At 40.1% G+C, this 72,089-nt stretch overlaps 4 protein-coding genes, 1 long non-coding RNA gene, 1 other non-coding gene and 1 pseudogene across 6 annotated transcripts; 3 read left to right on the top strand and 4 right to left on the bottom strand.

Moving 5' to 3' along the window:
* Positions 1 to 25,798: 25,798 nt before the first annotated feature.
* On the top strand, positions 25,799 to 41,299 carry LOC143863026 (uncharacterized). The gene is made up of 3 exons (XR_013240663.1): positions 25,799 to 26,221; positions 39,673 to 40,015; positions 40,815 to 41,299. It is a non-coding gene; the product is annotated as an uncharacterized LOC143863026 (long non-coding RNA).
* LOC143870146 (small nucleolar RNA SNORD96 family) lies at positions 31,710 to 31,799 on the top strand. The gene has a single exon (XR_013244940.1). It is a non-coding gene; the product is annotated as a small nucleolar RNA SNORD96 family (small nucleolar RNA).
* A 3,016-nt stretch (positions 41,300 to 44,315) lies between the features above and the next one.
* LOC143869882 (uncharacterized) lies at positions 44,316 to 44,669 on the bottom strand. The gene has a single exon (XM_077376441.1). It carries the CDS (start codon positions 44,667 to 44,669, stop codon positions 44,316 to 44,318), a length of 354 nt encoding a protein of 117 aa, XP_077232556.1.
* Positions 44,670 to 47,920: 3,251 nt separating this feature from the next.
* Positions 47,921 to 48,304, bottom strand: LOC143869883 (uncharacterized). The gene has a single exon (XM_077376443.1). It carries the CDS (start codon positions 48,302 to 48,304, stop codon positions 47,921 to 47,923), a length of 384 nt encoding a protein of 127 aa, XP_077232558.1.
* Positions 48,305 to 48,349: 45 nt separating this feature from the next.
* LOC143869884 (uncharacterized) lies at positions 48,350 to 49,438 on the bottom strand. The gene has a single exon (XM_077376444.1). The coding sequence runs from the start codon at positions 49,436 to 49,438 to the stop codon at positions 48,350 to 48,352; it is 1,089 nt and encodes a 362-aa protein (XP_077232559.1).
* A 12,983-nt stretch (positions 49,439 to 62,421) lies between these two features.
* LOC143863037 (receptor kinase-like protein Xa21) lies at positions 62,422 to 68,790 on the top strand. Its single transcript, XM_077373873.1, has 3 exons — positions 62,422 to 65,196; positions 65,360 to 65,743; positions 68,465 to 68,790. The coding sequence occupies exons 1-3, from the start codon at positions 62,523 to 62,525 to the stop codon at positions 68,476 to 68,478; spliced, it is 3,072 nt and encodes a 1,023-aa protein (XP_077229988.1). The 5' UTR covers positions 62,422 to 62,522; the 3' UTR covers positions 68,479 to 68,790.
* Positions 68,791 to 71,141: 2,351 nt separating this feature from the next.
* Positions 71,142 to 72,089, bottom strand: part of LOC143869885 (uncharacterized) — a 2,418-nt pseudogene continuing 1,470 nt past the window's right edge.

Below are 72,089 nucleotides of genomic sequence, written 5' to 3' on the forward strand. Positions count from 1 at the left end.
GGGTCCCACATCAGCGGGTCCCACAGCGGGTCCCACAACAGCGGGTCCCACATCAGCGGGTCCCACAGCGGGTCCCACATCAATGGGTCCCACATCGGCGGGTCCCACATCAGGTCACACATCAGCGGGTCCCACATCAGCGGGTCCTACTATGAATAGTAGTTTTGAATAGTACTTATAAATAGTAATTATGAATAGTAGTTTTGAATAGTACTTATAAATAGTAATTATGAATAGTAGTTTTGAATAGTACCTATAAATAGTAATTATGAATAGTATTTTTGAATAGTAATCTTGTATAGTAATTATAAATAGTAATTATAACAGTCTTCAGCACAGGAGTCAGTCCTTCAGTCAGTCCAGGAATTTTTCCTGTCATCATAGGGGTTAGGATTCTGTCCATCCTCCCATCAAGTTGTGATCTTTACCCGCTCCTGCAAGGTATAGGATGCTGTCCAACCCTTGCCGAGTTATTTTCCTGTTCGTTCCCCCCGCAAAGTATAGGATGATGTCCAACCTTTGCGGGATTCCAGAAGTCTCCCTACCCTTATGATGATAGGATTTTATTCTCTGGTGTCAAAAAAATAACAAAAACATTTCAAAAATACTTGAAAACAACAAAAACATTTCAAAAATACTTGAAAACAACAAAAACATTTCAAAAACACTTAAAAATTCAAAAACATCTGAAAAATCAAAAATCTCAAAAAATCTTGAGTCATGTGCAGAGTAGTTAGGAATTCTGTCCGAACTACGTTGGCTTGATCCCTTTCAACAGGGTACGTAGTGCAGCTTGGGATCCACATCCCAGGTCCAGCCAAACCTTTAAAAATAAACATTTCAAATATTCCAAAAAAATACAAAAAAACTTCAAAACCTTTTCAAAAAAAGATCTTCCCCTAGAGTTAGGAGTCTGTCCTAGATATTTAGGGTGTTTTAGAGTTAGGAGTCGGTCTTGATTTGTATTGATGTGGTGTGTCCTGTCGTGTGAGTGTCCCTAGAGTTAGGAGGCCTCGAGTCGATCGGTCAGACACTTAGTCGAACCGATGGCTAGACTAGGAAGCATATAGTCAGCCCATGGTTTTCTTTATGTTGCACAGCCTAGATACACATAGGATGTAGGGCCCACCTGCATTAGCTTAAGGCTAATCAACTTGCATTAGTTAGGGCATATAGAGTCCTAAAAATTACAATCCACTTGAATTTAAGCAATCGCACAAAAAGCTTTAAACATCAGTCGAGTCTAGTGGATCGAGTCTAGGATAGCGGTCCTAGAGTTTTAGGCATCGTAGTTTAGAATAGGGCACCGAACTACGTTGGCTCTGATTCTTCCCGAGGCCGGGATACGTAGTGCAGCTAGGATGGATGGCCATCCTGGTCCGAGTCAAGTATTGCATTAAAGTCTAGGGTTTGTCGTGTCGGGTCATGTGTCGAGTCGTGTTGTGTTGTGTGTTTTGCCGTGTTTTCTTATTTTTATGTACAGATCCTATACCTTTAGCTGTAGCATGCATGTGCTTGTCCACCAGAACTTAGACACCAATTAGGCATGGCACTCATAACCTAGCTATTCTTAGGCGACATATCTTTCATTTCTTTTGTGTGTGCTTCTTATTCATCTCCGAGACATGCATGATTAGCTAGACGTTATCTCGGAGATATTCGTTCTCATTTCGCATGATTTTCGCCCCAAAACTCTTCAAAATTAATAATAAATGGCATAAGAGACCAGGTGCTAGCACTTGGGCGAATTGGGGGCGCCTAATCCCTTCCCCATTCGTCATCAGGCACGAACCCTATTTTATATCTCTGGTTATCCGTTGCAACAGAGCACAGCATGGGATCCAGGGCCCACTTCCTTGGATGGCGACTCTTCTTTGTTTAAGATACGCCTCGAATCTGGGCTAGTCCCCGAATCGAGAGGTATCTCACTTTACATCGCCGCTCATGCTGTGAGGGGCACTCTTTCGAGAGTTCCTTGGCGGGGCTCTCCTTCACGTGGACGATCTAGAGAGACTCGCGCGGGGGCCCGTCCCCTCACGCCCGTCCCGGATCGGGGTTCCACAGGCTGGCGACTCTGCTGGGGATTTCTTGAAACATTGCCTAACTCTGTAAAAATGCCATTGTTACTAATTTTGAGGAAATTTGGGCCAAAATCGAGTTAAATGGGAACTTTATCGTTAGAAATCCAGGGGCACCAAGTAGGCGCGTAAATAAAACAAGGGATTCACACATCGCACATCATACATTGTCATATTCTTTATTTCTTTCATCATTTTCATTATTGGCCTCAGGGAATAGATATGACGCGTACCAGATGGGAACCGTTGTATCTATTTCCGAGCTATGCGCCGGAGCTGCAGCCGTAGACACTGGGTGTGCTGGTGTTCTACAGCAGCCGATGAGCAATGAACATACTTTGTATAATGCTGGGTGTGCTGGCGTTATACATCAAGGGTATGGTCATAAGCATAGTACCCTGCAGAAATGCCCGGGCCCTACTTTTATTTCATTATATTATGTATATATATTAGTTTCTCCCTTTAGAACCAAAATTAGGGAACCCTTGCTAGGACACTATATATATGTACTCATATAGGACGAACATGTGCGACCAGCATATGTAAGCCTAGGATAGAAGTCAGCCTACCCATGTAGTGTAGAAGGGTAAGTCACACCGTGGTTACCCGCCGCGTTATCTAGTACACTCATCAGTCTGTCTTGAGTCGAGACTTCCTTGACTCCGCTAGTTAGACTAGGGTTGGTGCCCCTGGTTAGGATGTATATATATATATATATGTATATATTTATTATTAGATTAGGGCTTGCTTCTTAGTTAGGTTTCCTTCTAATCTAATCAATTTTTCCCCATCTATCCATTCTGTGGATTATCATCAGATTCTTGGCTCTTTTAGTCATGATCTGTCTTCCGTGAGCTTGATCATTTGATTGATCCTGATCAGACCGTGTTCCACATGTCGATTGTGAGTCTATCTTGCCATTATCATTATCGGAGTGTGTGTTCTTGCTGAGAGCCCTGCTTTATCTTGATCATGACGGCATACTCTTCATGTTTAGTTGCTGAGACCCTCCTAGTATAGCCGTCATGCTGCCAATTTTTTTTTTAGAACCCTTGAGCGTAATCATTATCCTTTTGGGTTCATTGACAAACCATGTGCTTACCTTACCACATCTCCTGGTATAGCCGTTATGCTGCCGAATTTTCTCTAAATACCTTGAGTGTGGTCATCATCCTTTTAGGCTTGTTGACAAACCATGTACTTGTCGTACCACATCTTCATGTACAACTATTAAGCTGTCGGATTTTGATCCAAGGGAAGGATGTGTTGGCGCTACCTTTTGTCTCAACTTGCGCATTACATTGTCATGCGATTAATTCTCATTGAGCTTAGTGTTTGTGGTGTCCATGAAATGAGTCTTAGTCACTCGTCTGCCATCAACCCCAAAAGAGCTTTCATTTCTAAACTCGCTTGGTCTAGCCAGTCTGCTGTACCTTTTTCCTCTCACATTGCCCAGATGGCCGAGTACACTGAAAATCTCATCTTGACAGAAATGAGAGAGACGATGATGACATTCAAGACCTGATAGACAGGGATCCCCTCATTCTTCTTGAACTCAAGTGCTTCCAAGAACCCTACACCTAACCGTGTTGCACCTCCCGCACCCACCATGGGAACCATTTCACCCATTCAACCCTTCATATATCTTACCACCTTTACCTGTACCACCTCTGGGCTGGAAAATGATTGGGAAGAGAAAAGAAAAATATCAGAGCTTGAACTCCTTGAAAACATCATACCAGAGAAAGCCTTGCCATTGTCAGGTGCCAAAGAACAATTTGAGCTGGGTCAACAGAAACCGAAGAGGCCCTCCCTTCTGAGATTCTAACTCTAGGATTACTCTTTCCAATCATTATCGCCATTAATGAAGGCACGTTGTCCTTGAACTTTCAGCGCCAATCCGTTGCCTCCGATAAAGTGTCTCATCTTTGAAATTTGTTTTGAAGTGTGTATACCAACCCTCCTGTCAAAGTTGGTAAGTCTAACCATGTCAGTATCAATTCTAAGTATGTTGTGTTTACCGGTCTCTCTCATTGTGAGCCAATGTCCAATCTTTTGCTGAATTTGATGGAGAGCCTATCGTGGCACATCAAAAATCATTGTATGTACTTCAAACATTCAATGAAAAGAACATTTGATTCCAGTGTCGTCAATATTCTTGTATATGTTCACTCTTGGATCTAATGTTAATAAACAAATTAAGACACCCTCCTCGAATGAGGATGCCGATGAAATTCTCCTCGAGATTTGAAAGATAATCAAACGAGAGGAAGAGCGTCGAGCAAAGCCACTTGAAGATGAAATTGATACCGTGGATAGTGGTATCGAAATCCGAAACTCGGGAAATAAGGATTGGCAAAATCTCCCGAAGAGTGCAAAGAGTCGATAAACCTATTTAGAGGGTTCAAGGAAGTGTTGCTTGGTCCTATGAGGATAAATCAGAAGCGTGCCTTGGCACTGTTCAACGTGAGTCACCCTCAGCTTCAGACATCCGGTCGAAAGAAAAAAAAATTCAAATGAAGAATACCAGACATCAAATGCAATGAATGAAAAATTGAGAGAAGACTTTCAGACAACAAAGTCATGAGCATAGAGCATGAACCCCAAAAAGAATACTTGGGCTATACATTGCGATGGAATTTCAAGTTAAAGCATTCCAGGCGTAGGGGCATTCCCCACATCCAAGCAAAAAAATAAAAATCAGAATGAACAAAGAAAAATAAGATAGAATCCAGAGAAGAAAGGAGAAGGGAGCATGCCCCACGTCAACTCCTCAAGAACGTCAGAATCGCAGGAAGCAGAGTCGATAAATGGATTGAAAATTTCAAAATCATCTTCAGCATTCATAGAAGACCCAGAGCCGTAGAATCCCGAACATCAGTGCAAGATCCCAAAGACAAAGTGGGAATTCAATCAGTCAAGTTTGCGCAGTACAGATGAAGTCTTGCCAGGAAATGCCGCCAGACTCCTAAAAGAAAAAGAGAAAAAGTTCAAAGCCATTGAACCTTAGCCATTCAAGAAGCTTGTATGCCAAAACACCAGAAGGCCATCATTGGACGCCTGAGCCTTAAATGCCAAAATCCCAAGTTTGAAGAATCCTTTTACAAACACCTTTGAGCCTCAACCGAATCAAACATTCTTTTCAAACACCCGCAAACCAGGGGCATTTCGACCCGAACTACGCGGACCTGATCCCCAACTCTTCGGGGGTACGTAGGCAACTTGATCAATTCAGGTTCGGTCAAATCCTTGGGGATAAAAGCTAAATCATCCCCTTTTCAAACTTTTGAAGCTAAAAAGCTAAACCATTCTTTGTTAAACCCAAAGCGAACTACGCGGATCTGATCCTCCATTTTTGGGGTACGTAGGTAGTCTGGCAAGACCAGATTCGATCCAAATCGTTTGAACTTTCGATATCTAACCCTTTTGAACCCAAGCCCGCCTAGAAAGTCCTTCTGGTGAACAAGCAGAGGTTCAAAGTCAAGAAGAAAAAATGATGGAGTTTGAAGACCCGCTAGGTTGAAAACCCGGGAGGGGGGTATAGGCAAAAGTTAGGGTAGCAGGCCCGCTGGATTGAAAACCCGAAAGGGCGAACCAGGCAAAAGTTAGGGCAAGCGGTCCGTCAGATTGAAAACCTGAAAAGGCAATCTGATCAATGGCAATGACTTCCAACAAAAAAGCGAATCATTGAGATGGAGAAACAGCCTTCAACCAGCGTAAAATCTCGGGGTCCAAGTAGTGCCAGCAAGCTTACTTTAACATTCCTCTAAACTGGGGCATTGAAACCGAGCAATCCAAAAGGGATAATAACCATGACCTAAACACCGAAAAAGGAGAGTAGTGCCTCTTGACACGGTCTTCGAAATACTCTAAGAGTGACTAAGCCATACCCTTAAAAAATGACACATCAGATCCAAGAGCGAAGTCGAAAGCGAGTCGAGTCCTTCGAGCAGTAAGAGTCTTCTTTGATTGAGTCCTTGGAAATCTGTTCCTCCTTCATATTTGTGTTCCCTTTCCTTGCAAAGTCCAAACTGTCGGGTGCTAGAAGAATGGGAGCGTGTCCTCCAAATTGCGAAGAAAATTCAGAGTAAATCCTGGTTTAGGTATCAGAAGGGGCGGGAGACATCTTGTTCAAACCTACCCGAGACCTTAAGCCTCCAAAAGTGAGCCATGCGAAAGAAGAGATTTTCAGACTCAGTCATCATATTTATTGTCCTATTCTCTCCATACAAAAAAAAAAAAAAAAAACTTTGCATCCTCAAGCCTTCATGAAACGAAACATCTTTTCTTCAACCATCATTGTCTTGCCTTCTTAAAACTCCTGTCATGGAAACACAATATACTAGGGGCATCTTTTATGACTTGCGTCATAAAAGATGTCAAGCGCACAAAGGCAATCAGTAACAATGTCTCAAGCAAGTAAGGATAAGAGGGGTACAAGCACATCTCAAGCCTAACCTCTAAACTCCTCAGTTGAGTCCTCTCTTCAGAAGAGTCAATTCTCTAAGAAAATCAGTTTCCCAAGCGGAGTCTAGAATTTGCTCGCGCAGCCTTCAATCCCCGGAATAATCAGAAAAAATGGTCAATATCCAAATCCCTGCAAGTTATCTGAGTCCAATTCTCAGCAAGGAACTCATACTCCCAATTTCCTCGGCAAGAGGCAATCAGTCTAAAAAAAAAAAAAAAAAAAAATAAAAATAAAAAATCATCATTCGAAATCAATCAATTCTCAGCAATATCACTGTCCTTCCAAGGCTCTTCGTGGTTTGTCAGGCAGGCACATCATGGACCCTTGCTCCCTGAATGGCTCTTCGTGATCTGTCCTTTAGGATATATCATGGACCCGCTCTCCATGCTCATTTCATTCATCTCCATTACTTGTTATTCTTGTTGGGCTCTTCGTGGCTTATTGTCATGGACCCCAAATTTCATTCTAGGCTCTTCGTGGCTTATTGCCATGGACCTTAGATTCATTGCGTGGCTCTTCACGGTTTGTTGCCGTGGACCCTCGATTACTTCTTGGCTCTTCATGGTCTACCATTCAGGTATACTACGGACCCATGCTCCCCGATTGGCTCTTCGTGATATGTCCTTCCAGAAATATCATGGACCCACTATTCATAGTCATTCCATTCATATCTTTTACATGTCATTTGTTTCTGCATGTTGGGCTCTTCATGGCTTATTGTCATGGACCCCAAATTCAATGTTTGGCTCTTCACGGAGTATTGCCGTGGACCCTTGATTCCTTTCTGCTGGGCTCTTCATGGTTTCTTGCCATGGACCTTAGATTCATTGCGTAGCTCTTCACGGTTTGTTGCCGTGGACCCTCGATTACTTCTTGGCTCTTCATGGTCTACCATTCAGGTATACTATGGACCCATGCTCCCCGATTGGCTCTTCGTGATATGTCCTTCCAGAAATATCATGGACCCACTATTCATAGTCATTCCATTCATATCTTTTACATGTCATTTGTTTCTGCATGTTAGGCTCTTCATGGCTTATTGTCATGGACCCCAAATTCAATGTTTGGCTCTTCACGGAGTATTGCCGTGGACCCTTGATTCCTTTCTGCTGGGCTCTTCATGGTTTCTTGCCATGGACCTTAGATTCATTGCGTGGCTCTTCACGGTTTGTTGCCGTGGACCCTCGATTACTTCTTGGCTCTTCATGGTCTACCATTCAGGTATACTATGGACCCATGCTCCCCGATTGGCTCTTCGTGATATGTCCTTCCAGAAATATCATGGACCCACTATTCATAGTCATTCCATTCATATCTTTTACATATCATTTGTTTCTGCATGTTGGGCTCTTCATGGCTTATTGTCATGGACCCCAAATTCAATGTTTGGCTCTTCACGGAGTATTGCCGTGGACCCTAAATTCCTTTCTGCTGGGCTCTTCATGGTTTCTTGCCATGGACCCTAGATTCATTGCGTGGCTCTTCACGGCTGGTCACCGTGGACCCTCGATTACTTCTTGGCTCTTCATAGCTTATGGCTATGAACCCTTGATTCTCAGTTTTTCTAATCCATTAATCACTCAATATCTTTCTTGCAAGGTTCTTCGTGGCTTATTACCACGGACCCCGGATTATGGCTTGGCTCTTCGCGGTTTGTTGCCGTGGACCCTCGATTTCTAGTTTCCTAAAAATAAAAAAATATAAATAAATTTCGTTCCGCGAGGCTCTTCGTGGCTTACTACCATGGACCATCGATTCCCGTTTGCTTGGCTCTTCACGGTTCACCACCGTGGACCCTCGTTTTCTGCAAGGCTCTTCATGGCTTATTACCATGGACCCCTGATCAAAATTTTCATTCAACTGTTGTTCTTCCTTGTCTAATTTGGTGAAAAGCTGGACAACAACTCTCTCTAGTTATTTTGTTGTCAAGTCATGGTCCGTCGTTCCACAGTGTGCCGTCACCCAAGTGCGGAGTCAGGAATACCTGTGTGACCGATGTGTTACTCGAGTGTGACCGATGTGTTACTCGAGTTATTTCTCTGGTGGGAGGCTATCTCACCAATATGTTTTGAATGCTGAGTTATGTGTCCAGCATTTCACCAAATTAATATTAAGTCATGTTGAATGTGAAATTTTAAAACGAAAGTCTCTCTGAGAGCATCTTTGAGAGCATCAAGCCAATAATCAAAATCCTTTTCATTCAAAACCCCTGAGGCATCCCTTCCCTCCAATTCGAGTGAGACCCCTGAGACATCTATTCCCTCCACGAGTTCAATCTTTGTAAAATAAATTTTGGGCCAGTCAAAATGTGTTGTCTGTTCAGCTTTGACATTCGCGCGACAAGCACACTCTGCCAAAGAGGGGCATCTGTAGACACCCCATTTTGACAAGGCCCTAAACCCGCATATTCGAATAAAATCCCGAGGTCAGACGGAAAATGAATGAAATTAATCCGAGCAAAAGAGAATGTGGGGCCCGCTTGTGTGGGACCCGTTTGTGTGGGACCCGCCTGTGTGGGACCCGCTTTTGTGGGGCCCGCTTTTGTGGGGCCCGTTTGTGTGGGACCTGCTGATGTGGGGCCCGCTGATGTGGGACCCGCTTGCGTGGGGCCCGCTTGTGTGGGGCCCGCTGTTGTGGGACCCGCTTATGTGGTCAAAGAGAGAATAAGGACGGTCATCATTTTCTTCGTTTTTAAAAATGGGCGTAATGAGTAGTTTTGGTTTTCGTATGGCATCCGATGCCATTTGAAAATTGTTTTCTATTTTTTTATTTATTTTTTTGCAAAATTTAAGGGAATTAGGGGGGACAAGAGGGGGACAAAAGACTCTCATTTTCTCCCCTCATGATGACTCGTCATCATGGGTCTTCTGATCTCTCTCTCTCGCAGAGAAAGAAAGAAAACAAAAAAAGAAAAAAAAACGGGTGGGAAAACAGCAAGGGAAAAACCAGAGAGAAAAAAAAAAAAAAGGAAAAACCAGAGGAGAACCAGAGGAGGGAACCAGAGAGGAAAAAAAGAAAAACCAGAGGGAAGAGAAAAAAAAAAAACAAAAAAAGAGAAAGAGGAGAGAGAGAGAGAGAGAGATCTGCAGAGGGGAGAGAGAGAGAGAGGAGAGATCTGTAGAGAGAGAGAGAGAGAGAGAGCGTCTTCTCCTCCGGCAACCCAGCCGGAATCCGGCGAGGCCAAACCCATTTCCGACCGGCCATCCACCGATCACCACCACCTTCTCCGACATCCTCCCAACCAACCACCGGAGCTCCACCGGCATCCACATCTCCTCCACCCCACCTCCAGCGGGCCCCACCTCCAGCGGGTCCCACATCAGCGGGTCCCACATCAGCGGGCCCCACACAAGCACGACTCTGTCAACACCTTCTTGGATCTCTTGTGGCGTAAGTTCATTTTTTTTTTTATAATTATTCATTCTTCGCACAGCGGGTCCCACATCAGTAGGTCCTACAGCGGGTCCCATATCAGTGGGTCCCACAGCGGGTCCCACATCAGCGGGTCCCACAGCGGGTCCCACATCCGCGGGTCCCACATCCGCGGGTCCCACAGCGGGTCCCACATCCGCGGGTCCCACAGCGGGTCCCACAGCGGGTCCCACATCAGCGGGTCCCACAGCGGGTCCCACAACAGCGGGTCCCACATCAGCGGGTCCCACAGCGGGTCCCACATCAATGGGTCCCACATCGGCGGGTCCCACATCAGGTCACACATCAGCGGGTCCCACATCAGCGGGTCCTACTATGAATAGTAGTTTTGAATAGTACTTATAAATAGTAATTATGAATAGTAGTTTTGAATAGTACTTATAAATAGTAATTATGAATAGTAGTTTTGAATAGTACCTATAAATAGTAATTATGAATAGTATTTTTGAATAGTAATCTTGTATAGTAATTATAAATAGTAATTATAACAGTCTTCAGCACAGGAGTCAGTCCTTCAGTCAGTCCAGGAATTTTTCCTGTCATCATAGGGGTTAGGATTCTGTCCATCCTCCCATCAAGTTGTGATCTTTACCCGCTCCTGCAAGGTATAGGATGCTGTCCAACCCTTGCCGAGTTATTTTCCTGTTCGTTCCCCCCGCAAAGTATAGGATGATGTCCAACCTTTGCGGGATTCCAGAAGTCTCCCTACCCTTATGATGATAGGATTTTATTCTCTGGTGTCAAAAAAATAACAAAAACATTTCAAAAATACTTGAAAACAACAAAAACATTTCAAAAATACTTGAAAACAACAAAAACATTTCAAAAACACTTAAAAATTCAAAAACATCTGAAAAATCAAAAATCTCAAAAAATCTTGAGTCATGTGCAGAGTAGTTAGGAATTCTGTCCGAACTACGTTGGCTTGATCCCTTTCAACAGGGTACGTAGTGCAGCTTGGGATCCACATCCCAGGTCCAGCCAAACCTTTAAAAATAAACATTTCAAATATTCCAAAAAAATACAAAAAAACTTCAAAACCTTTTCAAAAAAAGATCTTCCCCTAGAGTTAGGAGTCTGTCCTAGATATTTAGGGTGTTTTAGAGTTAGGAGTCGGTCTTGATTTGTATTGATGTGGTGTGTCCTGTCGTGTGAGTGTCCCTAGAGTTAGGAGGCCTCGAGTCGATCGGTCAGACACTTAGTCGAACCGATGGCTAGACTAGGAAGCATATAGTCAGCCCATGGTTTTCTTTATGTTGCACAGCCTAGATACACATAGGATGTAGGGCCCACCTGCATTAGCTTAAGGCTAATCAACTTGCATTAGTTAGGGCATATAGAGTCCTAAAAATTACAATCCACTTGAATTTAAGCAATCGCACAAAAAGCTTTAAACATCAGTCGAGTCTAGTGGATCGAGTCTAGGATAGCGGTCCTAGAGTTTTAGGCATCGTAGTTTAGAATAGGGCACCGAACTACGTTGGCTCTGATTCTTCCCGAGGCCGGGATACGTAGTGCAGCTAGGATGGATGGCCATCCTGGTCCGAGTCAAGTATTGCATTAAAGTCTAGGGTTTGTCGTGTCGGGTCATGTGTCGAGTCGTGTTGTGTTGTGTGTTTTGCCGTGTTTTCTTATTTTTATGTACAGATCCTATACCTTTAGCTGTAGCATGCATGTGCTTGTCCACCAGAACTTAGACACCAATTAGGCATGGCACTCATAACCTAGCTATTCTTAGGCGACATATCTTTCATTTCTTTTGTGTGTGCTTCTTATTCATCTCCGAGACATGCATGATTAGCTAGACGTTATCTCGGAGATATTCGTTCTCATTTCGCATGATTTTCGCCCCAAAACTCTTCAAAATTAATAATAAATGGCATAAGAGACCAGGTGCTAGCACTTGGGCGAATTGGGGGCGCCTAATCCCTTCCCCATTCGTCATCAGGCACGAACCCTATTTTATATCTCTGGTTATCCGTTGCAACAGAGCACAGCATGGGATCCAGGGCCCACTTCCTTGGATGGCGACTCTTCTTTGTTTAAGATACGCCTCGAATCTGGGCTAGTCCCCGAATCGAGAGGTATCTCACTTTACATCGCCGCTCATGCTGTGAGGGGCACTCTTTCGAGAGTTCCTTGGCGGGGCTCTCCTTCACGTGGACGATCTAGAGAGACTCGCGCGGGGGCCCGTCCTCCACGCCCGTCCCGGATCTGGTTCCACAATAAGCTTATATGAGCTCAAGTCCACAAACACTTTTCGGATTATCCATCGGACGTTTGGATCCATTGACACCCCTAGTGACAAAGCTTTCATTCCGTAAATCTATCTCTTTTACGGAAAATCAAGGGAGATATTTGCTGCAAATATTTCCAAATCTCTCTCTCTAAATCTCTCTCGCTATTATAAGAAATGAAAATCAGGGGATATGGAATCTCTCTAGATCTCACATACTCTCTTTCCTTCATTCCTTTAGTCTATCTCTATTACGAAAAATCAGGGGAGATATTTGTTGCAAATATTTCCAAATCTCTCTCTCTCTCTCTCTCTAAATCTCTCTCCCTATTATGAGAAACGGAAAATCAGGGGATATCGAATCTCTCTCTCTATTCCATATTAATTTTCTTTATCTTTTTCTGACTTTTTGAAGTCATATTAGTTTCCCCTATAACTAGAAGGGAAATGATAAATGCGTCCCTTTTCATCAAGCGAACACAACCTAAAATCTCAGTTTGGTATTAGTATACAACTACAACACTGTGGGGCGCTTCATGAATTGATCTGAAACACAGTGGGGCGCATCATGAATTGATCTGAAACGTCCATTTGGGCTTGCTTTGTGTGCTATTGCCTAAAATTCATGTCAACAATGCATCTCAACATCTACCGAAGGACATCATTATAAAATATTGTTGCGCACAGATTAGTAGGCCCTACTTTCAATCGATATGAACCGTCTACTTCATGGACTTGGCTTTGGATCTCTTGTGACCAAATATATAATTTTTTTTATTTTGGGGGTGAGGTATGTGAGCTCAAGCTCAGATAGCTTATCTGAGCTAACCAATGTAAATACACCCTCTCCCATGTTGTTTGACTCATCCAACCCATTCATTCCATGCAAACTAACATAGATAGGGTGTTCCTAAGAAACCATCTGCATACAATCACCCTAACCATTCGATCTGTACATGCACAAAATGGACCCATTTTCTAGCCGTCCATTTTAAACCTCCAGAAATCAATCTTTACCTATGGATATGGTGTGCCCAACAAATTAGCTTCATAGAATCATCCTAACCCTTCCAATTTTTAGGTTAAAATCGAGGGGTATAAACCTTCATAAATCTGCCCATTTTTTACCTCCACAAATGGAATGGCTTGGATGATCATATGAAGCTGATTTTTTGGGCACACCCTATCCATATGAGAGCCTATCAATTGAATGCTTTGGATTATCCAAACTTTGCGCCCCCCCCCCCCCCCCCCGCCAAAAAAAAATAAAATAAAATTTGTGAGCTCTCTAGCTCAAATAAGCTTATATGAGCTCTAGTTCACAAACACTTTTCGGAGTATCCATCGGACGTCTGGATCCATTGACACCCATAGTGACAAAGCTTTCATTCCGTAAATCTATCTCTTTTACAGAAAATCAGGGGAGATATTTGTTGCAAATATTTCCAAATCTTTCTTTCTAAATGTCTCTCGCTATTATGAGAAAGGAAAATAAGGGGATATGGAATATTTCTAGATCTCACATACTCTCTCTCCTTCATTCCGTAAATCTATCTCTATTACGAAAAATCAGGGGAGATATTTGTTGCAAATATTTCCAAATCTCTCTCTCTCTCTCTCTCCCTGTTATGAAAAAGGAAAATCAGGGGATATGGAATCTCTCTAGACCTCACATACTCTCTCTCCTTCCATTACGTTTTTTTTTGCAAATCTCTCTCTCTAAATCTCTCCCCCTATTATGAGAAACGGGAAATCAGGGGATATCAAATCTCTCTCTCTATTCCGTATTAATTTTCTTTAACTTTTTCTGACTTTTGGAAATCATATTAGTTTCCCCTATAACTCGAAGGGAAATGATAAATGTGTCCCTTTTCATCAGGCGAACACAACCTAAAATCTCAGTTTGGTATTATTACAGAATTACAACACTGTGGGGCGCATCATGAATTTATCTGAAACACAGTGGGGCGCATCATGAATTGATCCATTTGGGCTTTTTGTGTCCTGTTGCCAAAAATTCAAGTCAACAATGCATCTCAACATCTACAGAAGGACTTCATTATAATATAATGTTGCGCACAGATTAGTAGGCCCTACTTTCAATTGATCTGAACTGTCTACTTGATGGACTTGGCTTTGGATATCTTCTGACCAAATATATAAGCTTTTTTTTTTGGTGTGAGGTATGTGAGCTCAAGCTCAGATAGCTTATCTGAGCTAGCCAATGTAAATACACCATCTCCCATGTTGTTTGACTCATCCAACCCATTCATTCCATACAACCTGACATAGATAGGGTGTTCCTAAGAAACCATCTCTAGACAATCATCCTAACCATTCGATCTGTACATGCACCAAATGGACTCATTTTCTAGCCGTCCATTTTAAACCTCCAGAAATCAATGCTTACCATGATCCTATGGAGATGATTTCTTAGGGACACCCTATCTATGTTTGGTCCTATAGAATTAATATCTAACTTAACCCAGACAACATAGGCACCCACCCTACTTACAGTCTCTAGCTCATAAACCATTTACCATTTTATTTATTGAAAGGGAAAAGTGTTTGTGAGCTAGAGCTCATTTAAGCTTATATGAGCTAGAGCACGCAAACATAGGGAGAGGGCCACAATTTTTGGATGATCCAAAGCACTCATCCGATAGGCCTTCATATGGATATGGTATGCCCAACAAATTAGCTTCATAGAATTATCCTAACCCTTTCAATTTTTAGGTTAAAATCGACGGGTATAAACCTTCATAAATCTGCCCATTTTTTACCTCCACAAATGGAATGGCTTGGATGATCCTATGAAGCTGATTTTTTGGGCACACCCTATCCATATGAGAGCCTATGAAATGAATGCTTTGGATTACCCAAACTTTGCGCCCCCCCCCCCCCGCCAAAAAAAAATAAAATAAAAATTTTGAGCTCTCTAGCTCAAATAAGCTTATATGAGCTCTAGTTCACAAACACTTTTCGGAGTATCCATCGGACGTCTGGATCCGTTGACACCCCTAGTGACAAAGCTTTCATTCCGTAAATCTATCTCTTTTACAGAAAATCAGAGGAGATATTTGTTGCAAATATTTCCAAATCTTTCTTTCTAAATCTCTCTCGCTATTATGAGAAAGGAAAATAAGGGGATATGGAATATCTCTAGATCTCACATACTCTCTCTCCTTCATTCCGTAAATCTATCTCTATTACGGAAAATCAGGGGAGATATTTGTTGCAAAGATTTCCAAGTCTCTTTCTCTCGCTCTATCTCTCTCTCTCTCTCTCTCTCTCTCTCTCTCTCTCTCTCTCCCTGTTATGAAAAAGGAAAATCAGGGGATATGGAATCTCTCTAGATCTCACATACTCTCTCTCCTTCCATTACATTTTTTTTTGCAAATCTCTCTCTCTAAATCTCTGCCCCTATTATGAGAAACGGAAAATCAGGGGATATCATTTCTCTCTCTCTCTATTCCGTATTAATTTTCTTTAACTTTTTCTGACTATTGGAAATCATATTAGTTTCCCCTATAACTCGAAGGGAAATGATAAATGCGTCCCTTTTCATCAAGCGAACACAACCTAAAATCTCAGTTTGGTATTAGTATACAACTACAACACTGTGGGTGTAGACACCCCATTTTGTTTTGTTTTAATCAACAAATAAATTAGTGTGTTAAATCCATGTGAGAACCCCCTCTATCATTGATTTATATGTTTTAGGTCATTAATATCTTGATCTGACTTTACGGATCATCAATCGGGACAAAATAAGCTAGGGTCACTTCATAGCCCGGACCCTGATTCCATTCCGAGACCCGATTTCCGTAAATCGTTAGATCAATGGCAGATCATGACCTGGGTCTAACCATCCAAAACCACCTAACCTCTCCTCTCATCCTAACCATTCAAACCTCACCTAACCTCACCTAACCTCTCCTCCCATCATAACCATCCAAACCTCACCTAACCTCACCTAACCTCACCTAACATCACCTAACCTCACCTAACCTTACCTAACCTCACCTAACCTCACCTAACCTCCTATCCCATTCTCCTATAAATACCCTCTCATCTCACCAAAGAAAAAAAAAAAAAAAAAGAAAAGAGGAGAGAACCCCTCTCTTAGAAAATTCAAGCCCTCTCTCTAGACCAAATCCCTCTTCTCCATAAGTTTGCATGGAATATCGTCTACAAAAAGGTATGTCTTTTGGAATTTTATTTTCTTTTCTATATTTGTAGGATTGAGTGTTGTTTTGCGTATATTTTGGTTGATGTCATGTTTAATTTTGTACTAGTTTGGCCTTGGTCATGTTCTCACTTATGCTAAATATAATTAATGTGTTAGGGTCATTAGAACCTATTTGCAATGGGATGTTGAAATCATTGGCTTGTTAGGGAATTTAGATTTCTTTTGGGAAAACAATTCATTAAAAATTTTGAACATTTACAAGAAAGAAAACTTGAATTTTACATGAATTATCAAAACCCATTTAATTTGGCTTACAAAACCTCCATCTTTCAATTGATAACAACAGCCCCCACTCCAATTTGATAACAACAGCCCCCACTCAATCTCAAGAACCCAATATCCATACCCCACCTTGCCAAGTAGATAAAAACAACCCCTTTTTCAAACATCCCATTTGAATCTAATCTCAGGCCCATTCAAGCCATTTTTCATATTCACCGTCTTTTAATCACTAAAAAAATAAGAACTATCAAAAGAAAACATGGGGGTGCCAATATCATTCCCGTCATAGTGCTAGCTGTTAGACTTTAAACAGATTTTTCGACCTCTAAACAACAGAATCGTGGGAAATGGTTAACTACAAAGTCGTAGATATTTTCGTGCCGTTTCCAACGAGTATTCGTGCTAGATCAGACAGCGAGCGGTTAAAAAGTTAAGTCCAAAATGGTTGCGGCACACCTTTAGGCATTTCCAGTTTAATGTTGCTGTCCTTTTGTTTGCAACACAAATTCGAACCTCTAAATCACAGATTTACAAACAATGGAGAACTACAAAGTTGTAGCCCTATAAAAGATCTTTCCAACGCATGTTTGTACGTTGAATTTGGCCAAGCGGTTAAAGAGTTACGACAGTTTTAGTGGGCTGCATTTGTCAGATCTTTTAATGGTCAATGGTTTGTCGAATTTGTGCAATTGTCAAAACTTGGTTGTGTTAACGTCATTTTCCAAACCAAAATCGAAAGACATTAATCTAAAGTACATCCAACCTAAAATTAACAAAACTAAAATTCACCCATTTAAAATCCACTGATAAAAATCCGTTAAAAGCCATTAACCAAAAGACCACTAAAAATTTCAAATGAAACTAAAACCTTCTAAATAAACAACTTTAAAAGCTACCAAACACACTAAATACCTTCAGATAATAAAAGCTTCAAGAAAACTCTAAAAGTTTCCACAAACCCAAAAGAATTCGAGATTCCCAAGAGCCGGTGGATTCAAAATTCCTTTAGGAACCCTTAGAGCCCAATTTAGGAACACTGGTGTCGTGTCGTGTCGTGTCCTAAGTTTTAGGGAGTCTTAGGTTTTAGGGAGTCCTAGAGTCAGGAGTCCGGCCTCATCACGGACGCTTGCTATGTATAGCAACCGTGCCATAGGTCTAGTTACACTAGTCACCCAATCTTTCCCTAGGACAAGCCTAGTAAACTAGGATGTAAGGCAAACCTGCATTAGTCTAAGGGACCATTTGCATTTAGATGAGAATCATATAGCATCTTAGATGAAATCCTAAGATAATAAAATCTTCAACTTGAATTAAATAACTTCTCCTAAAACTGTTGAAACAGTCAATCCCGTCTAGGTCGGTGTCTTAGTTGAGTTAGGCATATGTAACTTAGCTTAGGTGCACCGAACTACGTCGACTCTGATCCCAGTAAGGCTTGGGTACGTAGGCAGCTTGGATGTCTGATGGCATACCACCCGCGAGTCGGCACCACAAACAAATTGTGGTGTTTTGTATATTAATTTTCTCGTAAATACTTAATCAAATCACTTAGGACTTTCCATGAAATTAGAATTCTAGGAGAACTTTCACTTAGATTGAATCCAGACAAATTAATAAATCAAGATACACATTTAGGATTCTCATTGAAATTAGATCATAGGATGCATGTCACTTAGTTCGCACATTAACATAGAGTTGAATGAGCCATTTAAAATAAATTTAAAAGAGTTAGCTTTTGGAATCGAAGACCGATTATCGGGCAGGAATGGTGCATGTGGCGGATAACTCCCCATACCTTCCATTCTCGTAACCAGGTAGCGAGTCTAGATTTCTGGTTAATTACGGGTCCTAGATCCCACATCTAGGTGGCGACTCTGTCAGTCTCTTTCGTGTGGAATTCGGATTGCCTTAGTGATCCCAAGTTCACAGGAAAGATTAATTCAAATCAACATTAAAATGCACACGCCAATCGCGTGGATACGAGAGACCAAGAGAGAGAGAGCGGCGGCTCGCGCCCCACACCCCTCTCGCGGGATCAGGGTACCACAGTTTGGCGACTCTGCTGGGGATCACCTAACTTCATTAAAATTTCAAAAGATAATTCATTTGAATTTAATTTAACTGGCTCATAAAAACTCTATACTTGTTAGATTAGTTTGTCTTGTTTTATTTTCTCATCACATTTTACTTGAACTTAATCTAACAAAACCTGAAGGCATCATAGATTGCGCAAACATATTGCACACACCTACATCACTTGCATCTAAACCCTTGCATCTCACGTGCACACACATCCTATTTTAGGAACCCGGAGTGTTATCTAGCATGGTTGACTGGGATTTCATCACCTGGTGCCTCTGTGTTAGAGAAGCATTCCACCCTTAGCCTAGTACTTTTATGGTACGTAAACGGATCCCTTGTTCACGTACTGATACGCCGGACACTGGTACAGTATATCGAACATGGATTCGCGCTAAGGGAACTCTTGGCCTTACCCCTAGATTAACCCACACATGCATGTAGTATACGAACACATGTGCATCACGTGTGTGAGCCTAGTTTAGGATATCCTACCTATTTGTGTCTAGATTAGGCCGGAGTCCATCTTCCAATGGCTACGATCGGTCCTTAGATACACGAACAAAATCATGAGTCGAGATCCTCTCTCCACTCCGCTAGATTAGGATTAGGGTTGATGCCTTCAGGTAACACTGATAAAATGTGTGAAGATTAAAAACTTTCCCTTTGGGGTTAGGATATAAATCCCATCATTTCCAAAGATCTCATAGGATTAGTCATTCATGATCTATCCGTTGAAAGCAATCTTATGCTATCTCATCTAATCTCTTGATCGTGCGTCTTTCATTCTCCTGTCATACGATTCGATCGTATCTTCATGCCATCCCCTAACTGGCAGGAGCAGAATCTCACAATCTTTCGATTATGCAATCTCATGATCTGATCATGCCTGGTCCAGATGATCCAATCTTACTTGTACCCTTGGTCCTTTCTTACTCTAAGGGCAACCTTTTTCAAGAATATTTTGCTAAGTCCTTCAGAGTTCACTATCATAATCCTTGAATTAGGGGCTCCCCTATGCGAATCAGTCATCATGGTCAGTACAATTGTTGAGTCCGGTCTTACATTTCAAGGTCAATGCCTAGTCCAGGCAACTCATCTCTCTTTTTTATTTAGAGTTGTGAATCCTGAGCATGTTCAGGATAGGTCGTGTCCAATAATTCACTTGTGTCTGTTTCTTAAATTTGCTTCTGATCTTAAAGTAAGACTCCCTCCTCAAATGAGGACAAAATTGACGAAACTCCACTTGAGTCACAGCAATTACTTGAATAAGAGGAGGAGCGCCAATCCCAGCTTTTCAAAGATGAAATTGAAGTGGTAAACACTGGCACTGAAACTTTGATTCAGTGAATGCCGATTGAAAATACATTACCCTCTAAAGAGTGTGAAGAATTGATAAAATTATTTCAAGAATAAGAAGATTGTCTAGAAAAGCTACAACCGATACCAGGGGCAAGATATAGATGGAAAGCTCAAAGAAAATGAAGAAAGTGAGAAGATATATGCTATACAAGGGGCATAGAGTGGAAACAACTTTCATATTTCCAATCAATGACCTTGGTTCTCAAATTCATAACATAAAGCCAACAAATTCAAGATAAGAAGTTCAAGAGCAAGCATTGAAAAGTGATCATCAGATATCAAGAGTTAAAAATCCATAGATGGAGGATGTCAAAGAACAAGTTTCGCTTTATGAAAGTCGAAAGTACGCATTAGAATCTTGGAAGAAGAAGATACATTATCTCTTACCTGGAAATGCCGTCAAACTCCATAAAAAAAAAAGAAAAATAAATAAATAATCAGTACCAGAGAGACTCTAGTAACCTAGATCGATTCTCATTCTGAACATCGGAAGGCCTCCTTTGGCCGAATAAATCCCAAAATCAGAACCCAACGTCAAAAGAATACCGGTTTGCAAACCCTCCGAGCCTGAATCAAATTTTCTTGAAAACCCATCAAACTCGGGGCATTTCCCCGAACTACGCGAGACCTGATCCCTATACTGGGGTACGTAGGCAACTCGGTTGAACCGAGTTCGGTCGATTCAAAAAGGAAAAGAAATTCAATCCTTTCAAAAAAAAAAAAGAGAGGGACAAGTTCCAAAAGAAGAGAAGTTAATTGTTCCAGAAAGAAAAGAAAAAAGAAAAGAAAAAAGAAAAAAAAAATCAAACAATTTATCTTCAAACTAGGGGCATTCGCCCTGAACTACACACGACCTGATTCCTACCTTGGGATATGTAGGCGACCTGTTCACAGGTTCGGTCGAAATCTTTGTTGAGCCTTAAGCCATTCTTTGAAAAGCCCTATCCTACCTATAAAAGTCCTTCTGGTGTTCAGAACTAATGAGCTAGGTCCTGAGATACAATAAAAAAATGAAATGATGATGAATAAGAAAAATAACGGAGTTTGAAGATCTGCTAGACTGAAAACCTGAAAGGGCGGTCTAGGCAAAATTTAAGATCATTCCCCTGCTAAGTTGAAAACCCGAAAGGGCGGCTTAGGCAAAAGCTAAGGGGATAGCCTGCTGGATCGAAAACCTAGAAAGGTGGTTCAGGCAAAAGTTAAGGCTAGCGCGGTCCGCCAAGTTAAAAACCCTGAAGAGGTGACTTGGTCACGGTAAGAGAATCAGTATAAGAAGGCAACAGCCGGTATCAAGACTGAAGATCAACTGAAGTTCAAGCAAATTCAAGTGATATCCTCAAAACTGGGGGCATTGAAGCTAAGCAATCTTAGGGGTCGTAATTAAATTCTTGAGGCATTACTGTTTCGAGGAAGAAGTCCGGTGTTTACCAATTGAAAAACTATTCCTTGAAAGGATAGACTTACCAAACAAAACATTAACTAAGTCAGAAGCATCACTATGTTTGTCAGTATAGTCAGTCAATCTTTATTATTCTAAGTTCACTCCTTCAGGGCTGCTCAATCCTTTGAGTAGTGCCTTTCATCTAAGTTTTCTCTTTAGAAAGAGTCAATTGTCGTTCCTATGTCCAAATGATGTAACTGTCTTGGTGAAGGAGGCCAGGCCTAGGCAGCTCCCTGCAATTATACCTGAAAGAGCTCGAGAATTTAGTCAAACAACTTCATTTCAAAGAAGATCAGCTCAGAAAAATTCAGAAGTAGAAACATCAGAAAGCCCAGCTTCCGTAAAAAGATCATACCCCAGGAAGGCACCTTAAGCTTGGAAGAACCTCAGATGCAATGGTGGTTGAGCCAATTTCTCAGAAAGATGAACCATTCAAATTCATAATTCCCTTCCGGTTAGTTATCCTGGTCAAGAAATGTTTATCTAAACACCTGTCAAGAAGCAGATCCCGCTTTTCCATGTTAATATCCAAGAGAGTCGTTGTTCTAAATTACCAATCTCAAATGTCTTGTTCAAGGTTTCAGTTATCAAAATCCCCAGAAGACAAGACCAGCAGTCTCTTTGAGAAAAATCTTGTTGAAGTTTCATAAAAATGTTCCTAATCCATTCTTGCTAGTAATGGTTCTTCGTTCCAAAGGTTTGCCGTTTCATCATTCGTCAAAGTCCTAGTTTCCAACATCTTTGTCGGGCACGATCCATAATATCCCCGATTTCATTGAGTTCAAAAAAATAAAAAATTCATCAAATCCAATCTTACGTCAAATTCAAGTTCATGGAAAATCTCTAAATTCTTCGAGCCCGTTTGTGAACGGTACCTCTTTTCTCGAGCCCATTTGCAAATGGCCTCGTCTTCTCCTTGAGCCCGTTTGTGAACGGTGCCTCATCTCTCGAGTCCATTTGTGAATGGTTTCGTCTTCTCCTTGAGCCCATTTGTGAACGGTGCCTCATTTTCTGAGTTCATTTATGAATGGTCTCATGTCCTCCTTGAGCCCGTTTGTGGACGGTGCCTCATTTCTCAAAAAATCAAAAATTCATCAAATCCAATCCCCAATTCAAAAAATCCAATCCTACGTCAAATTCAAATTCATAAAAATCTCTAAATTTTTCATTGTTGAATTCATCAATCAAAGCTATCTTGTGTCGTCGAGCCCGTTTGTGAACGGTGCCTCATTTCTCGAGCCCATTTGTGAATGGTCTCGTCTTCTCCTTGAGCCCGTTTACGGACGGTACCTCATTTCCCAAAAATAAAAATTCATCAAATCTAATCCCCGATTCAAACAAATCCAATCTTACGTCAAATTCAAGTTCATGAAAAATCTCATGTCCTCTTTGAGCCCTTCCGTGAACGGTGCCTCTTTTCTCGAGGCCATTTGTGAATGGTCTCGTCTTCTCCTTGAGCCCGTTTGCTGACGGTACCTCATTTCCCAAAAATAAAAATTCATCAAATCCAATCCCTGATTCAAACAAATCCAATCTTACGTCAAATTCAAGTTCATGAAAAATCTCATGTCCTCTTTGAGCCCTTTTGTGAAAAGTGCCTCATTTCTCGAGTCCATTTGTGAATGGTCTCGTCTTCTCCCTGAACCCGTTTGTGAACAGGTTTCTCATTCTCTGAGTCCATTTGTGAATGGTCTCATGTCCTCCTTGAGCCCGTTTGTGAATGGTGCCTCATTTCTCTAGTCCATTGGTGAATGGTCTCGTCTTCTCCTTGAACCCGTTTGTGAACGGTGTCTCATTTTCTGAGTCCATTTGTGAATGGTCTCATGTCCTCTTTGAGCCCTCTTGTGAAAGGTGCCTCATTTCTCAAGTCCATTTGTGAATGGTCTCGTCTTCTCCTTGAGCCCGTTTATGAACGGTGCCTCATCTCTCGAGTCCATTTGTGAATGGTTTCGTCTTCTCCTTGAGCCCATTTGTGAACGGTGCCTCATTTTCTGAGTTCATTTATGAATGGTCTCATGTCCTCCTTGAGCCCGTTTGTGGACGGTGCCTCATTTCTCAAAAAATCAAAAATTCATCAAATCCAATCCCCAATTCAAAAAATCCAATCCTACGTCAAATTCAAATTCATAAAAATCTCTAAATTTTTCATTGTTGAATTCATCAATCAAAGCTATCTTGTGTCGTCGAGCCCGTTTGTGAACGGTGCCTCATTTCTCGAGCCCATTTGTGAATGGTCTCGTCTTCTCCTTGAGCCCGTTTGCGGACGGTACCTCATTTCCCAAAAATAAAAATTCATCAAATCCAATCCCCGATTCAAACAAATCCAATCTTACGTCAAATTCAAGTTCATGAAAAATCTCATGTCCTCTTTGAGCCCTTCTGTGAAAGGTGCCTCATTTCTCGAGGCCGTTTGTGAATGGTCTCGTCTTCTCCTTGAGCCCGTTTGCGGACGGTACCTCATTTCCCAAAAATAAAAAATTCATCAAAACCAATCCCCGATTCAAACAAACCCAATCTTACGTCAAATTCAAGTTCATGAAAAATCTCATGCCCTCTTTGAGCCCGTTTGTGAACGGTGCCTCTTTTCTCGAGGCCATTTGGGGATGGTCTCGTCTTCTCCTTGAACCCGTTTGTGAACATGTTTCTCATTCTCTGAGTCCATTTGTGAATGGTCTCATGTCCTCTTTGAGCCCGTTTGTGAACGGTGCCTCTTTTCTCGAGGCCATTTGTGAATGGTCTCATCTTCTCCTTGAGCCCGTTTGCGGACGGTACCTCATTTTCCAAAAATAAAAAAATTTATCAAATCCAAATCCTTAATTAAAAAATAAAAATAAAAATCCATTCCTACGTCAAATTCAAGTTCATAAAAAAATCCCTAAATTCTTCGAGCCCGTTTGTGAACGGTGCCTCATTTCTCGAGTCCATTTGTGAATGGTCTCGTCTTCTCTTCGAACCCGTTTGTGAACAGGTGTCTCATTCTCTGAGTCCATTTGTGAATGGTCTCATCTTCTCCTTGAGCCCGTTTGTGAACGGTGCCTCATTTTCTGAGTCCATTTGTGAATGGTCTCGTGTCCTCTTTGAGCCCGTTTGTGAACGGTGCCTCATTTCTCGAGTCCATTTGTGAATGGTCTTGTCTTCTCCTTGAGCCCGTTTGTGAACGGTGCCTCATTTCTCGAATCCATTTGTGAATGGTCTTGTCTTCTCCTTGAGCCCGTTTGTGAACGGTGCCTCATTTCTCGAATCCATTTGTGAATGGTCTCGTCTTCTCCTTGAGCCCGTTTGTGAACGGTGTCTCATTTCTCGAGTCCATTTGTGAATGGTCTCGTCTTCTCCTTGAGCCTGTTTGTGAATGGTGCCTCATTTCTCGAGTCCATTTGTGAATGGTCTTGTCTTATCCTTGAGCCCGTTTGTGAATGGTGCCTCTTTTCTCGAATCCATTTGTGAATGGTATCGTCCTCCTTGAGCCCGTTTGTGAACGGTGCCTCATTTCTCGAGTCCATTTGTGAATGGTCTTGTCTTCTCCTTGAGCTCGTTTGTGAACGGTGCCTCTTTTCTCGAATCCATTTGTGAATGGTATCGTCCTCCTTGAGCCCGTTTGTGAACGGTGCCTCATTTCTCGAGTCCATTTGTGAATGGTCTTGTCTTCTCCTTGAGCCCGTTTGTGAACGGTGCCTCTTTTCTCGAGTCCATTTGTGAATGGTTTTCTATCCTCCTTGAGGCCGTTTGTGAACGGTGCCTCATTATCCAAGTCCATTTGGGAATGCTTCTTATCCTCGTTGAACCTGCTTGTGAGCGGCGTCTCATCTCCTTCTAAAAACTGTTTGAGAGCGATCTTTGTCCTTTCCCTTCAGAATCCATTCGAAAATGATATCTCATTCTCTAATTGCCCGTTTGTGAACGGCGCCGCATCGAGTTTTTATTATTATTCAAGTTCTAGGGTTTCATCTAAGGTTTTGCATTATGTTAAGGTGCGTTGTGTCTAGAGAGTCCTTTGTCGATTAAAACTACGCAAAATGGTTCTGTCATTTTTAACTTTGGTATTCAATGACTACGTCATCTCTACCAAAGAGGGGCATCTGTAGACACCCCATTTTGTTTTGTTTTAATCAACAAATAAATTAGTGTGTTAAATCCATGTGAGAACCCCCTCTATCATTGATTTATATGTTTTAGGTCATTAATATCTTGATCTGACTTTACGGATCATCAATCGGGACAAAATAAGCTAGGGTCACTTCATAGCCCGGACCCTGATTCCATTCCGAGACCCGATTTCCGTAAATCGTTAGATCAATGGCAGATCATGACCTGGGTCTAACCATCCAAAACCACCTAACCTCTCCTCTCATCCTAACCATTCAAACCTCACCTAACCTCACCTAACCTCTCCTCCCATCATAACCATCCAAACCTCACCTAACCTCACCTAACCTCACCTAACATCACCTAACCTCACCTAACCTTACCTAACCTCACCTAACCTCACCTAACCTCCTATCCCATTCTCCTATAAATACCCTCTCATCTCACCAAAGAAAAAAAAAAAAAAAAAGAAAAGAGGAGAGAACCCCTCTCTTAGAAAATTCAAGCCCTCTCTCTAGACCAAATCCCTCTTCTCCATAAGTTTGCATGGAATATCGTCTACAAAAAGGTATGTCTTTTGGAATTTTATTTTCTTTTCTATATTTGTAGGATTGAGTGTTGTTTTGCGTATATTTTGGTTGATGTCATGTTTAATTTTGTACTAGTTTGGCCTTGGTCATGTTCTCACTTATGCTAAATATAATTAATGTGTTAGGGTCATTAGAACCTATTTGCAATGGGATGTTGAAATCATTGGCTTGTTAGGGAATTTAGATTTCTTTTGGGAAAACAATTCATTAAAAATTTTGAACATTTACAAGAAAGAAAACTTGAATTTTACATGAATTATCAAAACCCATTTAATTTGGCTTACAAAACCTCCATCTTTCAATTGATAACAACAGCCCCCACTCCAATTTGATAACAACAGCCCCCACTCAATCTCAAGAACCCAATATCCATACCCCACCTTGCCAAGTAGATAAAAACAACCCCTTTTTCAAACATCCCATTTGAATCTAATCTCAGGCCCATTCAAGCCATTTTTCATATTCACCGTCTTTTAATCACTAAAAAAATAAGAACTATCAAAAGAAAACATGGGGGTGCCAATATCATTCCCGTCATAGTGCTAGCTGTTAGACTTTAAACAGATTTTTCGACCTCTAAACAACAGAATCGTGGGAAATGGTTAACTACAAAGTCGTAGATATTTTCGTGCCGTTTCCAACGAGTATTCGTGCTAGATCAGACAGCGAGCGGTTAAAAAGTTAAGTCCAAAATGGTTGCGGCACACCTTTAGGCATTTCCAGTTTAATGTTGCTGTCCTTTTGTTTGCAACACAAATTCGAACCTCTAAATCACAGATTTACAAACAATGGAGAACTACAAAGTTGTAGCCCTATAAAAGATCTTTCCAACGCATGTTTGTACGTTGAATTTGGCCAAGCGGTTAAAGAGTTACGACAGTTTTAGTGGGCTGCATTTGTCAGATCTTTTAATGGTCAATGGTTTGTCGAATTTGTGCAATTGTCAAAACTTGGTTGTGTTAACGTCATTTTCCAAACCAAAATCGAAAGACATTAATCTAAAGTACATCCAACCTAAAATTAACAAAACTAAAATTCACCCATTTAAAATCCACTGATAAAAATCCGTTAAAAGCCATTAACCAAAAGACCACTAAAAATTTCAAATGAAACTAAAACCTTCTAAATAAACAACTTTAAAAGCTACCAAACACACTAAATACCTTCAGATAATAAAAGCTTCAAGAAAACTCTAAAAGTTTCCACAAACCCAAAAGAATTCGAGATTCCCAAGAGCCGGTGGATTCAAAATTCCTTTAGGAACCCTTAGAGCCCAATTTAGGAACACTGGTGTCGTGTCGTGTCGTGTCCTAAGTTTTAGGGAGTCTTAGGTTTTAGGGAGTCCTAGAGTCAGGAGTCCGGCCTCATCACGGACGCTTGCTATGTATAGCAACCGTGCCATAGGTCTAGTTACACTAGTCACCCAATCTTTCCCTAGGACAAGCCTAGTAAACTAGGATGTAAGGCAAACCTGCATTAGTCTAAGGGACCATTTGCATTTAGATGAGAATCATATAGCATCTTAGATGAAATCCTAAGATAATAAAATCTTCAACTTGAATTAAATAACTTCTCCTAAAACTGTTGAAACAGTCAATCCCGTCTAGGTCGGTGTCTTAGTTGAGTTAGGCATATGTAACTTAGCTTAGGTGCACCGAACTACGTCGACTCTGATCCCAGTAAGGCTTGGGTACGTAGGCAGCTTGGATGTCTGATGGCATACCACCCGCGAGTCGGCACCACAAACAAATTGTGGTGTTTTGTATATTAATTTTCTCGTAAATACTTAATCAAATCACTTAGGACTTTCCATGAAATTAGAATTCTAGGAGAACTTTCACTTAGATTGAATCCAGACAAATTAATAAATCAAGATACACATTTAGGATTCTCATTGAAATTAGATCATAGGATGCATGTCACTTAGTTCGCACATTAACATAGAGTTGAATGAGCCATTTAAAATAAATTTAAAAGAGTTAGCTTTTGGAATCGAAGACCGATTATCGGGCAGGAATGGTGCATGTGGCGGATAACTCCCCATACCTTCCATTCTCGTAACCAGGTAGCGAGTCTAGATTTCTGGTTAATTACGGGTCCTAGATCCCACATCTAGGTGGCGACTCTGTCAGTCTCTTTCGTGTGGAATTCGGATTGCCTTAGTGATCCCAAGTTCACAGGAAAGATTAATTCAAATCAACATTAAAATGCACACGCCAATCGCGTGGATACGAGAGACCAAGAGAGAGAGAGCGGCGGCTCGCGCCCCACACCCCTCTCGCGGGATCAGGGTACCACAGTGGGGCACATCATGAATTGATCTGAAACACAGTGGGGCGGATCATGAATTGATCCATTTGGGCTTTTTGTGTCCTGTTGTCAAAAATTCATGTCAAAAATGCATCTCAACATCTACAGAAGGACTTGATTATTATATAATGTTGCGCAGAGATTAGTAGGCCCTACTTTCAATTGATCTGAACCGTCTACTTGACGGACTTGGCTTTGGATATCTTCTGACCAAATATATACGCATTTTTTTTGGGGTGTTAGGTATGTGAGCTCAAGCTCAGATAGCTTATCTGAGCTAGCCAATGTAAATACACCATCTCCCAAGTTGTTTGACTCATCCAACCCATTCATTCCATATAACCTGACATAGATAGGGTGTTCCTAAGAAACCATCTCTATTAAATCATCCTAACCATTCGATCTGTATGTGCACAAAATGAACCCATTTTCTAGCCGTCCGTTTTAAACCTCCAGAAATCAATGCTTACCATGATCCTATGGAGATGATTTCTTAGGGACACCCTATCTATGTTAGGTCCTATAGAATTAATATCTAACTTAACCCAAACAACATAGGCACCCACCCTATTTACAGTCTCTAGCTCATAAACCATTTACCATTTTATTTTATTGAAAGGGAAAAGTGTTTGTGAGCTAGAGCTCATTTAAGCTTATATGAGCTAGAGCACGCAAACATAGGGAGAGGACCACAATTTTTTGGATGATCCAAAGCACTCATCTGATAGGCCTTCATATGGATATGGTGTGCCCAACAAATTAGCTTCATAGAATCATCCTAACCCTTCCAATTTTTAGGTTAAAATCGACGGGTTATAAACCTTCATAAATCTGCCCATTTTTTAGCTCCACAAATGGACTGGCTTGGATGATCCTATGAAGCTGATTTTTTGGGCACATCCTATCCATATGAGAGCCTATCACATGAATGCTTTGGACTATCCAAACTTTGCGCCGCCCCCCCCCCCACGCCAAAAAAAATAAAATAAAATTGTGAGCTCTCTAGCTCAAATAAGCTTATATGAGCTCTAGTTCACAAACACTTTTCGGAGTATCCATCGGACGTCTGGATCCATTGACACCCCTAGTGACAAAGCTTTCATTCCGTAAATCTATCTCTTTTACGGAAAATCAGGGGAGATATTTGTTGCAAATATTTCCAAATCTTTCTTCCTAAATCTCTCTCACTACTATGAGAAAGGAAAATAAGAGGATATGGAATATCTCTAGATCTCACATACTCTCTCTCCTTCATTCCGTAAATCTATCTCTATTACGAAAAATCAGGGGAGATATTTGTTGCAAATATTTTTAAATCTCTGTCTCTCTCTCTCTCTCTCTCTCTATCTCTCTCTCTCCCTGTTATGAAAAAGGAAAATCAGGGGATATGGAATCTCTCTAGATCTCACATACTCTCTCTCCTTCCATTACGTTTTTTTTGCAAATCTCTCTCTCTAAATCTCTGCCCCTATTTTGAGAAACAAAAAATCAGGGGATATCAAATCTCTCTCTCTCTATTCCGTACTAATTTTCTTTAACGTTTTCTGACTTTTGGAAATCATATTAGTTTCCCCTCTAACTCGAAGGGAAATGATAAATGCGTCCCTTTTCATCAGGCGAACACAACCTAAAATCTCAGTTTGGTATTATTATACAACTACAACATTGTGGGGCGCTTCATGAATTGATCTGAAAGACAGTGGGGCGCATCATGAATTGATCCATTTGGGCTTTTTCTGTCCTGTTGCCTAAAATTCATGTCAACAATGCATCTCAACATCTACAGAAGGACTTCATTATAATATAATGTTGTGCACAGATTAGTAGGCCCTACTTTCAATTGATCTGAACCGTCTACTTGATGGACTTGGCTTTGGATCTCTTGTGACCAAATATATACGCTTTTTTTTTTGGGTGTTAGGTATCTAAGCTCAAGCTCAGATAGCTTATCTGAGCTAGCCAATGTATATACACCATCTCCCAAGTTGTTTGACTCATCCAACCCATTCATTCCATACAACCTGACATAGATAGGGTGTTCCTAAGAAACCATCTCTAGACAATCATCCTAACCATTCGATCTGTACGTGCACAAAATGGACCCATTTTCTAGCCGTCCATTTTAAACCTCCAGAAATCAATGCTTACCATGATCCTATGGAGATGATTTCTTAGGGGCACCCTATCTATGTTAGGTCCTATAGAATTAATATCTAACTTAACCCAAATAACATAGGCACCCACCCTATTTACAGTCTCTAGCTCATAAACCATTTACCATTTTATTTTATTGAAAGGGAAAAGTGTTTGTGAGCTAGAGCTCATTTAAGCTTATATGAGCTAGAGCACGCAAACATAGGGAGAGGGCCACAATTTTTGGATGGTCCAAAGCACTCATCTGATAGGCCTTCATATGGATATGGTGTGCCCAACAAATTAGTTTCATAGAATCATTCTCATCCTAACCCTTCCAATTTTTAGGTTAAAATCGACGGGTATAAACCTTCATAAATATGCCCATTTCTTACCTCCACAAATGGACTGGCTTGGATGATCCTATGAAGCTGATTTTTTGGGCACACCCTGTTGATTTCTTGAATCACTACTAGGTTCTTTAAGAATTAATTTCTTCATAGGGAAGTGATGTTCAAAGAACTCAACATCCCTATATTCAATTATTGTGTTTTATTCTAGGATATTTTCAACTGATTTTAAAACTAGAAATCTATAAGCAGTTCTATTTTGAGCATATCCTATGAATACACAGTCACAAGTTTTAGGTCATAGTTTTCTTTTCTTTGGTTCAGGTATTCCAACCTTAGCCAAACAACCCCAAACTCTCAAGTGAGTTAAACTAGGCATTTTGTTATGCCACAGATCATATGGTATTTGACCCTTTTTCTTTGGAGGTATCCTGTTATATATATAACAAGCCGAAAAAAGTGCTTCCCCCCACAAGTTCAAGGGTAAACCAGAACTAATCAACATAGCATTGAATATTCATCTATAGAGTCTTAGTATTGTTAGCCAGTGATGATATCATGTTATGCTTTTATGCTTCGGTGTTATTTCTTTTTCTTTCTCTTACTGTTCTATATTTCAACTTGTTGTTACTGTGCTAGGAATGAGTATTCGTCTATAGAGTCTTAGTATTGTTAGCCAGTGATGATATCATGTTAAGAAACACCATCTTTCGGGACTGAATGGCTTTCAAAGCCTTGTTGTCATTCTGCAATTCTGAGGCCTCCGCCATCCTTTTTTCAATTTGTAAACTTTGGATAATTAGTCAAGTGTTTTTTTTTTTTTTTGCATTTATGCACAGTTCCTTGTGTTAGGGAATTTAACCAGGTAGAACTCACCCCTAAAAGATAGCCGTTAAGGGGAAAGAACCCACTCCCTTATAAGCCCATCCACATCGTTACACTTTTCCGATGTGGGACTATTTTGCTTTCACGTGGAACCCCCCAACAATCTCCCCCTCCACGTGGACGCACCGTGGACAATCTCGTCCCTCCACACGGCAGGAACATGGGAACTACAAGATCTTCCCCGAGGGATTTTTCCATCTTCGGAGGCATACCGAGATCTTCCCTAAGGGACATTCCCGCCCTCGGAGGCAAACCGGGGTTACCACACCCTGAGCTCTGATACCATTTGTAGGGAATTTAACAGGGTAGAACTCACCCCTAAAAGCTAGCCGTTAGAGGGAGGGTGCCCATTCCCTTATAACCTATCCACACCCCATTCATTCTTCCGATGTGGGACTATTTGCTTTTGCGTGGAACCCCAACAATCTCCCCCCTCCACGTGGAAGCAACGTGGACAATCTCGCCCCTCCACATAGCGGCAACGTGGGAACCACGAGATAACTACACCGGGGTTTCCGAGATCTTCCCCGAGGGACATTCCCGCCCTCTGAGGAAAACCGAGGTTACCACGCTCTGAGCTATGATACCACTTGTTGCGGAATTGGGGCTCAAATCAGCCCTATGCGGTGACCCGTTAACAATCCGAACACGAAAGTGTGTTTTCGGATTTTCGTGTTAACAAAACACAGCGTTACCGAAGTAGATTTGCAAGAACAAATAAATAATAGTGCAAGCCAAACCACAAAAAAAGTATAGAAGATTTACGTGGTTCACCACACGATGTGTGTGGCTAAGTCCACGGGAGAAGACTTCAAAAGATTTCACTATGTGGAAAATAAGTGGGTTACAAGAAGCACTCACCGGATTACAAAAGCTCAAAGATTTCTCTGGATTACACAAGATTTGATCTTTACACCCTCTAGGATCCAAGTACGTTCGCTCCCTAGAATATCCTTGCTCCTTGTTCTTCCTCGCCCAAGAGAGATACAAAAACCATGCCCTTCAATCTCTAGCCATTCAAGATGTTTTTCTCTCTTCTTCTTTTTCAAAGTCCAAGTCGTATCCCCTCTTCTCTTGGTTTTTCAAAAACATATACATGTGTATAATGCCTCAAAAGATAACCCAAGCGTCCAATCCGATTTTGTTTTGTGAAGATGTATATCACAATAGGCAAGAGTCCTATTATAAAAGGATTTCTTTGATAAGAAATCCAACATGAGAAAACGTGTCTGTCTTCGAAAAATTCAAGGTAAACACAACATTCTCCACCTTGGCTTGAATTTGATTCAACCACCACTTGTAAATATCTTCCATAACAAAGACTTCACCACACCCTGAAGGGTGCTAGTTCGACCCAACTTGTCGAATGTTAATCAAGTTCAAGCAATGCTTGAACTTTTCCGTCGTCACAGGCTTAGTCAACATATCCGCAGAATTGTTTCTTATGTCCACATTTTCCAAAGAAATTTCATCTCCGTCAATGACCTCTCTAATGAAATGGTACCTGACATCTATGTGTTTTGTCCTCGCGTGAAAAACTTGTTTCCTTGCCAAGTCCAATGCACTCTGGCTGCCACAATACACACTAGTGTTTCCTTGCTCGATCCCAAGTTTACTTACGAGTCCTCTCAGCCATAAGGCTTCTTTCACTGCTTCCGTTACTGTCATATAATCTGCCTATGTAGTAGACAAAGCTTTAGTCGACTGTAAAGTGGATCTCCAACTGACAGGTCCCCCAGCAAGCGTACAAGCATAACCTGTAGTGGACCTTCTCTTGTCCAAATCTCCAGCATAATCGGAATCCACACAGCCCATGATATTTCCTTTTTCAACATTGCTCTTATCAAACAAAATCCCAATGGACGATGTACCCATCAAATACCAAAGTATCCAGTTGACTGCTTGCCAGTGTTCTTTTCCTGGGTCTACCATGTATCTACTGACAACACCCACTGCCTGTGCAATATCTGGTCTAGTACAAACTATAGCATACATCATGCTGCCAACAGCATTCGCATATGGAACTCGAGACATGTACCTCCTTTCTTCATCTGTAGTAGGTGACAACTTAGAGGAAAGTTTAAAATGAGCACCAAGTGGGGTAGCTACCGGCTTCGCTTTATCCATCTCGTACCTCGAGAGCACCTTCTCAATATACTCCTTTTGAGATACCCATAACTTTTCCTTTTCCCTCTCTCGGCGAATCTCCATTCCGAAAATCTTCTTTCCAGTGCCTAGGTCCTTCATTTCAAACTCCTTGCTCAACCTGTCTTTTAACTTGTTGATTTCCAACATGCTTGTAGCAGCTTTAAGCATGTCATCAACATATAAGATCAAAATAATGATAGAGCCATCACCAAGGTCTTTGAAATAAACACATGAGTCATACTCACTTCTGTAGAAACCCTGTCCAATCATGAAAGTATCGAACCTCTTGTACCACTGCCTAGGAGATTGCTTCAAGCCATATAATGACTTCTTCAACTTGCAAATATGGTCTTCTTTTCCTTCTACCTTGAAACCTTCTGGTTAATGCATATAGATTTCCTCTTCTAGATTCCCGTGCAAAAATGCTGTTTTCACATCAAGTTGCTCAAGCTCAAGATCAAATAATGTTGTCATGGCAAGTAATACTCTGATCGAAGTATGCTTCCCTACCTGTGAAAATATCTCATTGTAGTCCACTCCTTCCTTTTGAGCATATCCCTTTGCCACCAAACGTGCTTTGTATTTTTCTCCACCATTTTCTGAGCTTCCTTCCTTTTTCCTGTATAGCCACTTGCATCCAGTCGCCCTTTTGCCCTTTGGTAACTCTACAAAATCCCAAGTCTGGTTCTTGTGAAGAGATTCCATTTCTGCACCCATTGCATCCTCCCAATACTTAAAGTTTTCGCATGCAACTGCTTCTTCAAATGTAGCCGGATCTCCACTTTCTGTGACCAATGCAAAAGTCAACATATCCTCATAGCCATATCGTACAGGTGGCTTATGAGTTCTTTAAGATTTTCTAACCTGTAATTTTGACTGGTGCATCTGCTGATCAGGTAATCTTGCTTCAGGAAATTCAACTTGAATATTTTCTTTCGTAAGTCTCTTGGAGTATCAACCTCCACCTCAATGGTCTCCCCTGTGTCCTATTTTCCTTCTTCACCAATCCGCTTATGTGACTTTAACATAGAAGATTCATCAAAAATAACATCTCGACTAATGGTTAGCTTGTTAGAAGAAGGATCCCAGACTATAAATCATTTGACCCCACTTGCATATCCAAGAAAGATACTCTTTATAGATTTTGGGTCAAGTTTAGAGCGTTGATCATTTTTAACATGAATATAAGAAGGGCAACCAAATATTTTCAAAATAGAATAATCACTAGGTTTACCAGACCATACCACTTCTAGAGTTTTGCAAGAAATTACTGTTGAAGGTGACCTGTTGACCAAGTAACATGCTGTATTAACCGCTTCTGCCCAGAAGTCCTTCTCTAATCCATTATTGCTCAACATACTGCGAGCCCTCTCTAGAAGAGTCCTGTTAAGTCGTTCTGCAACTCCATTTTACTGTGGAGTTTTCGGTGTAGTAAAGTGGCAAACTATGCCTTCGCCGTTGCAGAACTCAATAAACTCAGATGACTTGTATTCTCCTCCATTGTCTGTCTTCAAACATTTTACGTTCTTTCCAGTTTACTTCTCAGTCATCGTTTTCCATTGCTTGAATGTAGAAAACACCTCAGATTTTCTCCTTAGAAAGCAAACCCATATTTTTTTAAAGTAATCATCAACGAACGTCACAAAATAGAGAGAACCATCCTTTGAAGCAACTGGGGCTGGTCCCCACACATCTGAGTGCACACAGTCTAACTTGCCCTTGCTTCAATAAACTGGCATTTTGAAACTCTCCCTGTACTGCTTTCAGAATACGTAATGCTCACAGAAGTCCAACTTGCAACTTTTAACACCCTTGAGTAGATTCCTTTTACAGAGCTCTCTCAAACCTTGCTTACTCATATGCCCCAACCACATATGTCATAGCTGTGTCAAATCAGTCACACCATCTTCTTCTGTAGAAACGGCTACTCCACCTACCACTGTATTTCCCATCAACTCATAGAGATGATTTTTTACCATCTTTGCCTTCATGATTACAAGAGAACCCTTTACAACTTTCAGAGTTCCACCATCTCCAATAAACCGACATCCATTGGTGTCTAAAGCACCTAAAGAAATCAAATTTTTCTTTAGCTATGGAACATGTCTAACTCATGTCAAGGTTCTAATGGTTCCATCATACATCTTTATGTTTACTGTGCCCATCCCAACTGTCTTGAAAGAATTGTCATTCCCCATCAAAACCGAGCCACCATTCAACTGCTCATTGTAGACACCCCATTTTGACTGGACCCAAGTTCGCAGTGTTTGTGCAAAACCCCATCCAATCAGTTAGTTAGGACCCCAAATTCTACCCTAAGCTAGGTTAGGGTCCTACCAGGGTCCCTACAAAATTTCGTCGTGATCCGAGTGCGTTAGCCTAGCAAACAAATCAAAACAATGAGCGTAGTACACTTCCAGGAGTGGGGTGAACTTATCCTGTGAGAGACGAATTATGGGGCAGATGGGACACGATTTGGTCGTGCGCCCATCACTTTTTCCGCGCAACGGCGCGCCAATCAAATGGGAGTGCCAATATCAATAGCCTCTTTATTGTATAAAAAGAAATATGAAAATGAAAAAAAAGGGAGTTCATTTTTTGTTTTCTCAGAGAGAGGGTTTGAGAGAAAAGAGAGCTCGATCTCCATGTCCATCTTCTCCGGTCGATTTTCCGATCGGATTGTATTCGCCCGCTAGCCCCATAGACTCCGGTGAGTTCGCCTCATTTTCCTGTCATCAACCGCCGGCCATCGCCTCTACCATTGTCCGGATCCGATTTCCCTCTACAAATCTGTCCATAAAAAGAGAAATTTCAGATCTGAGATTTTGGATCTGAGAGTAGAAAAAGAGAGTGAGAGGAATGATGTTCAAATTCTAATCATGAGAATGTACCTCAAAAGCCTAAATTGTGCTCAAAATTGAGAAATGAATATAATAGGCACTAAAGAGAAAACTTGTAATGAAATGTGTTTTGAGAATCATGCTTAATCATCTAATTAGACTTAATCCATCAAAAAACATGAAACAGTTTATTAAGGGATACGAAAGCGACAATGAAGTTGATAACTAGCTTGATTCTGTAGGAAAAAGTAATAGACTAGTTGTCTTTACATTATGATAGAGTTGCTTGTCCTATGATAAATTGTTTGAATGTTTGTATCTGCTATCCTAAGTGTATTTGCTTGTTAGTTGTATTATAGCACTCTATATATGTTTACCACCCCTTGATTGGTGTTAGCTACATGGTAAATATGATAAAACTTAATGTTGAAAGCTGCTCAAGTCGGTGCTCATGCCTTCTTTTGAAGGAACCGTACCATCACCTTAATTAAAACATTTAATTATTGACTATGTGGTAGCATCTAAGCCTCTACCAGTTTTATGTGCTTTAACTTGGTATATATATATATATATATATATATATATATATATGCAATTATTTAGGAGGAGCATGTCTTGCTAGGTTATTCCATCATTTCATTGGATATCATTTGATTATCCTTAGCAAACAAGAAAATTGTAGCCCAATGGTTGATCTTCAACTAATCATTCGAAAACCCTTGTAGAACCTTTTTGGACAGCCCTTTGGAGTCACACTATATGATTCATAGACAAAGGGGAAGCTAATTGTCAAATATTTCCTTCTCTGGGTTTATCATATGGTGTTTAATGTGTGTATCACTTCGCTTATGATAAGCATCCTCATTTGAATCTTTATTGCTTCAATGAGCATGTTGTTGGGGTTGTCATCTGTTCTTATAAGAGATTATCTCTCATTCTGACAGATGCACGTAGGTTGAGCCTTAGTGTCACATCCTTCTTAGTCAAAACTAACTTATCTTGGATGGCCTCATGTTGTTTATTAGCTTTGTCATTGATAAGTACTCTTACTTGAAGCTTCATTGCTTCATTTTTTTTGTTCTAGTTAAGATTGTCTTGTATCCTTGATTTGAGATTCTCTCTCATTCATGACAAGTGCTCTCAGTTTCTTAGGCTTCAATGTCTTATTCTTCATTGTCTTTGACTTATCTTGGGTTGTAGCATGTGTCTATCACTTCACCAATAACAAGTACCTTGTCTCTTGTGCCCTATCTTCTAAATATACTGGAATCTCCTTCATAGAATCAATTTTATTAAAGAATTATTGTGTTATCTATGAATTCACAAACCTATCATGCGCTCTTGAAGTTATTTGAATCAATCACCATGATAAGTCTCCCTGGCTAAGCAATCACTGTCATATCCTTGGCCATCTTGCCTTGTCATGCCTTGTCTCTTATGTCTCTTATCCAAGGCCAATGGCAAATTCTTAGGGGGGGTACTTAGATGTCTCATTTCCTATGTTTATATGGATCATTGTAATGTGCTTACATTGTCCATCATCCCATTAGTTATGCTTAAACTGCAAATCTTTACAAAAAAATTGCTTGTCATATACTGTTTTCACTTTGCTTCTAAAATCTTTTGTGATAAGCAATAGTAGGACTTAAATGGATATATCATTCATGTTTTCATGGGTCACATGGTTGTTTTTATTGATACCCTTTTCCTGTGCCCAACAAACATATCTCTGCATCATCTTTGTCTTGTCATGACTTGTTTCATAGTAGTTATCTATTACCAATGGCAAAGATTTAGGGGTGGAGCTTAACTTTATGCATCTTTATTGATCATAAGTATAATAGGGTCGTGTTTAGATTGTCCACACTACTAAACACCCTTTTCCTGTGCTTAAACTTCAAATCTTTACTCACCCATAAAAAAAGGGTCAATCACTTCACTTCTTGATATTGCTTCGCTTTTATCATGCATGTTTCAACACAAACATCTTATATTCATCATAAATAGTTAGGGAGAGTGATAATTGCATAGCTTGGCATTATATTTTGAGCTTTCACTATTAAAACCTCCCTTTTTGCTAGCTAAAAGGGGGATAATTTTGAAATTTATTAGGAAGTTCATATTCTATATGGATTGCTTGCTTTATGTTGTCATAATACACGTGTGCATATAGTGAGGGGGAGTAGTACTTCATTGCAAGTATCTTTCTAATGCTTATTTATCTAACCTTTTGATATCTCCTGCCTCCTAATCAATTTGGTTTGCCATCATAAAAAATGGGGAGATTGTTAGCCCAAGAGTTCCCATGGGTTCAACCATGGTTTTAAATTTTGACCGAAATCCAAAATTTCGGATAGAAATTTCGGTGAGGAACGAAACCGAAACGTACCGAAATCGAAATTCCTGAAATTTACCAAATTTCGTTCGAAATTTCATAAATTTAGGGAATTTCATCGGAATTTATAATAAAATATTATTTTTTTATTCCGTTAAAGAATTTTGTTTGACATTACAAAAATTTTGGCGAAATTTCATAATTTCGATCGAAATTTCATCCAAAAAAATGGGATTTCACGTATAAATACCAAATTTTGCCCGAAATTTTGGGATTTCGGCTGAAATTTCAGTTTTGGATAAGTCTGAAATTTTAGCCGAAACCGAAATTTAAAACCAAAGGTTCAACTAATCATATTTTCCTTGTTGTTTTGATTTATTGGAAACCCAAATTGATTAGTCTTTATAAACTAATGAGTTTCCTTGTAGTGTTGTGCCTTAGACAGGGATTTGACTGTTCATTACAACTTAGCACAATTCAACACTACACATTGCTTGAGGATCAACATGCACAAATGAACCAAGAGAGGTTGCACATATTGGGGGCATCATCTTTGGAAGATGTCCAAGTTAAGAGCTCAAGTTGAGGATCCCACAAGCATGCCTTGCACAATGCCAAAGTGAAGCTTGGAGTTGAACAAGTGATGGTGATTTACTTATGCATTCAAAGTGAAGAATCCATTCAAGAGAGACTCATGTGGACCAAGCATTCTCAAGTGTTCACTTACAAGCTAAGAGCCCAAGGATGACCTTTGAAGCCAATGCAATCAAGGTTCGTAAGTAGTTTCACTTTTTAGACTGTATTGGAGATCTCATTCAAATGGTTTTTGCATTTCAAAGTGTTTTTCAAACCTTTTTCAAAACCACACTTGAGACCTCTTTCTATTTCATTGAAATTCATTTTTAAAGATCCTAGACATTGTTAAAACAAAAGTCCATAGCTCAATAACCAAAGCCCAAGTGTCAAGTTGAGGTAAAAAGTGAATTGACATCAAATTGGCATTTGCATAGTAGACCAAAGACCTTAATTCCACTTTAATTGGTCGAAATAATTTTCAAATATTTTTATCATATTCCTCTCACTCTTCTCATGTTCGTAGAGTACAAGAACATCAAAATCTGATGAGAAATGAGAGAGATATGAACTTTACAAACAAACCTAAAATATTGTTTTTAACAGCTGCGGGCGATCGGATCGGTCGACCGCCGTGTCCGGAGACACAAAAATAAAAATTTCCAGCGCACTAGGCGTGGGCGACCGAGTCTGCATAAGAAACTAGCCATTGGGGCATAACGGCTACTCGATTTTTTGACTGTTTTGATCTTTTTTTCCCAGATTACACCAAACGGCCATGAATCATTGTGGGCTAGAAATATGATACTTTCTCGTAGATATTAGAACTTTTTGACCTATTGGAAACCTCATTTGAGCGTAAACATTCAAAACCCATTGATTTTTTCAAAGAGCTTGAACTTGACAATCATTTGAAGAAGATCGCTTTTAGGCTTTATTGTTTTCTATCTTTGAAGAGTTTTGTGAGCTTCATAATTGTATCAATCCTAATCTATAGGTTAAAGAGTGTGCTTCAATCTTCGCCGATCATTGTTATCGAGGGTCTACGATTCGGCCTGTGAAGAAAGGTGAATCTAGTATTTGATGACAAAGATTTGTTCCCTTGAATTTGTGTAGTGGAGATTCTACGACCCGGAATCCGGCTATAGTCGGATTCAATTTAGGAGAGAATACCCAAAGAGACTAACTTGGAAGAGTGGAGTAGGTATTTTGGGTAGACCGAACCACTATAAATCGTTTTGTTCACCTCTTGTGATATTTATCTTTTTCTATCTTTTATCTATTTCTTTTATGATTGGGGTGCTTTTCTCCACTTTAGCATTTGAATCAACATTGAAAACCTATTCTTGCTAATCATCTCTTAATCAAGTTGTAAATCAACTAGGGTATTAAACATGCATCAAGCCTATTAGTCCTAATTAACTAAACCGGCTTGATTGATTAAAAGTTTAAAACTAGGGTGAACTTAGTGAATAGCTTTAAAAGGCAAGAATTTTGTAAAAAACAACCAATTCACCTCTCTCTTTGTTATCACACTGGCATCTCAGAAACTTCAAATCATCAACATACCTTGTCTCAAGTTGATCTTCACTCTCTTGAATATCATTATGTGCCATGAGTTTGTAGAACTCTTCGGTGTAATCCTTTTGGGCCTGTATTAGTGATTGATTTTTGTATTGCATCTGGTTTTCTGTGCTTTTCTTAGTTTCTGGGGCGTAGTAATTTTGAACTAATTTTGTACTGCTAGTTTAATATATCGTATGGAAATGTGGGCAAAGAAGAATATATTGATCTTTTTACCAGCCTCTAACAACTGATTCTTAACTCTCAAATCATTTTCTACAGGTCTCTTTGTTGTTACTGTTATTCTGCAATTCTGATACCTTTTGTTATGTACTTATGTGCATTGCCTTTGATAATGTTCTTTTGAAATTTGCCATCCTTTTTAAATTTATGTCCATTGACTTGATCATGTGTTTGAGGCATGTGTCATCTTTTTTAATTTGTAAACTTTTGATAATCAATCAAATGTTTTTGCTGCAGTTTTGTGTCTTATTGTTGGATGAGATTTTGCTTGTACTGTCTTGTATTTGAAACTAGGACAAGTCCCTATCTCTTGAATTCTTTTTGTTTGTTTTTATTTTGTTAGAAATGAGATTAAGGTTAGAAAGAGAGTACAAGAAGATGAGTGAAGGATGGAGAGTCTCCACTATGGAGCTCCTCATGAATATGAAGTATATATAGGCCCAAACTAGGGCAATAATGTACAATGACTACAATACCTTCTACACTATAAGTAATGACTAAACTACCATGAATACATGTTATTCAACACTCAGCCTCAAGCTGGAGTGTATACACTGTGGAATTCCAGCTTGCTATGAGGGAGACTACATCAACAACTAAAAAGTACAACAAAAAGGGCCATACATAAAATAAAAAATAAAAAAAAAGCCGATATACACATCCAGCTTGATATAGCACTCCCCAAGCTGGTGTGGTGAGTATATAATGAATGCATAATACTAAAAAGGACAGCGTAGCCACAGTAAACAGCATCGAGATCAATGGCCATAAAAAAGAGCAGCTCCCCTGAAGTAGCACAACAACGAGATTGATCAAACAAAACCTTCCCCTGAATGAGAGTAGGACGAACAAATCTGCATATCACGAGCAATGGAGGCAGCATGGTAGGAACAAGTAGGATCTAGCAAGCAAACGGGGAACACCAAAGTTGCGCGCAACGAACATCGACGAGGCAACACAACGCCAAGTGAAAAGAATAACAACCGATGGGGAAACTATCGGAGACAGGGTCGACAGGAAAAATATTGTCGCCTATAAGAGATCTGACCAACGATGGATATGGAACCCATCGCCCGGAAAATGAGGGAGAAGATAACCAACAACGATGGGGAAACCATCGTCTGAAGACTATGTCGATGGCATGAACATCGTCGTCTGAAAAGATCCTACCAACGATGGAGAAACCATCGCCCGAAAAAGAGAGGTTGACATGCCACTTCTTGGCGGCCCAACATTCTGAGCCGTACATCATTGTTGGCCTCACAACTATCTTATAAAACTTTTCCTTCAGCTTGGTAGGTATTTTACGGTCGCACAGAACTCCTGAAGCTTGTTTCCACTTCAACCAACCTGCTTTTATTCTGTTGTTAACATCCTCTTCAATCTCTTCCTCCTTATGTGGAATTGAATAAAGATAGCGAAAAATATCTCTCTTAGGTACCTCCTGTCCAGTCATATTTACTACATCCTCCAAATCAAACATCTTTTGGGAGAGATGGAGAAGTGATCCTCTTAGGGGTGAAATTCCTTGTGGTTTTTTATCAGGAATTTTAGCGAAAGAAGGGTGCTCCTGCTTATCTTCTAAATCTTCTGTTAAGATTGCAGAAATTTTGCATCCGAGGTTGAGCATCTCTTATTGGCACTGGGAAAATGCTCATCTTAAAGGGAAGACTGCGAAGTTATTTTGATAAGTATCTATCAGGGTTTTGCAAGGTTTTTTATGGTTTCTAGAAAAGAGGCGGATTGACTCTTTTGGTTGGCGGCAGTTTCTAACTCGAAGGATGGGGTGAAGGTGGAATGTTTCAAGGAATTTTGGTTTTTTTGTTTCTATGCCCAGGAAGTCTTCATACGATGTAAAGCATAGGGGCACTCCTCGTCCCGATCTTATGTAAAATTCATATGATTTATAATATAATACGTCATATTTCAAAAAAATAAAAATTTACTACATCCTCGCCCCGCCTCCTTACATTACTAAAGTTGCACTCCATATACTTTGTCTTAGTCTTGCTCAGTCTAAAATCTTTGGAATCCAAAGTAGTTCTCCATAACTCTAACTTAGCATTAACTCCTTTGGTTTCGTCAATTAATACTATGTCATCTGCAAATAACATACACCATGACATCTCGTCCTGAATACCTTCCATAAGCTCATCCATAACTAGAGAAAAAAGAAAAGGGCTTACAGCTGATCCTTCGTGCAGTCCTATTGTAATTGGAAACTCACTAGACGTGACATCCGTAGTTCTGACACTAGTTACTGCTCCATCGTACATATCCTTAATCATATCAACATATTTAGTAAGCTTTTTTTTCCTTTCAAGGACCCACCACCACATACACTCCTGGGAACTCTATCATATGCTTTCTCCAAATCAATGAAAACCATATGAAGGTGCTTTTTATTTTCTCTAAATGTCTCCATTAACCGCCTAATCAAGAAGATAGCTTCCATAGTCAATCGTCCGGGCAGGAAGCCAAACTGATTCTCTGACACCTTAGTCTCTTTTCTTAGTCTATGCTCAATTATCCTCTCCCAAAGCTTCATGGTGTGACTCATTAGCTTAATTTTCCTGTAATTGATGCAACTCTGAATATCCCTTTTATTCTTATCGATAGGTACTAATGTACTCTTCCTCCACTCATCAGGAAACTTCTTGGTCTTCAAAAAATTGTTAAAGAAGCTAGTTAACTAAACCAAAATCACATCACCCAAGTATCTCCAAGTCTCAATTGGAATACCTTCAGGACCCATAGCCTTGCCTAATTTCATCTTTTTCATAGCCACTCTTACCTCTGATGTTCGGATTCTACAAACAAACCTCCGGTTTGTATCATCAAAACCGTTATCAAGTTCTCCCAAATTCGCTACGGGTTCTCCATTAAACAACTTATCGAAGTAGCTTCTCCACCTCTCTTTAACCTCGTTTTCTTTTACTAACAATCTTTGATTATCGCCTTTGATGCATTTTATATGATTGAAGTCCTTGCTCTTCCTTTCTCTCATCTTAGCAAGCTTGTAAACATCTTTTTCACCCTCTGTCATCCCTAACCTGTGGTACAAATCCTCATAGGACTTGCCTCTATCTTCCCCTACTGCCTTCCTAGCTTCTATATAATTCTCAAAGGGATTCCAAATAACACGAATCTTAGGATGTTTGGTCTATCATTTACCTATCATCTCAGTTTTTTTCTCTTTCTTCTTCTTTTTCTTACTAGTATAATCTGCCTCCATAGGAAACGAAACCGATCAACTCACTTTGCATTGACCTCCGCATGCAGTCGTCACCATTAAAGGGTCATCATTTTGAACCGTGCCCATCAAGGCTTGATGGGGTGAACTTCGGCCCACATAGCAAACCTTTCCTACCTCCGCGAAATTGACATTACAAACAATAACTTCCACGGACAAATCCTAGCGGATATGAGTTGCATGTCCCAATTGCGATCTCTCAATCTCATCTACATGTAGAATTTCAAGTCAATCTAACAGTCCATGTCAAAAACTAGAATACTTGGATTTAAGTTCCAATGAACTTGTTGGGATGTTTCACCCACTCTGGAGGCTATATTTATTGAGGTTTCACACGAACAAACTCATGGAAAGCCTTCCACCATCTCACTACAACATTGATTCAAGGAAGAAGAAGAATGCTCGAAGCCTCTTTGTAGGCGTCTGTTACAATGAATGCTCTCAATCTCTCCAGACGTAGAATACAAAATGAGCCTAGGGAGATCTCCTTTACAAATTGAATGAGCAAAATCAAAGCTTTGAAGGAGTACAATGGAAAATCTTTGTAAACTCTTACGTTCACTTGTATATTTGATTTCCAAATTGTCAAAAGATAAAAAATGATAAAATTAAGTTCATATTCATAGGCGAGGATCTAATATTGCCGTTGAGTGTAGTTTGGGCAAGTTTTAATAAGAAGAACCCCCAAAAAGCAACTAGTTACTCTGCAGGTGTACGACGCTGTTATGTTCTCAACTGTGTATACGATTTGGGGGGGTGACATCCAATTTACACGTACGCATCGCTGTGAGGAGTGAGCATTAAATTTTTTGAGATTCGATCTAAGTTGTTGATCAAGATCTATGTGATGTGATGGGGATCCACAACAGCTATGATTTGGACCATAGGATCGTGATCGGATGTGCTCCAATGGCTAGCACTTGAAGTGCATAGGATCGAGTGACAATAAATAGTATTCGATCAGATGCAATCTGGATCGTCGGATCACGACCAGTGACGTACCAAGCATCAAAGGCTGATTGTGTGTGATCCGAGTCGCTGATTAGCCATCAGTCACGATCTATTGGTCACGATGGAGGTGGTGGTTTTACTAAGACTAACCATTGCTCTAGGATCGATCTGGACCGTAGATTCATAAACAAGCACAGTTTTAAGAGTCTAAGAGTCAGATGTTAGCTCGATCTGATATGGTGGTCTGTAAAGGTGTATTTCGCCCAGAAAAGACATCAATAGGTCTATAAAATGACCAGAAAGTTACCATTTCGAGCACATATGAATTCCTCAGCTGGGACATCCAAATTTAGAATTTCCAAAGTTATTTTTACTCTATTGAATCCTTGCCCCATCTTAAATTAAATGGGTCTTCATCAGATTCATCCGATCAATGTGATCCCAACGTCAATTGCCCCGCCTTATGAATCACGTAGATAAGGAAGAAGTGAGTCCAATATGTCTTTTATGAAAGAGCATGCATGATTGTGACTTACATAACATTTTCCTTTTGATAGTGGCACTCTTGACTTGCACTTGAGTTGTCGACTTGACTCAATATCTGGACACAGATGGTCCTCCAATCAAAATCTTTTTTGCACGGCAGCTAGGTCAAGTAAACGTTGGCAAGCCCACTCAATTGAAATTTTTAATGTAGGATCGGGTGATCTAGACCATTGATATATTGGTCATATATCTGGCCCCAAAATCACGCTAATGATGTAATCCTACACCATTAGTATTCAATAGATGTGGTCTCTTTGTCTTGCTATGGCACTAAGTCGCATGGTATGTCAAACACGGCAAAATGAGTCTGATGGCAACCATTAATAGTCACTCTGTCCATCTTAGGTCTCTCAGTCTCCCATCGTCCCTACCTCTAATTAACCACTTGGTAAACTAATATTATATGAAAAAAATATTCATTGTTGCCGAACATGGCCTACATGTGCTATTTGTAGACCTGGCAAATGGATGGGCCGGGCCGGGCCTCATAAAAAATGACCCAGGATTTTACGGGTCACAATTTTATGAATCTGTACCCCACCAGTACGGGCAGGGTGGACCCCCTGGTCAGTCGCTTTTCTTTTTTTTTGCTGTTTTTATTCCCACACTATATTAGGATGATCCAAACCGTCCATGTGATGGGTCATAATGTAAATAGGTTATGCCCAAAAAATCATTTCCATAGGATGATCCTAGCCCTCTGATCTATGGAGGAATTGCATATTATTATTTATGGAAACCTGTACAGATCGGAGGGCTAGGATCATCCTATGGAAATGATTTTCGGTGGGTGACCTACTTACGGTGTGTTCCATCACATGGACGGTTTAGATCATCCTATGATGTGGTCAGGACAGTACTTTCTGAAAAATACCGGACTATAAGGGCTTACACAATATAAAATTTTGATCATTTGGGTTTGACAAGCACCCGCGGGTACACCAAGCCCAGCCCAGTTTTGACGTGACCTGTACGGGCCGGGTCAAATTTCTACTGGTCATACCCAGAGCCACGGGTCAGGGTTGATCTGCGGGTCTGGATCACTTTTTGCCAGGTCTAGCTATGTCTCACTTTGGTAAAGCGGCCCCATCCATCATGCCGTATGACCCGCCATATAGACAATTGGATCAATGGTCCCTTAGCCGTTCGTATAGTTTGGCCCACGTACCATATAGGCAAGTGATATAGATGGCCACCGTGAAAAAATATTGCAGGGAATATTTGTGGGGCCAGTTGTGAGAGATGTACGTGAGGTGAAGAGACTTGATGAGGTGGGAGTGAGGCAAACAAAACTTGATATTACACTATTAGCGAGGGGTGTGGAGGAACTTCCTCCAACCCGATCTGGAGCGAAGTTTTATTCAATGAGATCCCTGTTGTGCTTTTTTTTTTTTGATGAGTAAGCAGGGGTTAGGGGTTAGGCAGGACCCAACCAGCCATTAAGAAAGAAAAAAGGTTACAACTAAGGGGGCTGAAACGCCAACCAAAAGGGAACAAGCTCCCAACAACAGTAAATCCAAAAGACAGACTTACAAAGCTTGGAGGAATTACAATCTGCAGTACTCATTTCCTTGCCTATTAGTATCCAGGAGGTGAAGGAGAGTCGGGGGAGACAGAAAAGGAGGGATGTCTGTCCCTTTGCATGAGCATTTCCGTTTGGAAAGAAAATCCGCAACACTGTTTCCTTCTCGCCAAATGTGAGTAATCCTCCAGTTATGGAATTGGGATAAGAGCTGGTGAATTACCTGAATACGATTGAAGCATCTCCAAGGAATTTTAGTTTTTCCATTGATTACATCGGCTGCACTTTTAGAATCTACTTCCATCCAAATACTAACAAGACCCAAAGATGAGGCCATCTGTAATCCCGCAAGAACAGCACGGATTTCCAGGGCAAGAATCTCCTCCCGCTCCACATTAACAGAGAACATGGAAACAAGGAATCCATTGTTATCCCGGATTGCTCCGCCAATACCTCATCCTTCAGCATCCAAAGAAGCATCAGAGTTGATTTTATAAGTCCCTTGAACCGGCTTTAGCCAGGAACAAAACTCGGGAGGTCGGAATTTGGGGCTTAAGGTACAGCCAAAGTTAGAGGCTATGGCCCTATTGCTTGGATTGTCCTCCTCCTCAATCTTCATACCCAGGACCTTTGATCTAACCAGGATTAGAATTTCAGACAGCAGCGTTGAGTTGGGGAGGGAAATTTTGTGGAAAACACGATTATTCCGTTCAATCCAGATGATGTAGATTGCTGCTTCGAAAGCAATGTAAGCCAATTTTGATGTTTGACCTGCACCTTTGAAATTGTTGGCAAGCCACAGCTCTTCCTGTAGAAGGTCTGGATTTGGATTGCGCCTGTGCCCAAGCTTCCCAAGAATAATATTCCAGATCCATTTCGAATAGTTACATTGAAAGAAGAGATGAGTTACAGATTCCAGTCCAAAATTGCATAAAATACAGCTCCTGTTTACAGAGGGGTCCAGGAATGGGAGGTTATCAGTGGTGCTTAGGCCATTTTTGAGAGCTTTCCATGAGACAAGAGCATGCCTTGGGATATGACAGCTGAACCAAATTCTTGAGGCCCAGCCAGGTTTAACAAATTTCTGTCTTGTGACTTCCCACCCACTTTTGGCGGTGAAAAGGCCATTACTGTTTGGTTTCCAAATAGGAAGGTTGCTAGCTGTATCATTGAAAAGGACTTCGGAAAGAATGGCTTTTTCTCGGGCGAGAGATCCGATGTTCAGAGTTGGATTCCAAGGTCCATCAAGGTGAATTTGGTCTAGGGAAGTCAAGGATGAAAGGGAGGAGACAGTATTATGCCTGGGAATGAGGGATGATAAAACCCCCCGCGGATGCCATGGCTGGTTCCAAAAGTCGATGTCGGCTTCATTTCCCACCAAGTAGCAGATATGGGGTTTAGCCAAATCCCTGCTCCTAAAGATACTCCTAATCCCCCAGGATGGCTTAGAAGGTTGGTTAATGGTCCAGAAGTTTTTTTTTTGATGTATTTCAGCGAGAACCATCTGTTCCAGAGGCTGTTCGTGCCAGAAATGATAGACCATACCTGCTTGATTCTGAGAGATACATTGATGTCCCTGATGAGCCTAAGGCCAGTACCTCCCTCCCTTAAAGGTTTGCACAATTCATTCCACGAAACTGAATGGTGGGAATTTTTTGCCTTCAGAGCTACCCCAGATGTAAGATCTGAAAATTGTCTCTATCGTGTCCATGGCACCCTTGGGGATATCAAAAGCAGATGACCAATAGATCATGAAACTGTTTAGCACAGTCTTTACTAATTCAATTCTGCCAGCTTGGCTAAGGCATTTGCTAGACCAACTGGCAATGCGCTTACAGACTTTGGTGATCAAAGGAGCACAATCAGAAACTGTGAGTCTCGAAGTATACAACGGGAGACCAAGATACCTAATGGGGAGTTCTCCTTCATTAAACCCTAGGATTTCGAGGATCGCCTGCTTATCCTTGAGCACAGAACCACGAAAAAAAATTTCAGATTTTGAGGGATTGGCCTCTAGCCCTGTGACACTCTTGAAATGCTTAAGACAGGAAGAGAGAACAGATGCATTTTCGGTAGATCCCTTGGCAAATATCATTAGATCATCTGCGAATAGCAGATGATAAATAGATAAAGGACCTTGAACGAAGGGAGTAGAAAGAGCATTAGAAGAAATGGCATTTTCCAGAAGCACCGAAAGCATTTCCATAGAGATAGAAAAGAGGAGGGGGGAGAGAGGGTCTCCTTGGCGAAGACCATTAGAGGAAGAGAAAAAACCTTGGGGGGAGCCATTCAGAAGGATTGAAAAAGAAGGATTCCTAATGCATTCCTCAATCCAGCCTAGCCAGATAGAATCAAACCCTTGTTTACCTATAAAAGATAACAGAGCTTGACGATTAATGTTGTCAAAAGCTTTCGCTAGATCAATTTTCAGGCACATGATAGGGAAGGGGAGGGGAGATGAAAGTTGTGAAGAAGATCATGGGTGAGAAGGATATTATCTTGAATTTGACGACCTCTAATAAATGCAGATTGGGATGGGCTAATAAGGTTGGATATAACAGTCCTAAGACGATTAGCCAGGATTTTGGTTATAGTTTTGTACAGGAAGTTGCAAAGAGAGATAGGGCGGTACTGGGAAGGGGAGGAGGCATCAGGACCTTTCGGAAAGAGGGAAATGAAAGTGGCATTAACGGATTTTAGGAGCTTACCAGATTTGAAAAAAATTTGGATAGCAGCAATGAACTCTTCTCCAATAAGGTACCAGAAGGCTTGAAAAAAGGAGGCATTAAATCCGTCAGGACCCGGAGCTTTGTCACCATTAGCTTTCCAAACAACTTCTTTGATCTCATCCAAGGAGATAGGCTTAGATAATGAGGCAGCATCCCCATCATTCAGCTTTCTGAGAGGGTCAGGAGTTGCTTCACTCTGAATTTTTCCATTGTTAAGAATCTTGTGGAAGTGGCTGATCAGGATGGAGGAGATATCATGAGGAGCAGTAGCTTGAGTGCCATCTTCTCTCTTCAGAGCAAGGATATTATTTTTATTTTGCCTAACTTTCAAATGGGAATAGAAGAATTTTGAGTTTGAGTCTCCCAATTGAAGCCATTGGGCTCTAGATTTCTGCTTAAGTAATGATTCTTCAAGGGAAGAGCATCTGATCAGTTCCTCTCTAAGATTTGCTTCCTTATCAAGGAGATGATTGCTGGTTGGATCTTTCTCGATTTTTTCTTGAACCTGTAACAACGACTTTCTGATGAGAGGCACTTTGATGTCAATTCTACCGTCTACCTCTCTGTTCCAAGTTTTGATATGATTTTTGACCATTTTCAGTTTTTGGACAAACGAATACATGGGGTTCCCTTTTACTCTAAGATTCCAAGCTCTTTCAACAATAGGGTAAAGGGAAAGGTCATCCAACCACATATCCATGAACTTGAAGGGTCTAGGCCCAAGAGATTGGTGGTTAGTGCAGGACACAATGAAAGGGCTGTGATCAGAAATTCCAGGAGCTATGAATTCAGTAAAGGAATTCGGGAAGGAGTGAAGCCATTCTTCGTTGACGAGGGATCTGTCAAGCTTAGCCATTTTCAGGTTTCCCAGCTTTCCTTTGTTGATCCAAGTAAGATTCAGACCCACAGAACGAAGGTCAGTTAGAGCACTGTTGGTAAGACATGAATTAAACTCTTCCATTTGAGCAATATTTGGGGGGTACCCATACCTTTCCTCCTGGCTACGAACAGCGTTAAAGTCTCCAAGCACTAACCATGGAGCCTGATTTGATGAGGCAATATTTTCCAGCTTGGACCACAGATCTCTCCTAGAAATATAATAATTATGGGCATAAACTGAAGTCAAAATGAAGGCCATACCAGTCGGGATGACTTCCACCTCACAGTGAATGTGCTGGCTAGATTCATCAACAATCTTCAAGTTAATCCTGGCTTTGTCCCAGAGAATCCAAATTCTTCCTTTAAGAACGCAAGAGTAGTTACCATGGGCTTCCCAACCTTCACAACAGTCATTGACATAGTCTTTCATCTTGTTACACGAAGCCTTGGTTTCCAGTAAACAGCAGATTGAGGTGTTAGAACTATTTAGAAAACTTCTGATTTCTCTATGTTTTGTACGGGAGCAGAGACCCCGAGTGTTCCAAACTGAGATTAGCTTCATTGAGAATCCAGGGCAGATGGATTCGCGGCTCCACTGGAGGCAGAAAGGGAGGGAGGGGTACCATTCAGAAGAGGACTAGCAGTGACAGGGTCGGATGATGTTGAAGTGAGGTGTTCTGGAGAAAGGGGAGATGGCAAGAGCAGAACAGAGGAATCAGGCAAGCTCTGCTTAGTCTGAGAATTGACACAATGATCAAGGATAATGCTGAAGGGATCAAGAATAGGGGGATCGAGGCTGGGTTCAGGAGGGGAAATGGAGGTGTTTTCCGAACAGGGAATATGGATGATTGAAGATGTTCTGGTCTCAACAGGGCTTTCTTGATCCAAGGTTTCTAAAATGCTGAAATCATTGTGAGTACTGACTTTTAGCTGAGTGTAAGAAGCCTGGGTACCGGGATTCGAAATAGGTAAAGTGATCTGAGTTTTGCTTCTATTATTCTGGGCAACAGGATGGGTATTGTCTAAGGCTTTTGATGCTTTCTTTATCCATTCCTGCTTAGGCTTAGGATTTGGCAGAGGAGTGGTGGGACAATGATCAGCAGAGTGGCTAAAATCTCGGCAAGAGAGGCAGGCTTTGGGCTTCCAATCATACTCCACAGGTTGGAATATAGTGCCTAAGGGGGTTTCAATTTCAATGGAGTCAAGAAGGTCGTCCTCCGGGGTGACTTCAACACACACTCGGGCAAAGTTCAGATGAGTGCCGTCAGCAGTGATGGTATCCATGAAGAGGGGATGACCGATAGTGCTAGCTAACTTACCAAGGCCCCTGGGAGTCCAAAACTTAAGGTGGAGTTCTGGGAACCTAATCCAAACAGGGATGGAAGAAAGCTTTCTTCTCTCCAAAGAACACTCTAGGGACCATTTTTGAATAATAAGAGGCCTCCCACCGTAGGTTGTGATTGGCGCTTCCAGGACCTTAATAGAATCTTCTTCAAGAGAAAATTTTAAAAGGATGAAGTTTTTGAGAAGAGGAGAGAGAAGAAAGTCTCCCTTTAGCTTCCATTTTCTCTGGAGGTGCTGTTTAAGAGTGGAGAAGAAAGGCCTTCTACCAAGAAAGAAACCCAGGAGGCAATGTTTCCATTTTTCCTTAGCCTCTAAATAATCCTCTTCATCAAATTTTGCTTTTTTCTTGCCCTTTTCCGAGACGATTGGAGTGAAGAAGGGAATATTGGTTTCTACCGGAGGAGGGGAAGGGGTAGAGAGCAATTTTGCCCAGGAGGTAGGCTTGGGGTCAGGGAGCAAAGGGGGAATAGGATCTGCTAGCATTTCGGTGGAATTATCTTCCAAAGAGTGAGTAGAAGGAGGCGGGAAATTAAAGGAATTCAAAATTTGAGTGGGGGGAGATTTAGAGTCTCTCAGGTCTCTATCAGAAAAAGGAAGGCCAGGGATTTTGAGGAACACATTTTGCATGTGGGAGACAGATTCAAATTTTCCTGCCTTGGCAAGTTTTGAATATTTTGGTGGGCTAGCTGTTTGGAGGGAAACTTGCATCGGGATCTGGGGGGAATTAAGATCGACGGATGAGGGAAAGTCACGGGATTTCAGAGGCCAATCAAGAACAGTCAGAGAGGACAGAGGGTGGTTGGGGTACTTGGAAGCAACCACTGGGTCGTTGCCGATTTTGGCAATGGGAACTTGCTTTGATTTCAACTTACCATTTATGGTAATCGTCTTCAACCCCTGGCCAGAATCCATGGGAGAAAAAGTGCTTGGGCTGAAGAATTCACCAAGGGTATGGTTCTGGGGAGCTCCCATATTGGAGTTATCAGATGGGTGGGCAAGAGCAGGCTTAGGAGACTCCTTTTTGTCTCAAGTGGAGTAGGGGGAACTGGGCAAGGATCTGAAAGGCTTTGTGAAGATTTTATGGAGTCTAGTTCCTTTCCTCCAGTGAGTGCTAGGGTCGTAGTCCAGATGATGGGGAGAGATTCCAGAGGACTTTCCGAGATCTTCCAAAAATGGGGAGTTGAAGAAATTTTTGCTTGAAGGAGAGACACGAGGTTCCGGAAGGTTGAGGTGTTGTAGACACCCCATTTTGATTGTACCCTGAGCCTCCCGTGTTTGAACAAAAACCCAACCAAATCAACGAGCTAGAGTCCCAAACTTCACCCTAAGCTAGGTTAGGATCCCATCTGAGTCCCTGCAAAATTTCGTCGAATTCCGAGCGCGTTTGCCTAGTGAGCGAGATGGGAGAAGGACCGTAGTGTAAACCAAAAAGGGGGGTGGTTTATCCAGGATGGAGCCGAACCTGGGCCTAATGGGACAAAATTGACGGGCGCGCCATATCAAATTTCCGCGCGCCCATTAACTAGTGGTGCCGATATCTGCTCCTTTTGTTTTCTATATATAACCATTTTATCCTCGTAAAAAAAAAGAAAAAGAAAAAAGAAAAGGAGGATTTTCGCAGAGAAAGAGAGAAATAGAGATTTGCCCTTTTTTCTTGCTTCTGATCATCTTCTCCGGTCAAGTTCCGACCAAACCCCGGCCAGCTACGACTTTGTCTTTCATTCTTCATCAAGTTTTTCTCCTCTCTGTTGCACAAGCCCTAGAAATTTTTAAATTTTAGCTTCAAACCCTAGTTTTCCAGTCATCTTCTCCGTTAGATCTCGTCGGATCTCCGGCCGAAATTCCGAACAATCTTCTTCCTTCAAAGTCTGCTTTGCTTTTACCAGATCTATTGCTATAACTGTCATCTGCTATCACTCGAAGTCTAGATCCCTAAATTTTAAACCGTAGATCTAGAACCCTAAACTTCAGATTTAGTCTTCTCTTATATCAAATCTATCTTTCATATCCTCTTGCTACCTAGATCTAACCCCTAATACTTAGATCCGAATCGTAGATCTAGTCATTCGGTTTTTCAACCTGGATCTGAGCTTTACCTGAGCTCCGGCCGGCCAGCATTTCAATCTAAGCCTTAGATTCGAGCTTGGAGCCGTGGTTTTATATCTCAAATTTCAGATCCGAGCGTCTTTGATGGAGAAATATTGTCTTCTTTAAAAGAAAGATTGAAGAAGAGGTCTGGTAAGGAGAAAATTGAGGCAATTTAAAAAAGGTGCAATGTTATTACCTTTTTATGTGTTTGCTGTTATTATATATATTTATTTATTTTGTTCATGATTTGTGGAGTGTAGAATTATTTAGATATGGATTTGTTTTTTTTTTTAATATCTTTCTATTTAACGAGTATTATAATTTCAAATACTTCATTTTCTTTCACTTTTATGAGTATCTGTCATGAAATTCCATTTAGAAAATTCTTTCAGAACTTTGAGTTGATCTCACATGCATTGGTTCTGTATCGATGTTGTCTGCAGTAAATGTGAGCTGAATTGAGTTCATTTCATTGGTTGAAAATATCTTGACTTAATTTCTCAATCTTTGTGATTATGGTTGTGCAAAATGGCTGTATCTTTCAGTTGGAGTTTAATATCAATACTATTAAATTCCAATCACCATACCTCGTTTTTTTTTTTTTTTTTGGAAATTCAGTCGGCAAGAGTAAAATGTTTTACTTTTTGAAGTCCTTTATCTACTTGGTCTTAAAAAGAATACAGATGTTGTGGTCAGGTTTTATTTCTATATTCATAAAGGTGTATGGGTGTATGTCTCATTTGTACCACTTCACTTTTCTCAGTTGTAAAAAATGGTCACTAGATGTTATTGTAGAAGAAAATTGATGTTTCTTTACTCTTTTCTGGCTCAAGTGTTCCTTTACATGTGCAAATATGATGACTTATACTTAAGAGTGTTAGGTAGCTACTTTTATTCAACATAAGGTTTTGAACATCAGTCTTTTATTTTACAGTCTATGGTGGTTGATTCGAGTTTTATTACACACAGGTTTTATAATCTGATAAAGACACTTTTCTTTGGTTGGTCCTGAATGTAATCAATTTTTTTAAATGCAAATGCAAAGACATGATTGAACTCTCAAGCAATTGGAACCCTTGTTCTTTATGTGTTCAGTGTTCGAGTAAATGTTTGCAGTATATATATGCTTAGGGAAATAATGTCTAATTGATGGTTACTTCATGAATTATTTTTAATTTATTTGATCAGGTCACTATAACCGAATGATAGATAAAGTACATTTGTTTCTTTTATTTGAAATACGAAATATGTTTTACATAAGTGGGGCATTCCATTGTCAGGATATCTTTTGAAGAACAGAGTTCTGATAAATGTTTAAATATTTTGTTTAGGGAGTGAAAATAGTGATGCAGAAATAATAATTCTTTTTTATATATTCATTTGAATATGATAAAATATTTGATCTAGTTTCTTTTGAGTTACATCTTGTTCATGTTTAAGAATTCCAATGTGAGAGTTCAGAAATGTGCGTACTGTTTGTCACTTGTCTTGATTCTGTTTTGTTGAATTTCCTTGTTCAACTTTAGTTTAGGTATGCGAGTGTCTGTGTAAGAGTTCTTAATATTATAGTACAACCAATATTTTAGGTTGATAGTTGATAAATACCTAAGATCTATTATTCTGAAAAGTAGATAAAGGTTTGGTTTTAATCCCTTGGTTGTACGTGTCCTTATTCAAATGACCAGGAAATAAGAAAATACTTATATACATGTATATTAACTTGGTGCTAATATGTATCTTCTACTATGCTAGTCATACAACCCAAAGTTGAAGATTTTACAAATTTCATTGTTTTGCACCTGTGTTGTTCAAATGTTTGGTTAAGGTAATAAGGAGTATGTGTTTGAATTTGTTTGGTGCATGAAATGTAATATAAAGTGTTTTTTAGGATTGCCAATGTTTTATCTTTATTTTGTTTAGATATTGCTGGGTTGAAATATTGACATGATTCATGTTTGGTTTTTACTAGTTATTTAGCATAATGTATACCTTTATTTATGTGGAAATTATTTGTGCAACATGGTGTCTAGTTTTGATATGGTTAATGTGCAGTGATCTTATTCAGATTAATATAGTTTGGTGTAAAAAAGGTATCAAGTATATGAATTTCTCGCTGATCAATACTGTACAAGTTCATGAATAATGTAATTCTTACTGGCTCTAAGGATAGTCAAATTACATGGTTTATAATTTAGCTTTAATATCATTCAATTCTGTTAGTGATATAAAGCCTGTTTAGTCAAGAGTTTGTGAGAAAACTTAAGTTACAATGATAATACACAAGAGAGTTTATTTTAGTGATAGGAGTTTATGTGTGGTTTAAATTGCATTATCATATGCTAAATAGTTTCAGGTGAATTTATTTTAATAGAAGTTCAGCAATTAGTTTAATAATATGGTGTTTTGAATTTACTTTGTAATTGTTAGATTAATTTGAATATTGACTGTGAAGTCAAAACAGTAATTTGTGTGATCAGAATCTTTCCTTCTTCCTTTATTCCTTTTATAGATTAGAAAGACTGATTAAGTCTTTTACATAATCCCTTCTCTTTCATTGCAAGGGCGATGAAGGCGCTAGCCCAAGCCCATTATTAGGGGACTTGCTCAGTCCAAGTGGCGCTCCCCTCTTTTATTTAAAAGACTTGCCTAGTCTTTTAGATACGTGTTCCCTAGATATTAGATCCCCTCTGTCACTGCAAGGGCTATGATGGCGATAGCCGGAGCCTCCCCTTTTAGGAGACATGCTTTGTCTCATTGGTCATAGTTGTTCTCTGTGTTTAGGAGACTTGCTTAGTCTCACCAGCACCCTTCTTTTCTCCTCTTCTTTTAGGAGACTAGCCTAGTCTCATTGGCACTCCCCTTTTAGGGTTGTGGATTAAGAGTCAGTCCTTTCGTATAGGAGTCAGTCCTTTCGTATAGGAGTCAGTCCTTTAGCATAGGATGTCTGTCCTTAGCTAGAGAGTCCGTCTTTCAGGAGTCTATCCTATCATCATAGGGGTTAGGATTCTGTCTAGCCTCTAATCAAATCATGTGATTTTTGTATTCGCTCCTGCAAGGTATAGGATGATGTCCAACCCTTGCAGAGTTGTTATTCTGTTCATTCCCCCGCAAAGCATAGGATGCTGTCCAACCTTTGCGTGATATCAGGAGTCTATCTCCCTTTATGATGATAAGATTATGTCCTCTTGTGTCAAAAAACATTAAAAACATCTGAAAAACCAAAAATCTCAAAAATCTTAAGTCATTAGGAGCGTACTAGGAAATCTGTTCCGAACTACGTTTGGCTTGATCCCTTTCAATAGGGTACGTAGTGCAGCTTGGGATTCACATCCCAAGTCCAGCCAAACCTTTCAAAATAAACATTTTAAACCTTCAAAAAAATACAAAAATTCTTCAAAACCTTTTCAGAAAGATCTTCCCCTAGAGTTAGGAGTCTGTTCTAGCCGTTTGGGTGTTTTAGAATTAAGAGTCTGTCCTGATTTGTATTGATATGGTGTGTCCTATCGTGTGAGTGTCCCTAGGGTTAGGAGGCCTCGAATCGATCGGTTAGACATTTAGTCGAACCGATGGCTAGACTAGGAAGCATATAGTCAGCCCATGATTTTCATTAGGTTGCACAGCCTAGATACACATAGGATGTAGGGCCCACCTGCATTAGCTTAATGCTAATCAACCTGCATTAGTTAGGGCATATAGAGAGTCTTAAAAATTACAATTCACTTGAATTTAAGCAATTGTATAAAAAACTTTAAAAATTAGTCGAGTCTAGTGGATCGAGTCTAGGATAGCGGTTCTAGATGGTTAGGCATCGTGGTTTAGAATAGGGCATCGAACTACGTTGACTCCAATTCTTCCCGAGGCCGGGATACGTAGAGCAGCTGCGATGGACGGCCATCTTGGTCCGAGTCAATGCATTAGAGTTTTAGGATTCATTTTATCCACTTATGTTTAGAATTGATTTATGTTGTATGTTTTGCTGTGTTTTCTTACTTTCATGTACAGATCCTATACCTTTAGCTGTAGCATGCATGCGTTTGCACACCAGAACTCAGACACCAATTAGGTATGACACTTATAACCTAGCTATTATTAGGCGACACTTCTTTCATTTCTTTTATGTGTGCTTATTATTCATCTCCGAGACATGCATGATTAGATAGACGTCTTCTCGGAGATATTCATTCCCATTTCATATGACTTTCGCCCAAAACTCTTCAAAATTATTAAGTAAATGGCATAAGAGACCAGGTGTTTGCACTTGGGCGGATGAGGTGCTCTTTAGACCTTCCGAATTCGTAACCAGGCACGAACCTTCTTTTATATCTCTGGTTATTCGTTGCAACAGAGCATAGTATGGGATCCTTGGCCCACTTCCTTGGATGACGACTCTTCTTTGTTTAAGGTACGCCTCGAATCTGGGCTAGTCCCCGAATCGAGAGGTATCTCACCTTTTATCGCCACTCATACTGTGAGGGGCACTTCTTTCGAGAGTTCCTTGGTAGAGCTCTCCAATCACGTGGATGATCCTGAGAGACTGTTAGCGCGTGGGGGCCCGTCCCCCGCCCCTCTCTCGGATCGGGGTCCACAGGTGCCCAGAAGGCCAATATTCCTCCTCGCAGGCTTTAGCTTTCTGAAGCTTATCCAAGAAACTTGGATTTGGGTTTGGTAGCGATTTCCATCCCTCATTTTTCCGGAAAGTGCTTGGGCCAGCATGACCAAACTTAGCAAGAAGATTTCTGTTCTCTGGATCACGAGTTAGCAGAGAGGAAGGCGAGGTTATCCCTAGATTCCCACTGCCGGAAAAACCAAATACAGATTTGGGGGGAGGAGATAACAGACTCCCTTCAGAACAAGAAGCAGGACTAAAGGCGATGGATTTAAGTTTCCCCAGATCAGGGGGAATGGACTCCATGGCAGGAGGAGCTTGAAGAAGCAAGGATTTCGCCGGCGAAGGCAGGAGGAAGCTCTGAGATTTCTTGGGAGAGAAGCTACCTCGTGAGATTTCTTGGGAGGAAGGTCAATTTCTTGGGAGAAGTTATGAATAAATGGGAAAATTAGGGCAAAGGTAGGGCAAGATTGTCCATAGGAAAATGACTTTTCCCCCTCTAAAAAAGAACAAAACTTGGCTCGTAAGCGTGATTGAAAATCAATGTGGCCCACTCAAAGTCTGCCACATGGTGGGTATTTTAAGACGAGAAAAAAGTAAATTTCACAAGGACAATCGTACCCTTGCACTAATTTCCCAAAAATGAAGAGCCTATCTTGGGTTTTCCTTTGGCACAACCCATCTCTATTGTCTATATCCAATTGATACCTTCCCAAACACTTATTATCCTTAAGACGCTAAACCCCAAAAAGGTTTGGAGATTTTTGTTTATGAGAAAAGTGTTTCTGGGCACGTGCGCAGGGAGCTCCCTGCGCACAAGTGGCTTAAAAAGCCACTGATTGGCCAATGATTGGCCACAAGTGGCTTAAAAGGCCTTTGATTGGCCAATCAGTGGCTTTTTAAGCCACTTGTGCGCAGGGAGCTCGCAGAAACACTTTTCTCTTTGTTGATCACTCTTGAAGTTGATTTTGATTTTTCTTATTGGGGTTTAGGGCAGGTTGTCACTGTATCAAATTGATACCTCCCCATCATCTCTGTAAGTCCCCCAACCCTCATCTTTAAAATGCTAAACCCCTAAATGGATTGTAGTTTTTTTTATTATCACTCGGCTTGCAGCGACAAATCGACAATGTGAAAAGCAAAATTCAGGTGGTGCTTGTTATAATGAGCAATACCTCGTCTGAATTCTGAAAGTTTGGGGTATTTACTCTCCAAATCTAGAAAAAAGGAAACCAGAGAGTGCTGAGCTAATGAATGTTTAAGTCTTCTCTTCTGTTTTTTCGATATTAATTGCAGGGTTTCAAGGGAAAAGAACTACAAAGAAATCATGAGAAAGACGAGTCTTTAAAAATTCTGTTCCCCTAATTTTTTTTCATATGTCCTCTCGGCTGTTTTATAAGATTAAAACCCCATCATCACTCTTTCAAAAAAAAAAAATTTTGTTCGTTTTACAAAGAGAGATTGAGAGAGAGAATACATAGAAAGGAAAAATCCCCATTTTGAGGGAGACCATAAAGAACAATGAGATCTCGTTGTGCTTGCTAATCAGGGCAAGGGTACGATTGTCCATAAGAAAATTACTTTCCCCCTCTCTTAAAAATCAAAAAAATCGGCCACATGTCAGACACTGACTGGGCCACTTTGATTTTCGGAGGAACCTCCTCCAACACGTTGTTACAATAAATCAGTTTGTAACAGATTTGATCTTCTTAGAGGGAAGCTTAGCCTCTTGAACCACTTCGAGGGAAGGATCGTCCTCCTCTGTGCACAACACACACTATTGTGGGGATAAAATTCTCATTGAACAAAGAAAGGCTACGTACAAGTTATTTATTAAAAATTCTTATCATAGATAAGCCCTCTAAGACTCCTAACTAACTAAATAACTACAAAGCAAATCTCAAAACAATAAATATCTCTCAATCGATTTATTTCAGCCAAGGTAGGACCCAAATAAGTACGTTACATTCCTCCCTCCTTGAAATCAACCTTGTCCTCAAGGTTGGATCATTGGAGAAGATAATTTCTTCCGCCGGGGTCCCAAATCTTAGTGGGCATCATCTTCACGAAAAATATATTTGAAATCAATGGTTGAAACAACTCCATCTTCCAACTGATCTCATCGTGTCGTTCATCAAAGATCCTTATGTGCTTGTTCTTGGAATGATTTAGATGATAACACACGAATGGCCGTGAAAGAGAGTCTTTTCGATTATGTAGGACAGATTGAGGGGAAGATGAACGGCAGACTCTTCGGTGATGACCTCTCTTTTGTGCCTCCTTCGCCTTTTCTAATATCTGCTTTCTTTCTCTATTCTTCTTTTCTCCTCTTTTTCTATTTCACCATTTCTTTTTTGGAACTTTCTTTTCTTCGATTTGCTTTCTTTCATCTTCACCCATTTCCTTGATCAGCATGCTGATTTTGTTGAGGTCTTTCGGCAAATCACCGTTGCTCTTCTATCATTCTTGAAGCAGATACTTTCATCTTCTGAAAATCATCGGTTTGTAACGGATTTGATCTTCTTAGAGGGAAGATCAGCCTCTTGACCCACTTCGAGGGAAGGATTGTCCTCCTCTGTGCACAAAACACACTATTTTGGGGATAAAATTCTCATTGAACAAAGAAAGGTTACGTACAAGTTATTTATTAAAAATCCCTAACCTAGATAAGCATTACCTCTAAAACTCCTAACTAACTAAATAACTACAAGGCAAATCTCAAAATAACAAATATTTCAACCGATTTATTTCAGCCAAGATGGGACCGAAATAAGCACCTCACACACGTTTGGGAGCCAAGTTTTGTGCCCACCCAAGTCTATTAAACAATGGCCGGAAATCCTGGAGTTGTCCGTTCTGCGAGACTTCGTCTCACCCAACCCCAATCCCAGAATTTCTTATTGAATGCCAGTAAATACAGCCGTTGGTATCTGGGTTTCTCTGCAATTCTCATAGGGCTTTAAAATAACATTAGTCTTAGGATGTTTGGGCCATCATTTCTCTTCATTGTCACCTCTTTCTTGTTGTTCTTCATATTAGTAGTAGAATCTGCCACCATGGGAAACGAAACTGATCGACTCGCTTTGCTCGGCTTCAAGGATCGAATAGCTTCAGATCCCAAGCGTACCTTGGGTTCATGGAACCATACTCTCCATTTCTGCCAATGGGTGGGAGTCACATGTAGTCGTCGCCATCAAAGGGTCATCGTTTTGAACCTTGCCCATCAAGGCTTGATGGGGACAACTTCTCCCGACATAGCAAACCTCTCCTACCTCCGCGAAATTGACCTTACAAACAATTACTTCTATGGACAAATCCCAGCTGAAATGAGTCGCATGCCCCGATTGCGATATCTCAATCTCATTGACAATTCTTATCAAGGAGAATTTCCAGTCAATGTAACCGCCCATTGCCAAAAACTAGAATACTTGGATTTAAGTTCCAATGAACTTGTTGGGATACTTCCAGACAAGTTTCACCCACTCTCGAGGCTATCTTTTTTGAGGGTTTATACTAACAAACTCACGGGAAGCCTTCCACCTTCACTTGGTAACCTTTCATGTCTCTTGACCCTCGATGTAGGATCAATTAATTTGGAAGGACCCATCCCGGATGAACTAGGACGACTATCAGGCCTAAAGGTTCTCTCTGTTCGTGGGAATAAATTGTCTGGTATGATTCCTCCCTCAATTTTTAATATCTCCTCAATGAAATTTTTCAGCGTGGTTGATAATCAACTAAACGGTAGCCTTCCACCAGACATGGGACTCACTCTTCCCAATTTAAAGAAGTTTTTTGTTGATATCAACCTATTTACAGGGCCCATACCAGTTTCATTAGCCAATGCTTCACAATTAACAAAAATTGATTTTGGAAACAACAGCTTTAGTGGATCCCTGCCTATGAATTTGGGAACCCTTCAAGGTCTCAAATTATTCAACCTTGGAAATAATCAGCTCGGAAGCAAGGGCAAATTTGATGACTTGATTTTTCTCACTTCTTTGACTAATTGCTCTAGTCTAGAAGAGTTAAGTCTAGCTGCCAATCACATAAACGGTGTATTGCCTAACTCCATAGCTAATCTCTCAACCCAACTGATATACCTGACTTTAGGAAGAAACCAGATATCTGGGAGCATTCCTATAGGGATTGAGAATCTTGTGAACTTAACCAAACTGGGTATGGAGGGGAATTATTTAACAGGTACTATTCCTGTTGGAATTGGGAAGCTTAACAAACTCATAGCACTAAGCTTGTCACAAAATAATCTTTCTGGCCAAATTCCCCCTTCCATTGGAAATATAAGTCAATTGTCGGAACTCGGTTTAGATGGAAATAACTTACAAGGAAGCATTCCATCAAGTCTTGGAAAGTGCAAACATATGGAAGAATTATACCTTTCCAAAAATAACCTTGTTGGTACCATACCGAAACAAATTCTTATGCTTTCCTCCCTATCAAAATCACTCGATTTGTCTCATAATTCTTTCATAGGATCCCTGGCATCAGAAGTTGGAACCTTGAACCAACTTGGGAAATTGGTCATTTCTTACAACAGTTTATCTGGACAAATTCCAAGTACATTGGGTAACTGTCTTAGTTTGGAATACCTTTATATGGATAATAACTTTCTTCAAGGAATCATTCCATCATCATTGAGTACTTTAAGATGTATTCGGCAGTTAGATCTTTCACACAATAACTTGTCAGGAATGATTCCAAAATACTTGCAGAAGTTTCCTTTCCTTGAGTCTCTAAATCTCGCTTTTAATGATCTTGAGGGTGAAGTGCCAAAAGAAGGGATCTTCAAAAATGCAAGTGCAATTTCAATCAAGGGAAATAGCAAACTTTGTGGTGGTATAGCAGAACTACAGTTGCCTGCTTGCTCTGTACAAGTTTACAAGAAACATGGAAGGTCCCACTCTCTAAGAGTAATAATTTCCATTGCTAGTATGATTTTATGCTTAATTTTATTCACATGTTTCTTCACTTTTTTTTATTTTATCAAAAAAACGAGAAAAGACACTACATCATCCTTGGAGTATCAATGTTTAAAAGTTTCTTATGCTGAGCTTCTGAGAGCAACTAATGGGTTCGCTTTGGACAATTTGATTGGTGTGGGAAGTTATGGTTCTGTATATAAAGGAATTTTGGACCTCAGCCAAACAACCATTGCAGTAAAGGTACTCAACCTTCAACAACGAGGAGCTTATAAGAGCTTTGATGCTGAATGCGAAGTTCTGAGAAACATCCGACATCGAAATCTGGTTAGGATCTTAACTTCTTGCTCAAGTATTGATTTCCATGGCAATGATTTCAAGGCTTTAGTTTTTGAGTACATGCCTAATGGAAATCTGGAGAATTGGTTGCATCAAAGAGGAGATGGGCAGCACCCATTGCAGAACTTGAACCTTGTTCAAAGGCTAAACATAGCCATTGATGTAGCTTCTGCATTGGATTATCTTCATCACCATGGCCAAACACCAATTGTTCATCGCGATTTAAAACCGAGCAACATTCTTCTTGACGGTGACATGAATGCCCATTTGGGTGATTTTGGGTTGGCAAAGTTCCTTTTCAAAGCAAATGATAGTCTCTCAGAAAATCAAACCAACTCAATTGGTATAAAGGGATCTATAGGATATATTGCTCCAGGTAATCAAACAACTACTTTATTTTTTATTATTTATTTATCTCTCACATGATAACCAACTTTTAAATGGCATGGATTCATGATGAAGTTTAAATTTGCATTTTGCCAAGTTTTCTTTCTCACAAGATCAAAATTGTAATTATTGTACTGATATTTAAATGGCAGAGCAAGGGATAGGTGGAAAGGCATCTACACATGGAGATGTGTATAGTTATGGGATCCTTTTGTTGGAAATATTTACAAGAAAGAGACCTACCGATAACATATTTACTGATGGTCTAAGTCTTTTCCAATTTGCTAAGATGGCTTTGCCATCTCGAGTGATGGAGATTGCAGATCAACAATTACTTTCGGAAGTTGAAACTACCACCACCACCAACGAAATTCATAGCATCATGAGAAATAGAATACAAGATTGCTTGTTGTCAGTGTTCAAAATCGGTGTATCTTGTTGTACAGAATCACCACGAGAACGAATGGAGATGGGAGATGTTGTCATAGAACTACATGCGATTAAAGACATATATCTTGGGAACAGCGTCTATCAAGGTATGTTAAATAGGGGGTAGTCTTACATTAAATATCATTTATCTCAATAATTACTCTTGTATTAGCTCCATGTGAAGTAGAAGTGCTCGTTTTCTCAAGTGCACATGATGTTCGGTCACAAAGTTGGTGGGGGAGTGATTCGCATGGACAGTGAGCTGCTAGAAAATTGAATTGAAAAAAAAGGATAGTGTCAAAAGTGGGCTGCTAGAAAATGGGATTTCCTTTGGAAATATAGACTAAAACCTATGTTGTGACACACGTGCAAGAAGACAAGGAAGTGAACTCAATTCCCCACAAAATGCAAAAAAAAAAAAAAAAAAAACAAACAAACACATTGTGGAAATTACCAAATCCTTGGTCAATTTAACTTTGGTCTTTATTTTCCAAACGAAATCTTGCTCTGGAACTATTTTCCATAATAAAAATGAGAACCGAGTTCCTCTGAGTTGGGAGTTTTCTAATTCCCACGGCAGTGATTATACTTACGGTTCCTCTATCATAACTATTTTTAAATTTATAAATAATTCATGGTACAATACAATACAATCATAAAGGGTAAGATCGACCAATGGAAAATATTTGACACAGAACAAGTTGCAAAACAATTTCTAAATGGCTTCAAAACTACAACAGTAACTATCGGGATAGGGTATTATGTGTACTTGTTGGATCCATCTTGAAAAATCATGGAAAAAGCTCATTTTGACGGTCTACCATTAGCACTTATTGTTTGTTGCAAACTTTTTAGGCTAATAATATTTGCGCTACAATATTTTTATAATGACACAAACTACGTTGTTTTTATTACTTAATCAATTGTCCATAGCTATTACAATACCCATAATAGATCTCAACAACCAATTAAAAAAGAAATAAACAAGGTGAGTTTCTATCATTATCAAAACATGGTAGTGAAAATATTATAGATAGTCTGAATTTCATCTGGTCTGATCCTACTAGAGATCCCCTAGAGATCAGAAATTGTTGACTGAGGTTCTTAAGGCTTAGAGATGAATTCATACTGATGATTTTCAATGCTGGAATGCACTTTTTCTCTTTTCCTTGATAGGAGAGTCTATAGCCCTCAATTTTGATTATTATGTGCTTTACTGAAGAAAGAGAGCATCGGTTTGTGTGGTCTGTAACCAGTGGCGGAGCCAGGATTTATACATGGGGTGGGGGGGGGGGATGGGCGGGCTTCAAATTTTAGAGGCTTGGCCCAACTCAAGAGGGGTAGCTGCCCCCCTTATGCTACATGTAGCTCCGCCTCTGCCTGCAACTCAGAAATGACTGACACGATTGAGTGAAATGAGGAAGAAGACAGATGCCAACATTTTTGTGGATTTTTTGCTTCATCGGATGGTAGATATGGTTGCTAGTGGACGAGATGGAGTCATCGGAACATCATGAGTATAACAGTAGAAAAAATGAATGAACGAAATTGGTAGGGAAAACAAATTTGAGCATGGTCGACTGTGGTCTACCATGGACTGAGCTTGATCGACTGTCAAGGGACTCAGTCTCTTGAGCACGGTCGACTGTCCAGGGCCCCTTTTTGCCTATTTTCGGCCAACTGTAGTGCAGGTCGGCCGACTGTCCAGGAGGCTTCATTTTCGGCCGTTTCTTTTTTGGATTTTGACCTGTGGACATGCTTCTAGCTTTTATACCTTTTATGAATGTGCATGTTTGTCCATGTTTATGATTTACGGGTGATTCTATTCATTAGGAGACTAGATTTAGAGTTCCAAGGGATTGGGGATTTGCGTTCGAGGTAAGTTATATGACACATCTTTAGTGTTTTGTTCCCTGAAAGTTCCTGTTGTGCTTCATGACTCGTGATAACTATTTTGAGAAAAATACTTGCGAAATTATAAAATCCTTGTGATTCGTGCCAGTTTTGTACGATGTCCTATTTGCTAATGTAGGATCTAGCATGCCTTCTTCAAATATTCCAGTTATTTGTGTTATCATGCCTTGTCCAAATGATTTTAGATTATTTGTATTATCTGGATTTTTATTATTCAGAACAACGGCTTTGAGATCTTGATATATTATTCAGGATAAGTTCCAAAAGTATATCAAAGCTTTAAATGACTAGTGTTGCGAACTTGATGTACTATTTGTGACATGATTTAGAATATGTTCGTAACAATTGTTACTATGACATGTTAGACGTATGTCTTGTGAAATGATTGAGGGAAAATCTATTTATATGATTTGCATGCGAAATCTCATGAAGGCTTTGATCTGAGATCCCGCCAATGGGAGGTAGTACATTGGCCCTCTCGAATTGTATTATGAGAAACCGGTTTCAATCCGAGCTATCTGCGCAATAGCATACCTTGGGTGCCCCCGTGTTACTGGCTTAGTAGCAGCGGTTGATGTTCGATACCTTGGGTGCCCCGAGCTATCAGCTTAATGGAAACTTGATTCAGTAGTATGATCTACAGTCTATGCACATGAGATTATTTGTTTTCATATATGCTTATGCATAGCTTTGTCTTGGTTTTTATCAGTTTTGTTGACAAAATTTTATTAGTTTTGTTGAAAACAGTGAAAACAGAGATTTCTGATACCATGTTCTGAGGCCAGTCATTTCTGATCTTGCTTTGTCTGAATAATTAGTTTTAGCCTTTTCTATTGGCATGCTCAGATGAAACTAGGGTTGTGCTATATTGTTCACTGGCTTTGAAGCTCACTTGTGTTATTTTCTATTTTCAGATCCTGACACTTGATTTTGCGTGGGACCTGGGAGAGTGCCTGCGTAGGCTAGCTTTTGGAGTTTCTATTTATTGGATTTACTATTTTATTTGAGACATGTCACTGTTATTATGGATAATGGGAAGGACTTTATCATTTAATATCATGGGTGTGGACATCAGTTTTAATGGGGTTGCAGAGTTCTCCACTAGTTAGTTTAATTGATTATAGAGGTACTTAGTTGCTTTAATTAATGCTCTAATTTACTTGGATGAACTACCATCCACCATGAACACAGAGAGACCTGTCAAATTAGAGTACCAAATTGATTTTCTGTAACCCCATTGTCTTACATGTAGTGTATAATAAATTTCCCTATTTTCCTTATATCCTTGCTTCCATAACAAGATGTAGGAAGAAGTCATGGTTAAGGAAGGAAATAATTCATAAGTACAAAGCCTGTCTTTGTCGCAGGAGAAGATTTATTTCTTATTTAGTTTTATGTGTTTCCTTTCAATTTTTTCATATTTTAATTATTATACCAAAAATATATAATGTAATTTGATATAAGAACGTCCCAAATTTTGTTAATGTAGATTTTTCATGAATTTAATTTTGTGATTCCCATTCTCAATAATTTATAGAACCTAGCATCGATTCTTCAATTTTTGGCTCTCTTTTGAATTGAATTTTCAATTGCAAAGTTGTGTTACTGTTTGGTGGGTTGTATAAGCTATTAATGTTTGTTTATATGAAAATAGATGTGATTCATTAGTTGGATTGAGGTTTTTTTTATTTGAACTTGGGCCATTTTTATTAATTTTTGTACAATTTGCTTATCGAAGTTGAGAATTTACAAATGGGAGAGGGAAGATAGCAGTTTTGAGACTTTTGACTGATGATTAGTAACATGGGTTCATTTTTACTCTCATTATCGTTCCCTTATACATAAAATCTACAAGTGTGGACTGTGGAGAGCTTTCTTAAACCCTTTATCTGCAACCTACTTCCCAAACATCTGCAACCTTCTTCCATTGTAAAATCAAGAATTTTACACAGCTTTCAAACTAAAATCTGGATTCTAAAATCCGTGTATCCAAACCTGGATTCTAAGGAGCTGTTTGGATTGGCGGATTTTAGAATCTTGGATTTCCTCACAATCATGGATGGAAGACGAGAGAAGAAGGAGATCGTCCGTCATTTTCTGATATATCGCCCTTCTTTCCGTCAAGAAAGAGAGTAGGAGATTGGACATGTTTCCAGGTTTTAGAAATCTCAAGATGGGGGAGAGATTTCTAAAACCTAGATTTCTTATTTAGAAATCTCTCCCCCATTTTGGTATGTTGCCCATTTTAAAATTTTCTAAAATGTTAGTTTTGGTCATTGGCCCCATGCATCGCACGGGTGTCCCACTAGTAAGAAAGGATATATGATGAAGTTGTCTAATAGCTAGACCCAAAATTTAGGAACAATTAGTTTTTGCATGCTTATCTTCCAATTTTTTCCCTCTAATAAAGACTTGAACTTGGAGGCAATTTTTCAAATTAGACGGTGGAAAGAGGGGTTGCCACTTGGCACAACCACGTTGTGCGACATTCCGTTTTACTTATATACTAGTGGGCAACCCGTGCATCGTTAATTTAGATCGAAAACCAAAAAATTTAAAAAAAAAAAAAAAAGTGCAATATATTCTTGAATTACTATTTATCCATATATGAAAAAGATTAATAAAAATCAATAAAAGCAAAGATAAGATGCATTTACTTGCAACTAACACAAAAAACATGAGTTATAGAAGAATCGGACTTGTCATAGCCAAATTCATATCTCTTGCAAATAAATTTACATCATTGAAATCTGATCAATAGTTTTTAATCATTTACAGCTTAATTAATTTTTTTTTTAATATGAAACAATAAGAAATTATAACCATAGCTAACAAAATATAAATATGCATAAGATACCATCCACACTTGCGTCAAAAGGCCTACTACTAAGGTGTTCCAATCGAAGAGTATGTGCCGTAAGGGGGGTTTAGTCGTGGGGGATTTTAATGTGCGGACAAATTGTCCGTGACTTTGACAAATTGTCCATGACTCTTTGGGGACTTGGACTTTACTGTGCGGACACTTGGGACTTTGGGACTCTAGTGGGAACTTTTTAGAGTCACGCGGACATTAAAATCTCACATAAGCCATCAACAAATACATGAATTTGAAGTCCTAGAGTTTTAATAATCAATTTTTAGTATGATCCCATGGATTTGTGGGCCTTACTATCATATCGAAGTACTATTTTGCACTTGTGGGTTTCGTTTATGCCTCCAAATAAAGGAAAATTATAGGCCTAACTAGTTGGTAAAACTCTGCACGCACACAGGATTCTTGGAGGTGAATTGAACGCTATTGCAGAGGATTCTTCAAAGAAAAATCCTCTGCAATTTTCTTGCTCAGTTACTTGGCAATTTTTTTTTTTTTTGCAAAGAATTTTACTGCCCAAGTTATCATTTCCAACAACAATTGATAAACATTGAATAATCCTTTGTCCTTTTGGTATATTCACCACATGATTTAGCAAGCAAAGATTTGAGTGTAAATAACTAGATGGGAAAACAGTTTCTCCTCAGGGGGAGCGAAGTGCACATATGAGTTTCAGCCATTCCTAGAGTCTTAGCAGAACCTTGCTGCGTTTAGAGCAATTAGCATCTGTTTCTCCCCAGTGGAAGCGATGTGCACATATATATAAGTTTCCTTAAACTCGACTTCCTTGAAGATGTGAAAATGGATGCATAGATTTCTTTCGTAGCATTAGCCGGAACTCTATCCGCAGCCTTGAACTCTTTCAATGGACCATTCCCATTTGCACCTTTAACAGAATCCCCTGCCATTGCATTCTTCGCACTTCCTTCACTTTACTGTAGTCGAAACCGTAGCCTTATCATCAACATCATGTTTTGTACCACTTAACTGCAAAGAACCCAAACAAACACCCTCTTCACCAATCTTCCCCCCATTCCTATTCTTCTCCTTCTTCTCTTTCTTCTACCTCAATTTCACTCTTTCCTCCTCCATCCTTTCCCTCAACACCGCAACTTCCTCTGCATTTCCATTAATCACAACCTTATCCAACTCCGAAAACCCCATGGCAAACAAACCAGGTTGAGGACTTCACTTCCTTCAAAGCCTTCACCTCAAAACATGCCCACAATTCCCCAATACAAAAAAAAATATACTTCCCATTGAATGCAAGACCAGCTCTACTCTAGGAATCGACGAAAGCTGAATTGGGTTCATATCATTAAGGCCCTTTATGTGACCAAATTCCAGTCACTTGGAATTTTTTATTGACTCTTCCAACGGTTTTCTATCTATAGGAAAGGAGACTAAACCTCCCCAAATTTTCAAAACATGATGTAAAAACCTCAACTAAAAAATTCCTTCTCTTTCAACAAGACCTCTTTCAAAAGACTCAAATAAAAAGATTTAAAAAAAAAAACAAAAATAAATAAAAGGGGTATTAAAGGGGGTGTTCATTTATCTGCAACTTAAAAGAAGAAATGGTGCTGTAATTTTCTTCTCAGTCAAAAGGCAAGAAGGAATTCAACCCACATCAAGGAGAACCAAAAAAACTAACAGAAGAAAAAAAT

This window comes from Tasmannia lanceolata, unplaced genomic scaffold (genome assembly GCF_043159265.1).
Source record: "Tasmannia lanceolata isolate RefF3 unplaced genomic scaffold, GAP_Taslan_0.1 ptg000003l, whole genome shotgun sequence".
Lineage (NCBI taxonomy): Eukaryota > Viridiplantae > Streptophyta > Magnoliopsida > Canellales > Winteraceae > Tasmannia > Tasmannia lanceolata.

Coding starts and splice junctions, on each gene's coding strand:
- LOC143869882 (XM_077376441.1), bottom strand. CDS start 44,669: ATGACAGAGGGTGAAAAAGATGTTTACAAGCTTGCTAAGATGAGAGAA.
- LOC143869883 (XM_077376443.1), bottom strand. CDS start 48,304: ATGTTCTCTGTTAATGTGGAGCGGGAGGAGATTCTTGCCCTGGAAATC.
- LOC143869884 (XM_077376444.1), bottom strand. CDS start 49,438: ATGGTCTATCATTTCTGGCACGAACAGCCTCTGGAACAGATGGTTCTC.
- LOC143863037 (XM_077373873.1), top strand. CDS start 62,523: ATGTTTGGGCCATCATTTCTCTTCATTGTCACCTCTTTCTTGTTGTTC. Junction 65,197..65,359: donor TATAGGATATATTGCTCCAG/GTAATCAAACAA, acceptor TTTAAATGGCAG/AGCAAGGGATAGGTGGAAAG.